Source organism: Pantherophis guttatus, chromosome 8 (genome assembly GCF_059756535.1).
Source record: "Pantherophis guttatus breed Tessera chromosome 8, ASM5975653v1, whole genome shotgun sequence".
NCBI classification, from domain to species: domain Eukaryota; kingdom Metazoa; phylum Chordata; class Lepidosauria; order Squamata; family Colubridae; genus Pantherophis; species Pantherophis guttatus.
Window position 1 is genome coordinate 81,154,073 of NC_142070.1, and position 60,948 is coordinate 81,215,020.

Consider the following 60,948-nt stretch of genomic DNA (forward strand, 5'->3'; position numbering starts at 1 on the left):
TACCCTACTCTACTCTACTTTACTTCTATTCTATTCTACTCTACTCTACTCTCCACTCCACTCTAGTCCAGTCCAGTCCAGTCCATATTTTCTATTCTATTCTATTCTATTCTATTCTATTCTATTCTATTCTATTCTATTCTATTCTATTCTATTCTATTCTATTCTATTCTACCCTACCTTACCCTACCCTACCCTACCCTACTCTACTCTACTTTACTTCTATTCTACTCTACTCTACTCTACTCTACTCTCCACTCCACTCCAGTCCATATTTTCTATTCTATTCTATTCTATTCTATTCTATTCTATTCTATTCTATTCTATTCTATTCTATTCTATTCTATTCTATTCTATTCTATTCTATTCTACCCTACCCTACCCTACCCTACCCTATTCTACTCTACTCTACTCTCCTACTATTCTACTCTACTCTACTCTCCACTCCAGTCCAGTCCATATTTTCTATTCTATTCTATTCTATTCTATTCTATTCTATTCTATTCTATTCTATTCTATTCTATTCTATTCTATTCTATTCTATTCCATTCCATTCCATTCCTCTCCTCTCCTCTCTCCTCCTCTCCTCCCTTCCCTTCCCTTCCCTTCCATCCCATCCCATCCCATCTTAACAAGTATAGCAAGAAAAGACATAAAACATGGTAAAAGTCAATTAACAAATGTCTCACTTAGCAACATAAATTTTGGGCTCCATTGTGGTCATAAGTATCAATAGAAGAGAATATTTGTAGCTCAGGGTTGAAATGAGGGGTCCTTGGTGCTTTCTGAGCTTGGTGGTTTTCTTGCAGATGTTTCATGACCCAACTAGGTAGCATCATCAGTGCTAATGGTCGTAGATTGAGGACAGCTTGAACCTACAAATATTAAGAATATTCGCTCGGCCGGGGGAACAGGACGATCGATGGGTAACCACAAGCAAAGAACATCAGAGGAATTTCCTTGATTCTAAGAACGGATTTGACTTTCTGCGTAACCATGGTCTAATCCGGGTCACATCAGGCTGGGTGACGCAACGGATGCCCCTGGCAAAGGATCGCGGCGTGGGACCGAGACCAGTGATGGAATTCACATTTCTTTACTACCGATTCTGTGGGCGTGGTTTGGTGGGTGTGGTGTGGCTTGGTGGGCGTGGCAGGGGAAGGATATTGCAAAATCACCACTCCCACCCCACTCCAGGGGAAGGATACTGCAAAATCCCCATTCCCTCCCCACTCCAGGGGAAGGATACTGCAAAATCCCCATTCCTTCCCTACTCCTGGGGGAAGGATACTGCAAAATCTTCATTCCCACCCCACTCCAGGGGAATGATACTGCAAAATCCCCATTCCCTCCCCACTCCTGGGGAAGGATATTGCAAAATCTCCACTCCCATCCCACTCCAGGGGAAGGATACCGCAAAATCACCACTCCCACCCCACTCCAGGGGAAGGATACTGCAAAAATCCCCATTCCTACCCCACTCCAGGGGAAGGATACTGCAAAATCCCCATTCCCACCCCACTCCAGGAGAAGGATACTGCAAAATCCCCATTCCTTCCCTACTCCTGGGGGAAGGATACTGCAAAATCTTCATTCCCACCCCACTCCAGGGGAATGATACTGCAAAATCCCCATTCCCTCCCCACTCCTGGGGAAGGATATTGCAAAATCTCCACTCCCATCCCACTCCAGGGGAAGGATACTGCGAAATCTCCATTCCCTCCCCACTCCAGGGGAAGGATACTGCAAAATCCCCATTCCCTCCTCACTCCTGGGGGAAGGATATTGCAAAATCTCCATTCCCACCCCACTCTGGAGCCAGCCAGAGGTGGCATTTGCCGGTTCTCCGAACTGCTCAAAATTTCCGCTACCGGTTCTGCAGAACCTGTCAGAACCTGCTGGATTTCACCACTGATGGAGACCCTCCGAGCTCCCTCCTGCCATCCCTGAACGCCTTTTGGACGGGTATCGGTTGGCATGGGGGGTAAGTGTGTGAGGATGGGGGTTTAATGGAAGCATTTAGTGCACGTCGAAGACAAAATAATTAAACCCAGTTCTCTGATAAAGCTGCCGCGATTGATTTATGACCCCTTCTGGTTTCGCAGGCCCTTCGGTGGAAACCTGACTCTTAATTATCGTCGCAGGAATTCTCCGGTTTGTCAGGATGATTAGCTCTTTCCACGCTGGAAGCGGTTTCCCACCCCCCCTTCTCCGCCTCGCTTCGCTGTGAACACGGAACGGGCTCTTTCGGTTGAGCTAAGATGGGAGGGAAGCTAAACGCAGGCAGTCCTCGCCTTACGACCCCAAATGGAGGCCGACGTTTCCGTCGCTAAGGGAGACACGCGTTAAGGGAGCTTTGCCCCGTTTTGCGACCTTTTTTGACCCCCCCTGAATTAAATTAGTCGCCTGGTTCTGAAGTGAAGCCGGTGTCCCCGTTGACTCTGTGGGTCAGGAGGTCGCAAAAGGGGATTGTGTGACACAGCCTCCCGCAAAACACTGTGACGGTCGTAAATATGAACCGGTTGCCAAGTGTTGGAATTTTGATCACGCAATCACGGGGGTGCTGCAAAGGTTGTAAGCCTGAGAAACATCTGTAAGTCCCTTTTTCCAGCACTGTTGTAACTTCGAGCAGTCACTAAACGAAGTGTTTAAATGGAGGACTGCATGTAGGGCTGATCAACAGGATTTTAAAATAGGACTTTGATTATTATTTTTTTAATCTGTTTTCGAGATTTCTGAAAAATACCTCTGTTTTTAATGTCAGATTCCAGAATGTTTGTTGTACTTTCCATGGCCACCTTGGTCTAGGCTGGAAAGTCAGAGACCCTGAGTTCGAGTCCTGCCTTAACCATGAAAGCCAGTTGAGTGACTTTGGGCCAATCACCAGGTGATGGTGAGTTCTAGTCCCACCTTAGCCATGAAAAGCAGCTGGGTGACTTTGGGCCGATCACCAGGAGACGGTGAGTTCTAGTCCCACTTTAGGCATGAAAGTCAGCTGGGTGACTTTGGGCCAGTCACCAGGAGACGGTGAGTTCTAGTCCCACTTTAGGCATGAAAGTCAGCTGGGTGACTTTGGGCCGATCACCAGGAGACGGTGAGTTCTAGTCCCACCTTAGGCATGAAAGTCAGTTGGGTGACTTTGGGCCGATCACCAGGAGACGGTGAGTTCTAGTCCCACTTTAGGCATGAAAGTCAGCTGGGTGACTTTGGGCCAATCACCAGGAGACGGTGAGTTCTAGTCCCACTTTAGGCATGAAAGTCAGCTGGGTGACTTTGGGCCGATCACCAGGAGACGGTGAGTTCTAGTCCCACTTTAGGCATGAAAGTCAGCTGGGTGACTTTGGGCCAATCACCAGGAGACGGTGAGTTCTAGTCCCACTTTAGGCATGAAAGTCAGCTGAGTGACTTTGAAGTTTCTACTCTCACATGGTTGTGATTAACCTTTTTTGAGTCCACTATAGATTGACTTGACTGGTTGTTGGTAAGGTGGGTGAATTGTAGATGCCTGGATTCGGTTTCAGGTGGGCCTTGTTTGGCTCCAAATTTCCAGAAACAGCTTCGATTTTGAAAGAAAACACAAATTTCTCTGTTTTCCGCATGCCCCTATTTGAAGCCTTGCGCTCGAAACAATTCCAAAAAGACAAGTTTTTCTTTCTTTCTTTTTTTAGTTCTCCCTCTTCAAATCTTGTGTTTTAAAAACTGGGAGATGATTCATGCCAAAGTCATCCTGTCTTCTGATTCCCAAACCCATCCTGGTATGTCCTCACCATGGATTCCTTTTGCATTTTACATGACTTCAGGGTTTGTTCTCCTCGCCTGTCAAGTCTGTTCAAATCATTTAACATATACGAGAACAATTTTCCGCAGCCGGATCGGCTGTTTACCCCGTGTGTAATTTGGATCACAAGTATCTTTCCCCCCCCCCTCTTCTTCTTCTTCTAAAATGTTTTGGACCATTTTTATCAGTTTGAGAGAGAGGTTTTATTGTTCCAAATAAAAATTCACTTAAACGGTTCAAGTCATTAATACTAACCCAAAATTAGAATATAGCAATGCAACCTTCGTTCGTGTTCACAAACATTGAAGAACATGATATATATAATGTGAACAATTGTGCGGGAAACTCTCCACGAGCAGCAGAATTGTGAGAAAACTCTGAGTTATTCAGGACTTGTACACAGTGTAAGATCAACGGAATTCAGTGCATTTACTCAAGAGTAAACATTTTCTCTAGCACCTAATTTTGAGGGTTGGTCATTCAAGAGGATAGCTCTGTTAAAGCCAGAGGAAGGTTTCAGCAGGTTCTGACCAATTCTGGAGAACCGGTAGCGGAAATTTTGAGTAGTTTGGAGAACCGGTAGTAAAAATTCTGACTGGCCCCGCCCCCATCTGTTCTCGGCCTCCCGAGTCCCAGCTGATTGGGAGGAAATGGGGATTTTGCAGTAAGCTTCCCCTGGAGTGGGGTGGGAATGGAGATTTTACAGTATCCTTCCCCTACCACGCCCACCAAGCCATGCCACACCCACCAAGCCACACCCACAGAACTGGTAGTAAACATTTTTGAAACCCATCACTGGTTAAAGCCTGTTCCCCTATATCCTCCAGGATTTGGCCCACACTTTCAACACAACCTTTGATGAACATTTGACCGTGAACCGTGAACTGCCAATCCCCGATGACATTAAAAACTACAAATTGCAAAAGAAATATTTTTTAAAAAAATCTGGCTTTAATTATAGTGAAGTGAAATGAACTGGGCTAACAATGTCCCCCTTTTTAATTTGTTAAAGAATGTTTGTTTAAGCCCAAGTAGAGGCTTTTTTGAAAAATCTGAAATAACAGAAGTTGGAAGGGACCTTGGAGGTCTTCTAGTCCAGCCCCCAGGCAGGAAACCCCAGGCCATTTCAGACAAAATGCTTGTCCAATCTCTTCTTAAAAACTTCCAAGTGCCATGCTTGAATAACGGGAGGAAATAGAAGTAGGGAGCAGTGGTGAAATCCAATTTTTTTTTACTACCGGTTCTGTGGGCGTGGCTTGGTACGTGTGGCTTGGTGGGCGTGGCAGGGGAAGGATACTGCAAAATCCCCATTCCCTCCCCACTCCAGGGGAAGATTTCTGCAAAATCCCCATTCCCTCCCCACTCCAGAGGAAGAATTCTGCAAAATCCCCATTCCCTCCCCACTCCAGGGGAAGGATATTGCAAAATCCCCATTCCCTCCCCACTCCAGGGGAAGAATTCTGCAAAATCCCCATTCCCTCCCCACTCCAGGGGAAGGATATTGCAAAATCCCCATTCCCTCCCCACTCCAGGGGAAGAATTCTGCAAAATCCCCATTCCCTCCCCACTCCAGGGGAAGAATTCTGCAAAATCCCCATTTCCTCCCCACTCCAGGGGAAGGATATTGCAAAATCCCCATTCCCTCCCCACTCCAGGGGAAGAATTCTGCAAAATCCCCATTCCCTCCCCACTCCAGGGGAAGAATTCTGCAAAATCCCCATTCCCTCCCCACTCCAGGGGAAGAATTCTGCAAAATCCCCATTCCCTCCCCACTCCAGGGGAAGAATTCTGCAAAATCCCCATTTCCTCCCCACTCCAGGGGAAGGATATTGCAAAATCCCCATTCCCACTCCACTCTGGGACCAGCCAGAGGTGGTATTTGCTGGTTCTCTGAACTGCTCAAAATTTCCACTACCGGTTCTCCAGAACCTGTCAGAACCTGCTGGATTTCACCCCTGCCAGAAAGTCCAGTTGGGGTTTTAAAGGCAGCTTCTTCATTGATCCTTGGACGGGAAGAGCCTGTGGCTGCTACAAACGACGCCTTAATCTCTTCTTACACCTCGGAGCCCATCCTCATGGCTGCGGGCCGCGCCTTAAAAAAACCGGGACGAAATTCCCTTTCAAGTTGATGAACAACAGAGCCGCGCGCAAAGGGGGGAGCCTTGATTGCGCTTTTTTTTCTTTAATTTGATTTATATGCCGCCCTTCTCCGGAGACTCAGGGCGGCTTACAATGCGCTAAGCAATAGCCTTCATCCTTTTGTATATATTTATACAAAGTCAGCTTATTGCCCCCACAATCTGGGTCCTCAATTTACCTACCTTAGAAAGGATGGAAGGCTGAGTCAACCTTGAGCCTGGTGAGATTCGAACCTGCAGTAATTGCAGGCAGCTGGCCTTAATAACAGGGTGCTTTAGACCACTGTACTACCAAGGCTCCTTGTTGGACATATTGCGCATTTTCTCTTCTCATTGGGAAACGGATAAATCAATGGGAACAAAAAAAAAATCCAGAAGCCTGGAGGCTCCGGCACGCCTTTGTTCTCTTGCCCCCCCCTCTTAATTTGATTGCAAACAGATGAAAGGTGCGATGGAGGGGGACGGGACCCCGGGGATCGCCCGTCCGCAGAGCCCCGAAAGGCGCTGGTAGCGTTTAGCCTGCTCTCACGCTTGATCAAAGACTGGCGATTCCGTCTAGACAGCCAAGGTGTTTGAGCGCACAAGTGGCTTTGATTATGCGCTGGGCCAGGGCCATTGTTCTGGGGCTGGAGGGCTTTGGGGGGCTTTGGGGGGAAGCCCTGCTCTTCTTCACCAGCCAGCCGGTGATTGATTTCGGGGAGGGGGTCCGAGAGCCCCTAACCGGGAGAGGGAAACCCACGCGTAACTGCCCATCACCAAGGAGCGCGTAACTGCCCATCACCTTAGCGCAAAGTGACACCTGAAACGGAGCGCTTTTCGGCTGCAGACGGGGTCTCTGGAGACCCTTTCCTTCCTTCCTTCCTTCCTTGCTTTGGCTCTCGGCTCCGATCTGGGGGTGGTGGTGGTGGGATACAGAATATAGAATAACAAATAAGAAATAAGACTTTCTTATTTCATCAAGCTGGCCTGGCCTAAATCTAAATTCCCCCTTTTAAATGTGAATTTTAATTTGTTTTTCAATTATTGGGGATTTTAAATTTGTCTCAGCCAAATTATTTCGTTCGTTTTTTATCCTGTTTTCAATTTTTGTATTTATGTGTGTTTTATTCTGTGGCTGTTCACCGCCCTGAGTCCTCCGGGAGTAGGGCGGTATAGAAATTCAATAAAATCAAATCAAATCAAACACGAGTTGGAAGCGTCTTCTAGTCCAGCGGCACCCAAACCTTTGGGGGCACCGGGGCCACCGATTCCGTGGAGACAATGCTGCCTGCATCCCGCGGATGGAGCTCTGCTTGTTTGCGCGGCCCAGTTTCTGGCACCTGGTCCAGATGTTGGGGACCCTTGTTCTCTAGTCCAATTGGGGCCCTTAATCTGAGAACTCCCTGCAACGGAACAAACAGATCGTGGGAAAAAGTTATGCTAGCAATGTAGTTAAGCCCACCTGAATTATATTAAGGTAAAGGTAAAGGTTCCCTTTGCACCTACGTGCTAGTCGTTCCTGACTCAGTTCTTTCTTCTTTCTTTCTTTTATTAGATTTATATTCCGCCCTACTCCCGAAGGACTCAGGGCGGTGAACAGGCACAAAATAAAGTACATAAATACAAAAGTTAAGAACATAATTAAAACCAGATTAAATAATTTAGCCCGAGACAATTAAAAATCCCAATAATTTAAAACAGATTAAAATTTTGATTTAAAAGAATTTTAAAACAGGGGAGAAAAATTAGGCCAGGCCGGCTTGCTGGAATAGGAGAGTCTTAAGAGCACGGCGGAAAGTGCGCAGATCCGGGATCCTCCATATCTCCGGGGGGAGCTCGTTCCAGATAGTGGGTGCCCCCACAGAGAAGGCCCTCCCCCTGGGGGCCGCCAGTCGACATTGTTTAGCTGACGGCACCTGGAGGAGCCCCTCTCTATGAGCGCGTACCGGCTGGTGGGAGGCTGCTTGTAGTAGTAGGCGGTCCCGTAAATAAGTTCAGCGGTTCGAATCCCTGGCGCCGCATAACGGGGCAGACCTCCCCGTTATTCGAACCTGTTCCCGGGCAGACTCAAAGAACCACATGGACAGAGATGACAAGGCAAAGAAAACATCTGGCCAGCCTCGGTAATTCCCATGGTTTGAGCCTCGGCTCCATTTGCTGCTTCTACTCTCCTAACACATTATCCGGAGGCCCTGAGACTTGACTCTTTTTAAATATATTTTTTTAATTGGACAGCTAATTAGACGGTATTGGTGGTTTCGCTATTTCCAAATAGCAAGCTTGAAGACTTTGATTTTTGTTTTACATTCCTGTCAATTAAAACATTACTTAAAAAAAAAAAGTAACTGGATGAGATTGTGCACTGGATTTAAATCTCCAAAATGTGTTTTGAGCCAGGGGTCTCCAAGTGAGGAGGCAACTTTAAGCCCGGAGGACTTCAACTCCCAGAATTCCTCAGCCAGCAAAGCAAAGCAAAGCTGGCTGAGGAATTCTGGGAGTTGAAGTCCACAAGTCTTAAAAGCTTTGCTGGCTGAGGAATTCTGGGAGTTGAAGTCCTCCAGGCTTAAAGTTGCCAAGGTTGGAGACCCCTGTTTTGGGCCATTGTTTAAACCCCACTTAAGGTCAGTCAGGTTCCTGATTCTCACCCCCATCTATTCTCTGCCTCTCAAGTCCCAGTTTGATTGGGAGGAAATGGGGATTTTGCAGTATCCTTCCCCTGGAATGGGGAGGGAATGGAGATTTTACAGTATCCTTCTCCTGCCACGCCCACCAAGCCATGGCACGCCCGCCAAGCCACATCCACAGAACCGGTAGTAAAAAATTTTGAAACCCATCACTGGTTGACCCCCTCTTCTCCCAAACAGACCACACTTTTGGACTAAACTTCCTCTATGCACCAGAGCTGATTTGTGGACTCTGGGCTACGTTATCCATCACGGCAGTTTCAAATCGTGTCATCCACAATTTTTCCGTTCACGCTGTTCTCCTCTTTTTACACGCGGTCTGGCTTGAAATCAGCCGAAGAACAACAAGCCCGTATTTTGTGTTAGTTTAAAAGTTTCTACCTTTGGTTAAGTCCCTGTGCTTGTGTGCCGCGCATCAAAAGTTTTATAACGTCCACTCCGTTTTGCGGCTCCAAATGGCTTAACAAAAATCCAAAATTCAATAACAATTAAAAACCACAAATCAGGCACCCTTGTGCTGGTGTTTTTTTTCCCCTCAGATGAAAGTATTATTCGGTAGCACCGTTGACCTAAGATATACATAAGTAATGAGAGAGATAGTGAATGACGTCATTTCACAACAACCGTTTATTTGAAAGTGTCTTCTCCGTGATGGCTTTTAGCGTTAACACGTGAAAGCATTTCCTTTGGTTAACAGAGTCACCCCCTCTTGTAATATGTGTAGGCATAATTAGCATTTTCTCAAAAATCACAGACTTTGTTTTTTTCCAAGAAATAAAAAAGTCAGATAAAAGCATGGCAAATCAACTACTGTACTTCTGCCCCAGCTACGGACACCAAAGAACGCAGCACACACAAAGTTTGTACAAAACTTAATTTACTAAAATAACTCAGTTTTTTTCAAAACAAAGGCTGTTAATAAGCTTTCTTAACAGCCTACAAGAAACCAAAGATAATCACAATCTTACGAAGGTTGGCCGAAAGCCCAGAAGCAATTTGCAGAGAATCCAGACGCGAAGGAGAATGAACTAAAGTTGTTCCCTACAACTTGCTTCAGTCAGTGTTCCTCCTTAAATAGGCTAAGGGAGTGGCCAATTAGCCCCAAGCCTTACTCTCGAGGAGATCTCCTCCTGAGGAGCCACTCCTGCCTTTTGGCAGCTCTGTGCACCTGTGCATCGAGAAGAGGCTCCTCCTCTTCGTCCTCTTCACTTATGGGAGCTTCTGGAGGTTCTGAAGGCCCTGGTTGAATCCCCGTCTCTGGCCCCACATCTTCTCCAGCCTCCTCACTGTCCGACTTGAGCGCCAGCTGCACAGGCTGCTGGCGCAGCACCACACCAGCCTCCTCGCTGTCAGAGTCATTCTCCTTCACGTCTGGATTCTCTGCAAAATTGCTTCTGGGCTTTCGGCCAACCCTAGTAAGACTGACTACCTTATCTTAGAATTCTTGTAGGCTGTTAAGACAGTTTATTAACAGCCTTTGGTTGAAAAAGACTGAGTTATTTGAGTAAAATAAGCTTTGTATAGAGTTTGTGTGTGCTGCGTTCTTTGGGGTCCGTAGCTGGGGCAGAACAAATGCGTTTATTAATCCTGCATTGTTGTAACTAAGGATGGAGTTCATAAAGAGCGCTAGCTTCAATTTTTTCCCCCAAAATTGGTGCAATGCTTTCACGAAAGATAAATAGATACCTCCAACGAAAAGATGGAGTCATTCCAGGTGGTTCAGCTCCAAAGTCAGGGTTTTTTTTTTAAAAAAAATATTTTATTAGTTTTAAAAGTAGAACAATGGACATTGCTCAACGTCTCTGGTTTCTAACATTTGCGTCAAATTCAAGTTAATAAGTAATCTATTCCTTGATCTATACACAAATTTACATATCTCCTATTTCATTATATATCAAGTATGCAGTATTTTACTTCCTAAACCGCTATGCATGTATTTAGTAAACCTATAATACATTCCCAAATTCAGTATACCTTGATACATTGATATATAAATTTCCAGACATTAACTTTCCTTTGTTTTTGGCATTCTTCCTCTTATCTAACCATGGGTTTTTAAAGGCATTGTCTTCACGCATCACATGGAATCAGTCATAATCCCGGTGAGGTTTGGAAAACTTGATCTTCCCCACCAATTCCCATCTGGGGCTTCTCATAGGAAGAATTTAGGAGGCTTTCGTTGCGGGCCTGTGCTCGCCTGCCACAGGGGCAACGCCAAATCTACCCTTCCCAGGCAGTTTCTCTCCGCAACTCTTCCCGGGTTGCTCGCAGCCAGGAATGTATAGAATCAAGATCACGTGAAGTGTTAATACCACTTTATGATGCCTTGGTAAGGCCACACTTGGAATTCTGCATCCAGTTTTGGTCGCCATGATGTAAAAAAAGATGTGGAGACTCTAGAAAGTGCAGAAGAAGAGCAGCAAAGACGATTAGGGGGCTGGAGGCTAAAACGAATGAAGAACGGTTGCTGGAATTGGGTAGGTCTAATCCAGGGATCAGCAACCTACGGCTCTGGAGCCGCATATGGCTCTTTCATCCCTCTGCTGCGGCTCCCTCTCGCTCAAAATACGTGCCACAACTGCCAAATTGCGACACCCACCAATGCACAGTTTATTAAGCTTTTCGACCCCGGTAGGCCAATCATGGATAAATCCAAGAAAAGAAAATTCAACTATATATGCTAGTTTTGTGGCTGCTCAGGAAATAGTCAGGCACGGGAAGAGTTTTGTGGCTCCCGGTGTTTTCTTTTCTGTGGGAAGCGGGTCCAAATGGCTCTTTGAGTGTTTAAGGTTGCAGACCCCTGAAAAGAAGGTCTAGGGGAGATATGATACCGGTAGCAATCTTAAAATACTTGAGACTCTAGAAAGAGTGCAGAGAAGAGCAACGAAGACGATTAGGGGGGCTGGAGGCTAAAAGAGATTAAAGAACGGTTGCTGGAACTGGGTATGTCTAGTCTTATGAAAAGAAGGACTAGGGGTGATATGATAGCAATATTCTGATATTTGAGGGGCTGCTACAAAGAAGAGGGAGTCAAGCTATTCTCCAAAGCAGGAGAAGGCAGGAGAAGAAGCAACGGATGGAAACTAATCAAGGAGAGAACCAACCTGGGATTAAGGAGAAACTTCCTGGCAGTGGGGACAATTCACAAGAAGTTGTGAATGCGCCAACATTGGAAGAGGTTGGACAACCACTTGTCTGAAATGGTACAGGGTTTCCTGCCTTAAGGAGGGGGTTGGACTAGAAGACCTCCAAGGTCCCTTCCAACTCCGTTCTTCTGAGAACCGGCCAATCAGGATCAGTGAGGCGTTGCTTGGATAAAGCTGGTAGGTCCCTTCCCTTCCAACGCTGTGATTCTGCTAAGTCAACAGAGGTTGATGCTTCTCTTAAGCAACTTGGGTTGTTTCCAACTTGAGTAGCATCTTTGAGATGCTGATGTCTTTTATCTCATTGCTCTAGAGAAGAGGTCTTCAAACTTGGCAGCTTTAAGACTTGTGGACTTCAACTCCCAGAATTCTCCAGCCAGCTGGCTGGAGAATTCCGGGAGTTGAAGTCCACAAGTCTTAAAGCTGCCAAGTTTGAAGACTTCTGCTCTAGAGTCATTGGGCAATCTCATGAGGCCTCCTCTCCGTCCACATTAACATCTTGCCAACCGTCAGTGTGGGAGAACTAGTCCTCGACTTACAAGTTTCATTTAGGGACCATCCAAAGTTACAACGGCACCGACAAAAGTGACCGAATAACCATTGTTCACACTTACGCCCACGGTCACATGATTTTACATTCAGATGCTGGACAGCTGACTCCCATTTATGACCGTCGCGGTGCCCTGCGGTCACGCGATCCCCTTTTTGCGACCTCCTCCTGACAAGCAGCGTCCGTGGGTTTTGCTCCACTTAACGACCACCTTACGAACGTTCTTTTAATTCCCTTAGTGACTGGCACCTTACCGATTGAATCCCTGCGGTGATGCGCTGAACAAACTCAGTGGGGGAAGTCGTCAAATGGGCCACAACTCACGCCACAAATTTCCCGCTTAGCAAACATAAATTTTGGCCTCCATTGTGGTCGTAAGCTGAGGACTGCCTGTATTATCAAGTGCTTGGCCCAAAGTGGGCAGAAGTTGTGGGAGCTTCAAACCCTATGTTCTATCCCCAACCCCCCCCCCACACCAACAGACGTTCAGGAGTTAAAGACCAAACCAGCTGGCAAAATCCTTTTCTTTATGATAACGGAACTTGGCAACAACCTAGTGGCTGCCTGCCAAGAGTTTATTATTTATGAAGAGGAGAGATAACTTCTCCCCACTCCTGGTACATCAAAAGAAACAGCTCAATAATTACAATCAAGTCCAGAGATAATCCAGCAAAGTCTATAGCAAAAAGTCCGGCAATGCAGAATGGCGTGGAAGCTTTCAGCTTTGTTCATCACAAGGTTTGACTGGCCACCACGCTCCCTTTTATATCCTGTGGGGTGTGGTCCAGTGACTCAGCCTAATCTTGGGCACGCCTTTTCTTCTGTTGCATGCGCTTATCTCTGCGACGTTGGCATGGATCCAGCCAAGACTCATTACCCTCATCACTGTCCATCTGTGGCTGCGTGGACATGCTTGGCCCCGGCCCTATCTCTTGCCCTTCGGCGGACACCGAAGGCATTGCCAGAGAGGAGGGTCCTGAAGAGGGAGGCCTTGCCAACTCCTCTCCTTCACTCTTGGATTCCTCTCCTGCCGATGACACAGGCTCAGGTAACAGAGCCACAACACCCTGGAAGTTTTCAAGAAGAGAACTGTACCGCCATCTGTCAGAATTGGTGTAGGATCTCCTGCTTGGGCAGGGGGTTGGACTAGATGACCTACAAGGTCCCTTCCGACTCTTTTAGTCTGTTTTTAAAAAAGGGCAGGGAAAGGAAATCCTTACCTCTTATGAAGCAAAGCAGCGTTAGAGGGTCTTCAGAACCGCTGAGCTTTTTTTTTTTTTTTAAGGGTGTTCCTGTCTCTGTGAAAAAAAATCACCCCAGCTGTCATTGTGAATTGACCTACTCTCTGCAACTCTTCTAGTGACAGAAGTACGGGGGGGGGGGAAGCCCAGCACCCTCTAACCCTCTTGGGGGGGGGTATTGTCCCACCACCAAAAGATCAGCTTTCACGGTACCTGAACCGAAGCCTCTCGCGGAAGAGCTGAAACATTCGACTTCTATTTCCACCACCCCCACCCCCATCATCCCCGGCAAATAACATTTTTCCAGTCCTCTTGGCTTCCACAAGCAGATAAGATCAAAACTCAAGGACTCTTTTGTCTGTTTGTGAGAGCAGCCTTTCTGGCCCACCTCCCCCAACTCAAGCCCCCCACCCCCCGGTTTCATTGTTTTCCTTTCATAATTAGCTTTTGGACGGCTTTGTCACTCTAATCCGTCTGGATATTCTTCGCTTAATCAGACGGAACAAGAACAAGAGGGGTCTTTGCTTGTTCCATGAGGTCATTTCTAGCAGCCCCCCCCCTCCCCACCAAAAGCAGAGCCGGGGAGCGTGACCTGATCGGTCCTGACAGCCGCTGCCACATGAAGCCTCCCCACAGCTGCGACGGGAAGATGCTTTGAGCGGTTATCATCAAATACCATCTCCCTATCTGTAAAGATCACCGAAACAGCTTCGGCGTTCTCTAACAGCCATTGTCAAGGATGGTGTCCGCTGCGTTCCAACGAGCATAAATTGCTCGAACGTTTTAATCGTAGCTTAAAGCTCTTGGCGTAGATCATTTTGAAGCAACGTTCATCCGTTGGAGAGGATGCTCAGGAAGGACCAAACGCGTAGACTAGAGGCTTGGAAACGGAGCGGTTTTTCCCCTTTCATTAATACCCGAGTGCTGCTCAAAATTGGAAAGTAGAGAAAATACCTTTGGAAGAGGAGGTGATTAAAAAAAAAGAAATGATGGACTGTGCAGAAATGAATAGATTGACTTTAAGGATTAAAGAGAGGGAAGAGGTAGAGCAGTGATGGCTAGCCTTTTTGCCATCATGTGCCAAAAGTGGAAGGGAGTGCGGGAAGGTCGCTTGTGCATGTGCCCACACCCACAATTCTATGCGACCCACCCCCCACGCATGTGCACGCAACCCCCCCTGCGGTCCCCCCACTTTTGGCATGTGATGGCAAGGTGGGACTATTTTTCGCTCTCCCCAGGCTCCAGAGCCTTTCTAGGAGGCTGGGGAGGGTGAAAACAGCCTTCCCCACCCCACTGAAGGCCCTCTGGAGGCCGGAAAAGGCCCGTTTGCCAACTTCTGGTCCTATTGGAAGGCCCGTTTTTCACTCTCTCCAGGCTCCAGAGCCTTTCTAGGAGGCTGGGGAGGGCGAAAATGGCCTTCCCCTCTCACCCCCAGAGGCCTTCTGGAGGCCGGAAACAGCCTTTTTCCTGACTTCCGGTGGGCCCAAAAGGCCCGAAAATCAGCTGGCCTGCATGCCAGAACTGAGCTCACATGCCCACTGATATGGCTCCATGTGCCACGTGTGGCACGTGTGCCATCACGGAGATAGAGTATTATAGAATATGGAACTGTTTCTATGATTGGTTGGAAAAGAGATAAAAGATAAAAGCTTTATGATTATATTTAAAAATTTGATAGGCAGAATTTTGTTTTAGTAAGGAGATATTAAAATGGTTTGTATAAAGATCAAGATAGAAGGAAGTTCCTTTTTTGGAAGAAGAAGAACGACCGAAGATAAAATAAAAATATAGAAATAAAATTATTATTATTATTATTATAACACCGAGATGTCACAGGGAAGGGGCGACAGATGTACTAAATGTTTGTTTGTTTTTATAAAAAATAATAAAAAGTTATATTAAAAAAAAAAATACTGAATGTTGTAAAATAATTGCCCAAACAGAATGCCTCCCCTCCACCCCTAAACGAAGGTTCGATCACTCGGGGAAATTATTAACATCTCAGTGTTTCAATCGCCGTCACGAAGCCGCTTCGCCAAAGGACGATCCTTCAAGGCCCAGGAATGTTTCCAGAAATGTAGAGAATCTGGTACCAAGTGGCTTTAAAATTTAAAACAGTTTTTAATAATAATAATAATAATAATAATAATAATAATAATAATAATAATAATAATAATAATAGTAGTAGTAGTAGTAGTGTGAGTGAAAGTAATTCATTCTGCTTTGGTATGTTGTCTTTTTTGGGGCCATTTTGCAGAGATGTGAGGTGTTTTTAAGGGCGGGAGTGGAAATGTTGCAGATGATACTAAACTGGCAGGAATAGCCAACATCCTAGATTAGTGATGGCTAATCTTTTTGCCATGCGTGCCAAAAGCAGGGGTCGCGCAGGCCGGGGGGTCGCACACGTGTGTGCCCACACCGATAATTCAATGCGTTCACGGAACCATTTCCTCTTCTCCCCTTGCCCCTCATCCATGACCTCAGGATGTTGCTGGGGATCACTCCTGTAAATGACCCCGTTTGATGATGACAGACAGCAAATTGCTTCCCCAGTTCTAATCTAGGGTGGCAGTTCTGCGATCACTTAGCAATGGTAGATCATCATAGTTTTAACGACCCCATAATCCCTTGTGGGGTGGAGTTTGGGCAACTGAATGGAGCTAGCAGACTGTTTAATGGCCGGATGCCTTTCCTGTCGCCATCGCGGAGTTTTGTTCAGCAGATATATTCTCTGTGTGCCCAGAGAGAGAAATATCTGCCTCTATCTAGGATCGAACTCACAGCCTCCTGATTGTGAGGCAAGAACTCCACCTCTAGGCCATCACACCACTCCTCACTTAGCAATGGTAGATGCTAAGATGGTCAGCTGGTCTTTGCAGGTGCATGCGTGCCAGGAACCAGAAGACCAGGTGGCCGGCGTGCATACACATGCTGGAAACAAGAAGATTATCTTCCCGGGGCGCGCATGTGCACCAGGCAGCTAGTCTTCCGGTTTCCAGCGTGTGCGTGCTCCCATTTCTGCAGTCGGTGCCGAGAAGATTCGCCAATACTGGTCCAGTGAAACCTACCTTCTGGGGATGGAGAACCATTGTTCTGTCCCCGTTCCACTCACGCACCCCCACAGACGGCCCAGAGTTAATAAGCCACACGACAAAACTCTTTGAAGATAAAGCTGGCAGCAACCCAGTGGCTAGCTGCCAATTCAGACTTTACTCACACAAAACAAGGATTAGACTGCCAGCATTCCGATAAAACAGGCAGTTTTCAACAATACAAGGATTAATCCAAATGCAGTCCGATAAAGCAGGCAAAGTCCAGTAACGCAGAGATCATGGAGTATTTCTAGTTTTTGCTCGTCACAAACTGAACCGGCCACCACACCCACATTTATACCCTGTGGGGTGTGGTCCAGTGACTCAGCTAATCTCTGGCACGCCTTCCCCTCTGCTGCACACGCTTCTCCCTGCGCCTCTGGCGAGGGTCCAGCCAACACTTATCTCCTTCGTCGCTGTCCACCTGTGGCTGCGGGGACGTGCTTGGCTCTGAGCCTATCTTTTGGCCTTCGATGTCCTCCGGAGGCATTGCCAGAGAGGAGGGTCCTGGAGAGGGAGGCCTTGCCAACTCCTCTTCCTCACTCTCAGAGTCTGCATATGTCGATAGCCCAGGCTCAGGCAACGGAGCCACAACAACCGTCTCTGAGAGCAACTGGCCACTTCCCAGGATTCTCCACAGCTCTGACCTGGACATGGTGCGAGAGGGCCCAAAGAAGGAGAGAACCCTTGGTCCTAACTGTGAGGCTCTACTGGTGGTGGGTGCAAGCCCCTCTTTGTAGGTCCTCCTCCTCCTCGGCCTGGCTCCTCCGCCTTTCTCATGTCTCCACCACAAGAGTGTAGAGGGACTGGCCTCTTCCCGGCTGCCATCGAGGAAATGGGGGTGTTAATGGTTGCAAAGCCAGAAGGCGAGAGAAAAGGCCTCTGGAGAAGGCCGAGTGGAGACACTTCAGAGGGAGCTGATAATCTGTCGGTTCCTTTCCCCACGGAGCCAGCTGAGAGCTGGCAAGCTGATCCCTTGATTGGCACCGAGTAATGGAGGAGGAAGGAGGACAAATTCACAAGGGAGGAGAGAAGGTTATATCTTGGCCTCTGCAACCCCAGTAAGGAATCCTTGCGAAAGAATTTGTCGATGCTAAATTACAAGAAGGGTGTGTGTGTGAGTACAATGTTGACTTTTTTTTACTGCCCCTCCAACCAAAAAGATGGGGACTTCTCATCCTCCATTCACAGAGAAGTAAGCAGGGGCCTCTCAGGAGTATGTGTGAGGAGGGTGGCCTTGCTCCTGGCACACACCTTTGGAGAGCAGAAGAGTTCAAGAAAGGAGGAAGAGGACGGACCAAGATGGGAACCAAAGCAAAGCAAAACCCTCAAGACGACGATGGAGTTGTTAGCTCCTCTTAATCTTTTTTTTTTTTTTGCAAACTTTTAATAAATAAATAAATAAATAAATAAATATATATCAGAACTCAGGAGTTCCAAGATAAGACCCGGGAAAATCCAAATCAGTAGACGTTTTCAGTGAGGAAGCAAAAACCAGAAGGCAGAAGCGGATAAGGTGACTTTCTCCAGAGGGGATCGGAGCAGGGGGGAAATCCTGCAGGTTCTGACAGGTTCTGCAGAACCTGTAGCGGAAATTTTGAGTAAGTTCTAAGAACCAGCCAATGCCACTTCTGGCTGGCCCCAGAGTGGAGTGGGAATGGAGATTTTGCAGTATCCTTCCCCCAGGAGTGGGGAGGGAATGGAGATTTTGCTTTAACATTGCAGGGAGGACACCATTTTGGCTCGTTTTTTTTTAAAAAAACCCTCCTTCATAAATCCATCTCCCTTCAGTCACGTCTAGCATTAGGAAAAGTCAGACTGCTTTGGCCACTGAGCATGAGAGGCTGCTTCCCACATGTGGAAATTTGATTAGCTAACCTAAAACCGTTAGAAGATTTTAAAAAGCAGATTAAAGAGCTCTTCGCTTTGTTTCGTTTTGTTTTTACAAAGCACCCTGCGTTTGCAGCCTGACAGATACTCTACAATTGCTCTCTAAATGCTCCTTCGGAGAGTGTTCTTTGCCATAAGCCTGCAGGCTTTGGACTGGATGCTTAGTTAAACAGTTTTTATCTTACATAAAACCCCTGGAAAGCTACTTTCCAGAGAGATCAGGCTGCTTCAGTGGTGATTTAAGTGAGTTTTTCTTTCCCCCGCTTGCTCTAACTGCTTCTTGTTAAATACTTTGACGTTTATGCGTCTAGACTTGGATTGTTCCAATATTGATTTTGTACATAAAATAATGGAGCGGGCGAAGCCATCTCCCACCATCTCTACAAATCATGAGCCTTCCACCGTGGGCTGCCTGGCTTCACGATAAGAGAGAGTCAGGTCTCTCTAGGACGCCCAGATGCCTCCCTGCTCTGCTCCGTTGTCCCCTGCTTTCTATCACTCTTCCGTAGCTCTGACAGGCCTTTGGGTACGTCGGGACGGCCCTCGTCCTGCTGTCGAGGTCCGGTCTCCGGATCTCTTGGTGCAGAGAACAGGGTTTGGCGCTGCACTTCATGTTCTTCGGCTATGGCTAACCTTTTCGGGACCGAGTGCCCAAAGCGCGCTGGTGCGAAACCGCGTTCGCTCACCCGAACCCCCAAATTGCAATGCGCACAGCCCCCCACATGCACCCCGCCCCCATGCACGCACATGAGGCCCTGTGCACGCGTGCCAGAGGTGGGTCTCAGCAGGTTCTGGAGAACTGGTAGCGGATATTTTGGAGAACTGATGGTAAAAATTCTGACTGGCCCAGCCCCCGTCTATTCTCTGCCTCCGTAGTCCCAGCTGATCAGGAGGAAATGGGGATTTTGCAGTAACCTTCCCCTGGATTGGGGTGGGAATGGAGATTTTATAGTATCCTTCCCCTGGAGTGGGGTGGGAATGGAGATTTTGCAGTAACCTTCCCCTGGATTGAGGTGGGAATGGAGATTTTACAGTATCCTTCCCCTGGAGTGGGGTGGGAACGGGGATTTTGCAACAACCTTCCCCTGGAGTGGGGAGGGAATGGAGATTTTGCAGTATCCTTCCTACCACGCCCACCAAGCCACACCACGCCACTCCCACCAAGCCCACAGAACCAGTAGTAAAAAAAATTTGGATTTCACCACTGAGGATCATACGGAGGATCCTGGATCTGCGCACCTTCCTCCGCGCTCTAAAGACCTTTTTATTTCATCAGGCGGGCCTGGCCTAACTTTCTCCCTCTTTTTAAACAATTTTAATATTTTTTACATTTTTAATATAATACTTAAAGTCTAAATCGGTTTTAAATGGATTAGTGTTTTAATCTGTCTGGGCCAAACTATTTAATTCGGTTTTATTTCTGCTTTTTAATTTTTGTATGTATGTATTTTATTGTTGGCTGTTCACCGCCCTGAGTCCTTCGGGAGTAGGGCGGTATACAAATCAAATAAAAGTAAAGTAATGTAAAGGATGAGCCTCCTGCAACGGCCAACCTGACCCTGGGTGAACCCGGGGTGGGGTGAGGAATTTAACAACTGATTCAGGGGTGGGTTCTACTTACCTTTACTACAGGTTCGCAATGGGATCGCGCATACACGAATCGCTGATGACGACATCCAGGGCGGTGGGTGGGGCCTCCCGCTGGTTTTACTACCGGTTCTTGCGAACCGGTCTGAACCGGGGGCAACCCACCACTGAACTGGTTGGCCTGAACTGGTGCAAACTGGCTGAATCCCACCCCTGATCTTCACATGATACATCAGTTCGGAATGGGACAACTCGCCGTGGCAAAATCACCGCAGGCAACTTGCCAGAGTCAACTCGCCAACTCATCATGGGACAACAATTTACCATGGCCAACTCGCCACGAGAATGCTCGCTGGAGGACAATTCAACCATTCAACTTAATTATTTAAAAACATTTTGATTTTTGCCGTTCACATTTCGTTTTGTTCCTCCTTTCCTTAATGATTCTATTCCACCATTATTTATTTTATTATTTATTATTAAATTTATAGACCGCCCTTCTTCCGAAGGACTCAGGGCGGTGTACAGCCAAAGTAAAAAAAACATAAATACAAACATTAAAAGCAATTTAAAAAGATATATATAAATTTGGCCCCAAAGTTAAAAAACAATAACAAAACATATTAAAAACATTTAAAAAGCATTAAGCCAGCCCGGCTTGCTGAAAAAGGAAGGTCTTCAGGGCACGGCGGAAGGCATCGAGGTCTTGAATTCTTCGTATCTCTGGGGGCAGTTGATTCCAGAGAGCAGGTGCCCCCACAGAGAAGGCCCTCCCCCTGGGGGCCACCCGTCTACATTGCTTGGCCGATGGTACCCTGAGGAGGCCCTCTCTGTGGGAGCGCACCGGTCGGTGGGAGGTCGTTGGTGGAAGCAGACGGTCTCGAAGGTATCCAGGTCCTCTGCCATGGAGCGCTTTAAAGGTGATGACCAACACCTTGAAGCACACCCGAAAGACCACTGGGAGCCGGTGCAGCTCACGCAGGAGGGGTGTTATGTGGGAGCGCCATGCAGCTCCCGTCACTACCCGCGCGGCCGCATTCTGGACCAGCTGAAGTCTCCGGGTGCTCTTCAAGGGGAGCCCCATGTAGGGACCGTTGCCGTAGTCCAGGCGAGAGGTGACGAGGGCATGAGTGACTGTGCACAAGGAATCCCCATCTAGGAAGGGCCGCAACTGGCGGATCAGGCGAACCTGATAAAAAGGTTATATTGAAGTATTACTTCGATATAAGGGTAACTCTTGTCCCGCAGCAACTCGGCCCTGGCAAGTTGTCCTGCAGTGAGTTGGTCGCCCCAAGTTGGCCGCCACGAGTTGTCGTAGACCCACTCGACAGCACAAACCTTGCTGGTTCCCCAACACTTTCCCCTCCATCCGTGTTGTGTGCTCTTCCATCAAATCTGGAGGTGGGATCAGCTCAGCATTCACTGGAGGAGTTTCCAGGTGTGGTCAGAAGGAGCGGGGGGGGGGCAGGATACTCCCGCCTGTTGAGGCTTCTCCTCTCTGCAACTTGCCTCACCGAGTCAACCTTATCGTTCTCTTTGAACAAGGCTGGTTTTCAGATGACAGTAACCTAATCTAGACTCTCCGGTGTAAAAACAGATAGCGGATAATTCTGACAGATATTGCTTTAACTCCCCCCTTCTGCACCCTCGGGGGGGGGGTGCCTACAATCCTCTTAAGTGGTGGAGATGATGGACAGAGAGCAAGAAGCAGATAAAGTCTGCGCTCTTTAGTTGACTCTTTAGGACCCTGAGAAGAAGCCATTTGAAAAATAAGCCAGCACCGTCGCTATCAACGGGGGCAAGGATGTTGCCCAAGGAAAGACGTTGGCACAAATCTGATCGCTGGGAAACAACAGATGTTGCCTCCCAAGGGCGAAAGGAGAAGAATAATGATTGGGAGCAATGATACAATACACAACAAAAGACGTTTCACGTCTTTTGCTCTGGCTTGAACGCAGATTGACATTTTTCTTTGACACCAAGCAAATAGTCTCTTGCAGGGGTGTGTGTGTGTGTGTTTGTGTGTGTGTGTGTGTGTGTGTGTGTGTGTGTGTGTGTGTGTGTATCGTGAAATAACAAGTGGAGGGGAGGAGAATCCAAGGACATCCTGAAACGTTCAGATGGAAAAATGACAACAATGTTGGTGGGCATGTGCGAATTCCAAGCCACTGTAACTTAGGTTTGCTTCTTGGCAAAGGTGGGATTCAGCCGGTTTGGACCGGTTCGGGCAAATCAGATATTAATTTTACATCTGGTTCACCGAACCGGTAGTTGCAAGGACTGACTGGCCCTGTCCACCCTGCCCTGTTCCTCCCAGGAGTCTCCACGTGGCCCGTTTTGGATGCCAGAAAAGTACAGGGCCTGTGCAGAGGCTCTGGGAGGGTGAAAAACGGGCCTACCGGAAGTTTCAGAAGCCTGGAAGTGGGCCTGTTTCCAGCCTCCAGAGGGCCTCCGGAGCCCAGGGGAGGCTCAAAGAAAGCCTTCGAAGCCTGGGGAGGGCAAAAAATGGGCCTACTGGAAGTACCGGAAGTCTGGAAACGGGCTCGTTTCTGGCCTCTGGAGGACCTCTAGAGCCCACGGGAGGCCATTTTCAATCTCCTGAAGGCTCGAGGAAAGCCTCTGGAGCCTGGGGAGGGTGAAAATGCTCTCCCCTGTGGTGCAGGAGACTGAGTAGGCCACACCCCGATGGCCACACCCACCAGGGGTGGGTTCTAATTTTTTTTACTACCGGTTCTGTGGGCGTGGCTTATTTTGTGGGTGTGGCTTTGGGGGGTCATGTGACTAGGTGGGCGTGGCTAGCTGGTCAGAGTCATTTCTGGAAGGTCCTCGCACTTATGACCAGTCCTCACACTTATGACCCAACTCATTTGTTTGCTTTTAACACTGATCAGCTGTAGGGTGGCCCTTTGAAGCCCCGCGGCAAGAGTTTAAACAGGTTTTTTCCCTCTAGTCATCAGCTGGGACTCAGGAGGCAGCAATGGATTAGGGGTGGGAACAAATAAAAGGTAAGAATAACGTGGGTGGGTGTGGGTGTGGGAGGGCGGGGGGGGGGAGAACCGGTTCGGTGACATCATATCATCACCGCTACCGGCTCGGCCGAACCGGACCGAACCGACAGGAACCCACCACTGATACCCACCCAGCAACCGGGCAGAAAACCGGTTCCTAAAATTTTTCTATCTGTCCCCTGCTTCTTGGTTACCTAGAACAGGGGAACTCAACCTCCCGGTCCGTGGACAGACATCGGTCCGTGGCATGCCAGAAACCGGTCCACGCAAACAAGCAAAGCCCCCATCCACAGGTCCCTGGAAAAACCTCTCTCCACAGAACCGATCCCTGGTGCCCCAAAAAAGTTTGGGGCCCCTGACCTAGAGAATTCCCCACTTCCAAGCTGCTCCTTCTGTTGGTCAGGATTTGTCTGGAACAAAGTGCGATTGAATTGAAGCCGAGAGAAAGAAACGGACTGGGGTGGCATCAGTGGTGAAATCTAACATTTGTTACTACCGGTTCTGTGGGCGTGGTTTGACTGCTGGCTGGGGGATTCTGGGAGTTGAAGTCCCCCCATCTTCAAGCTACCAAGGTTGAGAAACACTGACTCAGAACCATTTATGTTGACTCAAATCCAACTCAAATCTTCAGTTGGGCTACCTAGAACCCAGAGCCAGGCGTTGGAAGTTTGACGATAAGGAAAACGTGACTGACACTAACATAATACACATCGTGTAAGAAACAGGAACGGGTTTCGGTCGGAGCAATCTCTGCATGTCAGTTGCAAGGTCTTGACAGAAGTTGCTCAGAAATAAATACCTTATTATCCCTGCGTTTCGGTGAGCAGCTACGAGCGATGTCCTGCAGCAAACATGGATAACTGTGGCTTACGTACCGAGTGGCCGGATATTAATCTGGGATGACAGCTCAAAGTTTCTGCTTGCGCCTTGCTTAGCTTCTCCTACTAATTAGTAACCTTTCACCTTATCCCAACCAGGGAGAATTGCTGCCGGCTAAGCAGGGAGGTCACGTCGAAGTCCACCAGCTAAGCTTTCCGGATCCTGGATTCGGTGACATTCCTTCTCTTGCTCACCCTTTCGAATCAGGCCGGAGGGGGGGTGCCGCAGCTGGTTTCTGATTTTTTTTAAAAAAATTGATTTATATGCCACCCTTCTCCGGAGACTCAGGGCGGCATACAATGCGTTAAGCAATAGCCTTCATCCTTTTGTATATTTATACAAAGTCAGCTTATTGCCCCCACAAACTGGGTCCTCAATTTACCTACCTTAGAAAGGATGGAAGGCTGAGTCAACCTTGAGCCTGGGGAGATTTGAACTTGCAGAAATTGCAGGCAGCTGTGTTAATAACAGGGTGCACTAAACCACTGTACTATCAAGGCTCTATATTTGGGCTCCAAAAGCTTGGGTTGGGTACTTGGAGAAGCCCCACGGAACGTGGATGATTTCCCCCCCTCCACTTGGTCCACAGAGAAAGATTCGTGATTGCAAGCAGAGTTTGCATCAATGCAAAATGGACACTACGCATCATTACGATGAATTCATTTGGCGAATGAAGTTTTTTTTTTAAATTTGATTTATATGCCGCCCTTCTCCGGAGACTCAGGGCGGCTTACAATGCGTTAAGCAATAGCCTTCATTCTTTTGTATAGTTATACAAAGTCAGTTTATTGCTCCCACAATCCGTGTCCTCATTTTACCTACCTTAGAAAGGATGGAAGGCTGAGTCAACCTTGAGCCTGGCAAGATTTGGTATTTTGGTAGGATTTTCATCCCAGCTGTAAATGGAGAACAGACTTTAATATGGTTTTGTGCACAAGTAGCTGTTAAGCCTTTCCTTTTTTCCTTTTTTCCTTTTCTCCTTTTTTCCTTCCTTCCTTCCTTCCTTCCCTCCCTCCCTCCTTCCCTCCCTCCCTCCTTCCTTCCTTCCCTCCCTTCCTCCCTCTCCCCTCCCTCCCTCCTTCCTTCCTTCTTTCCTCCCTCCCTCCCTCCTTCCCTCCCTCCCTCCCTCCTTCCTTCCTTCCTTTCTTCTTTCCTTTCTTCCTTCCTTCCTTTGGAAAAAGTGCAGAGAAGAGCAACTAGGAAGATTAAAGGCCTGGGAACTAAAATACACGAAGAACGGTTGCAGGATTTGGGTTTGGCTAGTCTAGAGAAAAGAAGGACTAGGGGTGACATGATAGCAGTCTTCCAATATTTGAGGGGCTGCCGCAAAGAAGAGGGGGGGTCCATTTATTTTCCAAAGCACCAGAAGGCAAGACAAGAAGCAAGAGATGGAAACTAAGCATGGAGAGAAGTAAGCATGGAACTAAGGAGAAACTTCCTGACAGCGAGAGCAATTAACCAGTGGAACAGACGTTGCCTCCAGAAGTTCTGGATGCTTCATCACTGGAAGTTTTTAAGAAGAAACTGGACGGTCATTTGTCTGAAATGGTATAAGGTCTCCTGCTTGAGCAGGGGGTTGGACTAGAAGACCTCCAAGGTCCCTTCCGGCTTTACTCTGATTCTGACTCACTTCTAAGTAGCTTTTTTTTTGCTTGTGCTTTCCTTGCTTCCCCATCACTCTCCTAAATCACATTTTTCTCTTACTTCCCAGCTGCTTCCAGCTATTTCCCAGGAACCTGGCGCTCCCTTCCCAACCAATTAAATCATTTGCAGCCATTGCATGCCATTTTCCTAACCTCTACTGGACTATCAAGGGCTGTGGTGGTGCAGTGGTTAGATTGCAGTATTGCAGGCGGATTCTGCTGACTGCTGACTGCCAGCAGCTCGGTAGTTCGATCCTAACCAGCTCAAGGTTGACTCAGCTTTCCATCCTTCCAAGGATGGTAAAATGAGGACGTAGATTGTAGCAAGAAGCTGGCTGTGTAAACCGCTTAGAGTAAAGCACTGTGAAGCGATATATAAGTCTAAGGGCTCTTGCTTTCACTCACCAAAGCTACAGGGACTTCTGTTTGCTTGCTTTTCTCTCTAAAACAGAGGTCTGGTTGCGGACTTCAACTCCCAAAATTCTCCAGAGAATTCTCCAGAGAATTCTGGGAGTTGAAGTCCGCAAGTTTTAAAGCGGCCAAGTTTGAAGACTTCTGCTCTAAAACAACTGTCTTTTTTAATCAGTAGAGGGCGAAGAGTGTTTGTGCCAGAGTGCCCTCTACTGGCAGAGAAACCGGTTGCAGTTCTTTAGCGGGGGAAAAAAAATCAATAAATTCATTGTTTATATTGCCGTGATATCCATAATGATTTTATGTATAATTTATTAACTAGGTAATAAAAACGATCCAATCTCTATTGCTACCCTCTACTGCTTCGTGGCTTTTTAGAATAATCTCTCTCCCCCTTAAGCTGTCAATAAAATTGTAATGCTATTAGGAATAATTTCATATCAATATCAAGAGCCTTGATAGTACAGTGGTCTAAGGCACCCTGTTATTAAGCTGGTTATTAAGACAGCTGCCTGCAATTACTGCTGGTTCGAATCTCTCCAAGGCTCAAGGTTGACTCAGCTTTCCATCCTTTCTAAGGTAGGTGAAATGAGGACCCAGTTGTGGGGGCAATAAGCTGACTTTGTATAAATATACAAAAGGATGAAGGCTATTGCTTAATGCATTGTAAGCCGCCCTGAGTCTCCGGAGAAGGGCGGCATATAAATCAAATTAAAAAAAAAAATAAAAAAAATATTTTTTTTCTAAGTGTGTGTGTGTGAATCAGGAATTCATTTTTCCCAAACCTTTTCCAATACACACCAATGTTTCCTTAAAATTTTTAATAGAGCATGCACGTTTGAATTCATTTATATTCCCAAAACAGTGAAATTAGTTTGCCTCCTCTTCGGTTTTGGGTAGCATTCAATTAAATTGTACAACTTACTCTGTTTCTGCTCGCATAAGATAACTGCCAAGCCAGCAAATTATTACTGATCTCTCGGAGCTCATTCCTGAGAAGATGAAACTATTTCTTCTACTTCTAAAAAAACCAGTTATTTAAAAGGAAAAATTGCAAGGTTTTCCCGATTGCACACTTGGTATTTCCTATGGACGTGTTTTTCCTTAATTGATTTAGCCTTAAAAATCATAATCTGGAACCCAAACTCTCTATTATTTGATAGATATACAGAATACAGAATAACTGAGTTGGAAGGGACCTTGGAGGTCTTCTAGTCCAATCCCCAGCTCAGGCAGAAAACCCAGGGATGAAATCTGACAGGTTCTGGAGAACCGGTAGCAGAAATTTTGAGCAGTTTGGAGAACCGGCAAATACCATCTGGCTGGTCCCAGAGTGGGGTGGGAATGGGGATTTTGCAATATCCTTCCCCCAGGAGTGGGGAGGGAATGGGGATTTTGCAATATCCTTCCCCCAGGAGTGGGGAGGGAATGGGGATTTTGCAGTACTGCCACGCCCACCAAGCCACACCACGCCCACCAAGCTACGCCCACAGAACTGGTAGTAAAAAAATGTGGATTTCACCACTGAGAAAACCCTATATCCTTTCGCACAAATGGTTGTCCAATCTCTTCTTAAAAACTTCCAGTGTTGGAGCATTCACAACTTCTACAGGCAAGTTGTTCCACTGATTAATTGTTCTCACTGTCAGGAAATTTCTCCTTAGTTCTAAGTTGCTTCTCTCCTTGATTAGTTTCCATCCGTTGCTTCTTGTCCTGCCCTCAGGTGCTTTGAAGAATAGCTTGACTCCCTCTTCTTTGGGGCAGCTCCTGAGATATTGGAAGACTGCTATCATGTCACCTCTGGTCCTTCTTTTCATAAGACTAATGTCAGCGTCTCACCGCTGGCATAGAGAGGAGAGAGATAAGCCCTGAACTTTTGCCTGCTAAATCCCTTTGAAGCTGGGTCGTCGTGGAAATGAAGGGGAGGGGGACATTCCTGTGAAATGACGAGGCAAGAAGTCAGTGGAGTGACTTGGAAGATAGCCAATGAGAAGCAGATAATTGGGGATTGGAAAGGGAGGAATTGGGGGGCAAAAGGTCAGTCTTGTCCGCATCGAGTCATGATCCGGTTGCTGTACTCAAATAAAGAGAAGATTTCCTTAAAGATTGGCAGTTTGGAAATTCATTTATTTTGAGATAGCATCGAAGTCTGACAACTAGACATATCCAGTTCTTCATATGTTTTAACCTCCAGTCCCCTAACCATCTTGGTTGCTCTTCTCTGCACTTTTCCAGAGTCTCGACATCTTTTTTACATCATGACGACCAAAACTGAATGCAGGATTCCAAGTGTGGCCTTACCAAGGCCTGATAAAGTGGTATTAACACTTCACGCGATCTTGATTCTCTCCCTCTGTTAACCTAGGATTGCATTGGCATTTTTTGGCAGCTGCCGCACCCGGCTGGCTCATCTTTCAGTGATTGTCCATTAGGATTCCAAGATCCCTCTCACAGTTACTGTATATTGAGCCAGCTACCACCTGCAGTTTACCTGTGCATTTGGTTTTTCTTGCCTAAATGTAGAACCTTACTTTTTTTCCACCATTGAAAAGGAAAAGGTCCACCTCCTAATACACATAACTACAGCTGCCAGACTGGCGTACGCTCAATACTGGAAAAAGAAAGACCTACCACCAGACGACCTTATAATCAGCAAAATATTAGAGTGTGCAGAGATAAGTAAATTAACACATGAGATAAATGATGATGAAAATTCAGATTATGATACTGTGTGGGGAAGATGGTACGAATGGATAAATGATAGAATCAAAGAAGGAGTAAAAGGTGTAGAAATTAATTAGAAATGTATAGTATAAATGACACCAGATATTTTTTCATGTATATATGTACAAACACTGCGAATCCGATGTCAAACAGAATTGTTACTATATTTTACTTGTGTAAAAAAAAAAAAACCCAATAAAGTGTAAATAAAAAAAAAAGAATTTCATTTTTTTATTAAAAAGCTTTACAGAAGGTTTACATATTCCCCCCCTTCCCTACCACCCCCTCTCCTCCCTTAACCCCCCCCCACCCCTTCCCCTTCCCATCCACCCACCTCCCCCCCTCTTCCCCCCAAAAAATTACCGGGTATAACATTCAATATACATAATCCATCCTAATCTAAGTAATTATAACATTCAACATCTCTTATTCCTTCAATTCCCTAATTACCCTGCTAATTTAATTACCTAAAAACACGCCAAATATCTACATATTTATTCATAACCTATCTGCAACTTCTTATTCTGGTGTTTGCTTTGGATATAATCTATCCATCTTCTCCAGTCCCTTAAGTATCTTTCATTTGAATGGTCGTTCAAGTACGCTGAGATTTTTGCTAGGTTTGTTACTTTCATTGTCCATTCTTGGATTGTAGGTAAATCTTGCTTCTTCCACTATTGTGTCACCAACAATCTTGCTGCAGTTATTAAATTCAAAATCAAATTAGCCTCTATAACCGTACAATCCGTAACTATACCCAGCAGAAACAACTGTGGTATAAATTTTAACCTTCTTTTTAAGAATGTTTTGTAAAATCCGCCAAATTTTTATCCAGAACGCTTTAACCTTTTTACACGTCCACCAAATATGGAAGTATGTAGCATCCTCACAATCACATCTCCAACATTTTGGTTGTACATTCGGGTACATACAAGATAGTTTTTTTGGATCTAGATGCCATCTATAAAACATTTTATAAAAATTCTCCCTTTAAGTTTTGCGCTTGTGTAAATTTCACATTTCTTACCCATATTTACCATTGAATTTCATTGTGCCAAGCAGCACAGCTCACTTCGGAAATGTTTTGAAGATGACATCCTTGCACTGCCAGGTCAAACCCAGCATGGATGCTTCAAGAGAGGCTTCACAAAGTTCTCCAGGTCCCTACTAAAGTTACCCAATAAAGTCTCCCTTCGTCATTAAAAGCCCAGCATTTAGTGGCACCGAACTTCCATCCATGCCTGCTCGTTCCATCCCCTGAAGCAAAAAACTATTGGAATAAAATTAAGTTATTAAGTGGAGGAAATGATACAACGACGTGTAGACTTAAAACCAGAGGTATTCCTATTGGGTATCTTACCAGAGAAAATGAGTAAAGATAATATATATTTGATTATACATGTCATAACAGTGGCAAGGATTGTTTATGCACAAAATTGGAAAGCAGAGAATATACCTTCGGAGGGAGAAGTCATTAAAAAAAATCTTAGATTGTGCAGAAATGAATAGATTAACTATGATGATAAAGGAAAGAGAAGATACAGAATATTTTAAGATACGGAATAAATTTTACTCTTGGTTGGAAAAGGGATGCAAATAAGTTTTAAAAGAGATTGGGAAAAAAATATGGTTGTAATTAGAACATTATATTAACGGAAAATCTTTGTAATGGACTATGGTGAGATTGAAGACAGAAGAGGTAGAGAAGAGAAGAAACTTTTGAAGATAGCATCAAAATGTTACGTGGAAGAAAATGAATGATGTACTAAATGTTTGTTTGTCTTAAAAAATAAAAAAAACTTAATATATATATAAAAGAAGATGGACCACTGACCTGGCTGGAAGTGCCAGAGACAATGGGGGAGGGGCGGGGGGGCAGCTTCCTGGTTCTCATGCCCTTCGGCTCTCCAGCACATCTTGAGGCCAGCTGGAGTTTCTCCTTGTCTGGCCGTTGACCTGTGTTCCTTCCAAGCCTGGGAAACCCCAAATGTTTGGGCTGATCTTGAGAAGACGCTGGGGTGGATTTTCTCAACGAAGGGGCTTCCCCGGGACGGTTGCGGCATACGCAAAAGTTTACATGATATTCATTTCAAGCAAAGCTTTAGTTTGGGCAGCAGCGTGTAAGGCAGTGACGGCTAACCTTTTTGCCGTCGTGTGCCAAAAGCGGAGTGAGTGAGGGGGGGGGTCGCTCACACACGTGCCCACACCCATAATTCAATGCCCCCCGCCCCCCATGCATGTGCACACAACCCTATCCGTGCTCCCTTTGCTTATGGCATGGTGAGCCCGGTAGGCTTGTTTTTCACCCTCCCCAGGCTCCAGAGGCTTTCTAGGAACCTGGGGAGGGCAAAAACAGCCTTCCCCATCCTCCCAGAGGCCCTCCGGAGGCCGGAAACAGCCCATTTTCTGGCTTCCGGTGGGCCCAGAAGGCCCGAAAATCAGCTAGCCAGCGCGCGCATGATGAGCTAGGGCAATGCTCGCGTGCCCACAGATATGACTCCGCGAGCCACCTGTGGCATGCGTGCCATAGGTTCGCCATGAGGGGTGTAGGGGATCCAGATGTGCTTTGTGCCAAGTTAGGGTTTCTACTTCGGGGAATTGGCGTATTCTGAGCACTCAGGCTGGCGAACGCTGAATGCTCTCCACGGACAGCGATCTCCCCGCACACAATTCATTGCACTCGTGGTGAGTCTAAAATGGACTTTGATAAATGAGAGGGAGCCATCAGCCTCAGGTTGTCGAGGCTGAGATGCAGTGTTTGATCTTGGGAACACTTAAAAAAAAAAAGAAAATTGGGTGGGGAATCTGTGAAGACTTAAAACTCATCAATGAAGGTGAATGCACACGTCCCAGGATAATGTTTCAGGATCGAATCTGGGTGGGTCACCGCTGGGACCAGAGGGTTTAGCCTTCATGTTGGAGTTCATCCTCAGGGAACTCCTCTCTCTCCCTCTCTCTCTCTCTCTCTCTCTCTCTCTCTCTCTCTCTCTCTCTCTCACCAGAATGTGTACAGAAAACCCCAAAAGACATGATGGCGGAGAAGGAGAAGCATATCCGCCTGGGCTCCAGCCATGATCGGTAATGAGCATCAGCTGGATGCAGTTTGGAGAGCGGAGAGGCCTGAAGGAGCCCATTCACACCACTGAGAAGGAAAGGGAAGGAGGAGAAGAGGAAGGGAAGGCAAGTGCAAAGGAGAGAGAAGACGGAGCTCAGGAGAAATGCAGGAGAAGGAGGGTAGAAGTTAATAAATAAATAAATGATAGATAGATAGATAGATAGATAGTATAGAAATAGATGATAGAGATAGATAGGTAGGTAGGTAGGTAGGTAGGTAGGTAGATAGAGATAGATAGATAGATAGATGATAGATAGATAGATAGAAGATGGCCCCACCCCATGCCCCGCCCCATCCTGTCCTATATTCCCTTGTTTTTTAACTCAGCTGATTTGTGCGGCAGAGTGATTGCCGTGCCTCAGCTGAGCTAAACAACAGCTCAGCTCACCAGCGGTAACACCGAGGGCGGTCTTTGAGGGCTACATGCGCGAAGCGTGATCTCATAGAACCGGTAACAACGTTAGTCATGAGGAAAACACCGTAGCAAGGAAACAATCACGATATCGACTTTTTTTTTTTAATATGTAGTAAATTTTAATGCGGAGGAGAAAATATTGCTTAGCACATTGTAAGTCGCCCTGAGTCTCCGGAGAAGGGCGGCATATAAATCAAATTTAAAAAAATAAAATAAAATAAAATTGCAGGAAAGGATAAGAACAGCCATGTTACGTCAACCATGACAGAGTCCCCGTTCCATTTCTGGGCCAGGTAGCAATGGGGACGCCACTGCGAAACTACCAGCGTAGCTGAGGACGGACACAGTATAAAATTGTTCAGCTCTGCTTCAGCAACCACAAAGGTTTGTGCTGATTCAGAGAACTGAAATATGGCCACCACCAAGGTCTCTCCTGTGGCTGGACGGATCGCTCTCCGTTGTTCCTTAGCTCTGTCCGAGCATGAGGATCAAAATCTTCCAGAGGATCATACACTCGACTTGCGGGAAGTTTTCTAAACTTTCCATTGAGGGATTGCAGGACAAAATCAACTCGGCCAGCCCTGGCCATCCTGGCAGGCAGAGTCACCTTCTTCAGGACTTTAGTGTAGCCCCTTGCCTGGGCACACACGATGTATGTGCCAGGAGGCAGAAGTCTCCAATAGTCTCCCTCATCCGCTAAAAAAAACAAAACAAAACAACCATACCATCACAATTTAGAGCAGGGGTGTCAAATTCAATTTCATTGAGGGCCACATCAAGATTGTGTTTGACCTCGAGGGGGGGAGATGTGGCCCTCCCGAGCTCCGTTTCTGGCTGTGACGGCCTCCTGCAACCTTCTGCCAGTGAAAACGAAACTCGGGAGGGCTGCATACAGTCCTTGTGGGCTCCATTTCCGGCTGCAATGGCCTCCTGCAACCTTCTGCCAGTGAAAACGAAACTCAGGAGGGCCACATACAGCCCTTGTGGGCTCTGTTTCCGGCTGCGACGGCCTCCTGCAACCTTTGGCCAGTGAAGACGGATCTCAGGAGGGCCGCATACAGCCCTTGTGGGCTCCGTTTCTGGCTGCAACGGCCTCCTGCAACCTTCTGCCAGTGAAGACGGAAACCAGGAGGGCCGCATACAGCCCTTATGGGCTCCGTTTCCAGCTGTGACGGCCTCCTGCAACCTCTGCCAGTGAAGACGGATCTCAGGAGGGCTGCATACAGCCCTTGTGGGCTCCGTTTCCGGCTGCAACGGCCTCCTGTAACCTTCTGCCAGTGAAGACGGAACTCGGGAGGGCTGCATACAGTCCTTGTGGGCTTCGTTTCCAGCTGTGACGGCCTCCTGCAACCTTCGGCCAGTGAAAATGGAACTCGGGAGGCTGTGCACAGCCCTCCCGAGCTCCATTTTTGCTAGAAGAGGCACCGCAGGCTGGTCCTTCACTGTTTCCAGGGTGGCCCGCAGGCGAGATCTAACCACCCCATGGGCTGCAACTGTCACTGTGTCCCAAGGTCACGTGATCCCCTTTTGAGACCTTCCGTGGGTCAACGGGGAAGCCAGATTCACTTCACAACCAGGTTATTAACTTATCAACTGCAGTGCTTCATTTAACGACTGTGGCAAGAAAGGCTGTAAAATGGGGGGAAATTTCACTTAACCCACGTCTCACTTCACAACAGAAATTTTGTGCTCAGTTGCGATCGTAAGTCGAGGACTCTCTGTAAAACCCAACAAATCAATTGGTAAAGGGTTGAAAGGTGTAGAATATTATCCAAGACTGAATGTTTACTTAAATAATTAGCTTATCAAGAAATGAGGGACAACACTGTGCAATGAGATGTTAAAGATGTAGAAAAGAATTCTGTGTCGGTTCAGGACAGATGGTTAAATCAATCTGTTTTAAGTTTTCAAATGTCCTCATCAAGAAAGGCTTAAATTCCTGATTACTGGAGATATTAATATAAGGTATTTTTGGAATGCATTTTACCCTATTTCCCCGAAAATAAGACATCCCCTGATAATAAGCCCAATCGGGCTTTTGAGAGCATGCGCTAAAATAAGCCTTCCCCCAAAAATAAGCCCTCCCTGAAAATATTTAAACACAGAGTTGGAAATCAGGTAAGACGGCAAAAGAAGCCCCATCTTGCTCCATGCAGCCCAAAATAATAAGACCTCCCTGAAAATAAGGCCAAGCGCTTATTTTGAGGTTCAAAAAAATATAAGACAGGGTCTTATTTTCGGGGAAACACGGTAGTTCTGTGGGTTTTTTTTTTCCTCTTGCAATTTTAATATTTATTTATTGTTTTTAGGTTTTGTAATTATGTAGAACAATTTGGGATGCAAATATGTGAATCAATCAACACACTATTTTGTATTTCGGGGTGAAGGATTGCGTAACATTCTAGAGGGGGGAAAAAAATAAAAATGAACCCAAAAGTTTAATTGCACATTTGCCTCTCCAAATCTATTTACCTGTAAGAATGTCATGGCGGATGCCTTTGATGGAAATTCGGGCGTTCTTGATTGGATTTCCAAATTTGTCAGATACAATTCCTTTTATGCCACGATGAACCTGCCAAGAATCAGAAGAACGTGATTAAGTAGTAATTATTTTATGTTCTTTCCTCATTTTTTAAAAAAAAATATTATATTTTTAATTATTTTTTTTAAAAAATATACATCTATATTGTGTGTGAATACAGTTGGTTCTGGGTATAATTCATATTAATCCAGTTTGCAATAACAGTATTAGTCATCTCTATCGCATTTATCAAATAATCCTCATTATATTATTTAAACATACATAAAACAAAAATGCCTAACTCCTCATCTCTAGCTCTATCTTTATCTCTATCTTTCTTGTTCAATCTAAACATTTTTCTATTACGTATAGGCAAAGTTGATTCTGGGTATCATTCATATTAATCCAATTCACGCCAACAATGTTAATACTCCCTATCACATTTATCAAATTTAAGTAATCCTCATTATATTATTTAAACTTACATAAAAAAGAAAATGCCTAACATCTGTAATCTTCTAATCTTTCTATCTATTATTATTATTATTATTTTTAATTTGATTTATATGCCGCCCTTCTCCGGAGACTCAGGGCGGCTTACAATGCGTTAAGCAATAGCCTTCCTACTTTTGTATATTTTTATACAAAGTCAGCTTATTGCCCCCACAAACTGGGTCCTCATTTAACCTACCTTAGAAAGGATGGAAGGCTGAGTCAACCTTGAGCCTGGTAAGATTCGAACCTGCAGTAATTGCAGGCAGCTGTGTTAATAACAGGGTGCTTTAAACCACTGTACTACCAAGGCTCATTGGTAGTATTTTATTATACTTATTTTTATTCATTCTATAAGAATTTATATTCGAATAATTCCCCTATCTAATTTTAGTTCTGCCCCTTTCAGCTTACAGTCAGGCTACTGTAATATTTAAAGGGCAATTCTTTCTATCCATCACCTCTTCTTCTCTTTAGTGCTTCAATTCTTATCCATTTTTTAATTCGCCTCCCACATTCCTCATCTTTATTGCTATCTTCATCTACATCTTTCTTGTTCAATCTAAACTTGTTCAATGCTCTCTACATGGGGCTCCCCTTGAAGTGCACCCGGAAGCTCCAACTGGTCCAGAATGCGGCCGCGCGAGTAATTATGGGAGCAACATGGCGCTCACATGTAACACCTCTTCTACGCGAGCTGCACTGGCTTCCGGTGGCCTTCCGAGTGCGCTTCAAGGTGTTGGTTCTTACCTTTAAAGTGCTCCATGGCTTAGGACCTGAGTACTTACGAGACCACCTGCTGCAACCGATAACCTCCCACCAACCAATGCGCTCTCACAGAGTAGGCCTACTCATAGTACCATCATTAAAACAATGTCGTCTAGTAGTTCCAAGGGAGAGAGCCTTCTCTGTGGGGGCACCTACTCTTTGGAACAAAATACCCCCTGGAATACGAATAATCCCAAATCTTCGCACTTTCCGACGTGCCCTGGAGACCTTTCTCTTTCAACAAGCAGGGCTAGCATAAACATCTAAATTCTATGCCAAGGTCTTAGCAGATACACCAAGTAGACTCAATTTATTATTTACTGTTTATAAAAAATATATATATTATATGTATATGAAATCTTATTCTGTTCACCGCCCTGAGTCCTTCGGGAGAAGGGCGGTATAGAAATTCAATAAATAAATAAATAAATAAATAAATAAATAAATAAATAAATAAATAAATAAATAAATAAATCTTTGTCTCTATCTTCATCTATATCTTTCTTGTTCAATCTAAACCTTTCTCCCAGTACAATCTCATTTCTGTTCTCCGGTGCCACACTCTGTTACTCTTAAGAGATTGTGTGTGTTTCCTCTTTGGTGCTCAACCAGTTTAATAACAGAATTTTGTGAATTCCAGTTCATTAATGCTAAAGTCTTAAGAAATGGCTGTAATACAGGTAGTCCTCGAGTTACAACCACAATTTTGGCCACTACTGTATCTGTTTGGGGTTTCTGGGCAATATCAAAGAATAGGCAGTGCCACATTTGAGACCCTTCTGGAGAAATGGGACAGATTACGGAGTAGGAAAGTATTTTTCGCCAACCTCACAAATGCCAAAATATCACACACACCCCAAAAAAGTCAGATCACCTGGAAAGGTGGTTGCAAAAGTGAAAAACATTCTGGAGCAGGAGCACAAAAACCAGGCTCTCTCTTCTGTTTTATATTCGTCCCGTTTTATTTATTTCTTGTGATGACGTTTGGGGAGATCCTATCGTACCCCAAAGGAAGAAAGGCTGGAGCCAACTAAAGTGATTTTGAGGCTCAATCTTGGGAAGATGGAAAGAATTCCTGGGTGACGACCATCCTGTGAGTGGAGGGGAAATTCTGTCTCATCATTGCCAGGCAGTCCTTGGGCCGAGGTTGGCATTGCCTGCAAACTTTTACCAGCTGAAGATCAGGGGTGAAATCCAGCAGGTTCTGACAGGTTCTGGAGAACCGGTAGTGGACATTTTGAGCAGTTCGGAGAACTGGCAGATGCCACCTCTGGCTGGCTCCAGAGTTGGGTGGGAATGGGGATTTTGCAGTATCCTTCCCCTGCCACGCCCACCAAGCCACATCATGTCCACCAAGCCACATCCACAGAACCGGTAGTAAAAAAATTTGGATTTCACCACTGCTGAAGATGTATCATCGTGCACAAAATGCCTGTTTCTCTAATCTATGACAATGAAAAAAACAATAGAAAGAGAGAGAGAGAGAGAGGAGAGAAAGAGGGAGAGAGAGGAAAGAGAGAAAGAGACAGAGAGGAGAGAGAGAAAGAGAGAAAGAGAGAGAAAGAGGGAGAGAGAGACAGAGAGAGGAGAGAAAGAGGGAGAGAGAGACAGAGATAGGAGAGACAGAGACAGAGAGAGGAAAGAGAGCAAGAGAGAGAGAGAGACAGAGACGAGAGAAAGAGAGAGAGAGCAAGAGGGAGAGAGAGAGGAGAGAGAGAAAGAGAGAGAGGAGAGAAAGCGGGAGACAGAGAGACAGAGAGAGGAGAGGAAGAGGCAGAGAGAAGAGGGAAAGTGAAAGAGTGAAAGAGAGAGACAGAGAGAGGAGAGAAAGAGAGAGACAGAGAGAGAAAGAGGAGAGAAAGAGGGAGAGAGAGAGACAGAGATAGGAGAGACAGAGACACAGAGAGGAAAGAGCAAGAGAGAGAGAAAGACAGAGAGGAGAGAGAGAGAGTAAGAGGGAGAGTGAGAGAGAGACAGAGAGAGGAGAGAAAGAGAGAGAGAAGAGGGAAAGTGAAAGAGTGAAAGAGAGAGAGACAGAGAGAGGAGAGAGGAGAGAGACAGAGAGAGAAAGAGAAAGAGGAGAGAAAGAGAGGAGAGAAAGAGAGGGGGGGCCCGGGGAAGCCATTTGGTGTGAAATGTGCCTGTGATCCTTTTGCTTAATCTTGTTGCTTTTAAGTCTGATTGCTCCCTTGGGAGGTGAGGTCAGCGCTTGGGGGATAACAGCTGATGACTATATACACAATAGGAGTAGGTTGGCACAGTCACAGCTAATACAGGATTTTCCCTCTCAAAGCCTTCAAGTAGATGTAATCCACTTCTATTTGGATTTACGGAGCAGATTAGCCGAAGACCAGATTAAAACCAAGGGGAATCCAATTTTATTTAAGGATAAAACTACAAGCAGGATTTGTGGCTGCAGAAAGCTTTGAAACCACAGGTGGGCTTCGCATACTTGTAGCAACCGGTTCGCCCAGCACCGGAAACATGAGCGCACATGCGTGCGGCATCACAAAACACGGCAATTCGTTCGCACGTGCTGTCTGCACATGCGTGCGGGGCAGGGGTGGGTTCTACTTACCTTTACTACCGGTTCGCACTGGGCCGCGCGCTACGCTTAAGGCTCACATTTTTGGTTCTGCACACTAGGCGAACGGGTTGTTAAATTATATGAAGTCCCCCCCCTCTGCTTATGGCCATTTTTCACACTTACGACCGCTGCAGCATCCTCGTGGGCCAGGAGTGGGTTTCAATTTAGTTTGCTACCGGTTCGCTTGTGTGCGTGACAAGAAGCGTCTGGGCGGGTGAGCGGTGTCTCCCGCTGCCGCCACTACCGGTTCGCCCGGTTTGGGGCGAACCGGTAGCAACCCACCACTGTCGTGGGCGCATGATAAAAATTCAGACTTTTGGCAACTGATGCATATTTATGACGGTCGCAGTGTCCTGGAGTCACGTGATACTCCTTTGCGACCTTCTGACCAGCGAAGTCCAGGGGGAGCCTGATTAACTTACCAACAGTGTGACTAATTCAACAGCTGCGGTGATTCCCTCACTGTGGCGAGAAAGGTCGTAAAACGGGGCAAACATTCACTTAACCATTGCCTCGCTTAGCAACGGAAATGTTGGGCTCAGTTGTGGCCGTAAGTCGAGGACTACCTGTAATCAGCTATAACATAAGCAAAACATTCGTTCGTTCGGCGGAATGGCTTGCTTTCAGAAGTTGTGCTGGAGGTTTTTAAGAAGGCCATTTGTCTGGAATTGTATAGGGTCTCCTGCTTGAATAAGGGGTTGGACTAGAAGACCTCCACGGTCCCTTCTAACTCTGTTATTCTATTCTATTCTATTCTATTCTATTCTATTCTATTCTATTCTATTCTATTCTATTCTATTCTATTCTATTCTATTCTATTCCCTTCCCTTCCCTTCCCTTCCATTCCACTCTACTCTAATTCTTCATTCTATTCTATTCTATTCTATTCTATTCTATTCTATTCTATTCTATTCTATTCTATTCCATTCCCTTTCCTTCCCTTCCATTCCACTCTACTCTAATTCTTCATTCTATTCTATTCTATTCTATTCTATTCTATTCTATTCTATTCTATTCTATTCTATTCTATTCTATTCTATTCTATTCTATTCTATTCTATTCTATTCTATTCCCTTCCCTTCCCTTCCCTTCCCTTCCCTTCCATTCCACTCTACTCTAATTCTTCATTCTATTCTATTCTATTCTATTCTATTCTATTCTATTCTATTCTATTCTATTCTATTCTATTCTATTCTATTCTATTCTATTCCATTCCATTCCATTCCATTCTTCATTATTCTCTTCTCTTCTCTTCTCTTCTCTTCTCTTCTCTTCTCTTCTCTTCTCTTCTCTTCTCTTCTCTTCTCCTCTCCTCTCCTCTCCTCTCCTCTCCTCTCCTCTCCTCTCCTCTCCTCTTCTATTCCTCCTCCTCCCTATTCTATTCTATTCTATTCTATTCTATTCTATTCTATTCTATTCTATTCCATTCCATTGTCGCTAAATTTGTTCTAGGACCAAAGAGTGAACAAGCGCTTCTTTGTGGTGGAGAGGCCTGTGACAGAAAGAAGAGAGAAGTCAAGAGGAAAAAAAAAGGGGGTGGGGTACCATTTCCATGAATTTCAAGAGCGGCTCCTTGTTCTCTTGCCACCGTTTATACAGCTCATCAGCCAAAGGAAACTTCTCGCACCCAAGCTCCAAAGTAATCTCGAAACAGTTTGTGTGGAGATAATTGAAATCTGCCATTCCTGGAAAAATGAAAAACACCAGAAGTTTGATCCAGCGATAACTTTTAAGCACGTCTTTCTCCAAACTTTCTTCAAACGGGAACACTAAAATTACGAAACGATTCCGTATTGTAAGTCACACAACATTAGTAGCAATACAGTTAACTCACAAACAAATAAAAATTAAAAAAAAATGGTTGGATGGTGGTTGGATTAACCTCATCTGGAGATCTCCAGATCACCAATCACCCTGGCCACCTGTATCTAAGGAAGGCTTCAGCTGAGAATCCTCTTGGAGATGCAGCATAATTCCATGGCTTAAGTACTGGGCCTAAGACAGAGCCTTGGGGTACACCACTGCATGGAGGAACGTATGCCGTGAGGTCAGGGGTGGGTTCTACTTACCGTTACTACTGGTTCGCAGGATATTATGGAGTTCAGTCATCTAAGCCTTACTATTAGCGTCCAGGACTCCAAGTATAGAGGGCACCCTCACTTGACATGACCCACACCTTCTGATCCATCATGACTCATCATAAGACCCATCACAAGACTCTCACTTGACGCAGCCCACACCTGTCCTATCACAAGACTTATCGCAAGATAGCAATGGAGGGAAACTAATCAAGGAGAGAAGCAACCTGGAACTAAGGAGAAATTTCCTGACAGTGAGAACTATCAATCAGTGGAACAACTTGACTCCAGAAGTTGTGGGTTCTCCAACACTGGAAGTTTTAAACAAGAGATTGGATTTGTCTGAAATGGTATAAGGTTTCCTGCCCGAGCAGGGAATTGGACGAAAAGACTTCCAAGGTCCTTTCCAACTTTTGTTATTCTCTTTCACGTGGTGAAGAGGTAGGAACAGGCAGACCGGACGACAACACAACAGAGGAAACACAAAGCATGTCAGGAGTCACCTTCAGTGGTGGGTTTCAAAATTTTCTACTATCAGTTCTGTGGGTGTGGCTTGGTGGGTGTGGCAGGGGAAGGATCCTGTAAAATCTCCATTCCCTCCCCAATGCAGGGGAGGGATACTGCAAAATCCCCATTTCTTCCCGATCAGCTGGGACTTGAGAGGCAGAGAATAGACGAGGCCGGGGCCAGTCAGAATTTTTTACTACCGGTTCTCCGAACTACTCAACATTTCCGCTACCGGTTCTCCAGAACTGGTCAGAACCTGCTGAAACCCACCTCTTGATCCCTACAAATTCACAGTCAAAGGCCCCATATCCACGGCCAGGCAGCAAAGGACCTCCAACTGAAGGTCTCTTTTGAGACAAGCGTCTACAAAAACATTATTATTATTTTTTTCCTTCTGAAGTCATCACAAAGTTTCCTGCTGGACTTTATTAGTCCTCCTAACCTGCCTGCCGGCTTTGCGATCATCGGGCTGGTTTTGCTGCCTGTCCAAAGACGCTGGAAAGGATGGTGGCCACAGGAGCCAGACTGTCTTTGGTTCGGGGCCGTGTAAATTATGCATGCCTACATTAGCACGCCCAGCGAGACATATGGGTTTTTTCAATGGCAATGGCTCCGCTGAGGTAGCACCCGTTTTTAAGTGGTAGGTTTCTCTCGCTCGCTTACGGAGAGATTACGTGCGCGAGCTGCTTCTTTCCCCTCCTCGAAGCGTTTTTCCTCCTACGGCAACGTAGAACAAAGACATCAAAACTGTTTGCGGAAGTAGGGACGGGGGGAAAAAAACCGCCAGAAAGTTTTACCTCCAGTAAAGCTGTACCACTCCGCCCCGTTTATGATCCCTCCTCGTTTCACGAAATTTCCACCGCAACGCATTTCGGATTTGTCCGAGATGCCAGGGTGCGCGTCTGCGTAGGTTTTAGAAAGCAGCTTGAACATCTAAAATGACATTAATGAAGTTTGCAGATTAAACTCTTTGATATTTTCAGTGCATATTTTCACTGGGCCCTCAGCTCACCTACGGCGTCTTTTAGCTTCTTCAGGAAAGTTCTCTCACTCCAGAAAAAAAAAAAAAGACTTGGGGATCCACCATGTTGACCTTCCTTGTTAGATCCTTTTTTTTCCTATGCTTTCGTGTTGATCGGAATTTTATTTTAGAAAATTTATATAGCCGCCTATATACTATATAACCACGGGTGGGCTGTTGGGGGTTCGTAGGGGTTTGGGAGAACCTCTAGCTAAGATTCTGTGCAGTTCGGAGAACCCCCAAATCCCACCCCTGGCTGGCCACGCCCACCCTGCCCCTCCCAGGAGTCCCCACTCGGCACATTTTGGATGCAGGTAAGTGCAGGGTGCACGCGGAGGCTTGGGGAGGACAAAAATGGGCCTACTGAACATTCAGGAAAGGCCTCCGGAGCCTGGGGAGGCCATTTTCACCCTCTCGGAGACTCAAGGAAAGCCTCCGGAGCCCAGGGAGGCCAACAATGCTCCCCTGCCATGGTGCAGGAGGTCGACTAGGCCACACCCACCATGGCCACGCCCACCCAGCAATCGGGCAGAGGAACCCTTGCTAAAAATTTAGAAGCCCACCTCTGAATACTTGTTTGCTGTTTGTTTGTTTCCATCCGCATTAAACGGCATTGTTTGAGAATGGAGATTTAAATATAACATTTCTAACAGAGGGTTGGGGGGAAAAATGAGAGAGGGCTTAACTTTGGCAAAAAATACCCAAAACCACCATCTCTCCTTTCTTTTCCTGGTCACAATTATCTTTATATTTTAGCCGAGTATTTTAAAACCTCATCACGTGGCGTTACCTTCTCATCCGGGGTTGGAGAAAACATTTTGTCTTCCGTAGGGTGCACCGAGTAATCGTACGGATAAGAAACGACCAAATCGCCCCCGTGGAGACTGGCAGAGAGCACAAACGGGATGGACTTCATCCACTTCATCACCGCTTTGGTCTCTGGGGCCACCTGAAGAACAGGTTGAAAAGAATCGCAGGAAGAAGAGATGGTTAAGGATGCTTCAGAGCGCCCTGGTGGTGCAGTGGCTAGAATGCAGTATTACAGGCTGACTCTGCATTCCACAGCCAGCAGTTCAAACCTGACCGGCTCAAGATTGACTCAGCCAGCCTTCCTTCCTTCCTTCCTTCCTTCCTTCCTTCCTTCCTTCCTTCCTTCCTTCCTTCCTTCCTTCCTTCCTTCCCTCCCTCCCAGTGGTTAGAATGGTGTATTACAGGCTGACTCTGCATTCCACAGCCAGCAGTTCAAACCTGACCGGCTCAAGATTGACTCAGCCAGCCTTCCTTCCTTCCTTCCTTCCTTCCTTCCTTCCTTCCTTCCTTCCTTCCTTCCTTCCCTCCCTCCCAGTGGTTAGAATGGTGTATTACAAGCTGACTCTGCATTCCACAGCCAGCAGTTCGATCTTAAAAGGCTCAAGGTTGACTCAGCCTTCCCTCCTTCCTTCCTCCCTTCCTTCCTCCCTTCCTTCCTTCCTTCCTTCCTTCCTTCCTTCCTTCCTTCCTTCCTTCCCTCCCTCCCAGTGGTTAGAATGCAGTATTACAGGCTGACTCTGCATTCCACAGCCAGCAGTTCGATCTTAAAAGGCTCAAGGTTGACTCAGCCTTCCCTCCTCCCTCCCTCCCTCCCTCCCTCCCTCCCTCCCTCCCTCCCTTCCTTCCTTCCTTCCTTCCTTCCTTCCTTCCTTCCTTCCTTCCTTTCCACTAGTTAGAATGCAGTATTACAGGCTGACTCTGCATTCCACAGCCAGCAGTTCGATCTTAAAAGGCTCAAGGTTGACTCAGCCTTCCCTCCTTCCTTCCTTCCTTCCTTCCTTCCTTCCTTCCTTCCTTCCTTTCTACTAGTTAGAATGCAGTATTACAGGCTGACACTGCATTCCACAGCCAGCAGTTCAATCCTGACCGGCTCAAGGTTGACTCAGCCAGCCTTCCTTCCTTCCTTCCTTCCTTCCTTCCTTCCTTCCTTCCTTCCTTCCTTCCTTTTTTCCTTCATTTCCAGTGGTTAGAATGGTATATTACAGGCTGACTCTGCATTCCACAGCCAGCAATTCGATCCTAAAAGGCTCAAGGTTGACTCAGCCTTCCTTCCTTCCTTCCTTCCTTCCTTCCTTCCTTCCTTCCTTCCTTCCCAGTGGTTAGAATGGTGTATTACAGGCTGACTCTGTTTTCCACAGCCAGCAATTTGATCCTAAAAGGCTCAAGGTTGACTCAGCCTGCCTTCCGTCCTTCCTTCCTTCCTGACAGAATAATTAACCAGTGGAACTACTTGCCTCCAGAAATTGTGGATGCTACAACACTGGAAGTTTTTAAGAAGAGATTGGACAACCATTTGTATGAAAGGATACAGGCTTTCCTGTCTGAGCAGAGGGTTGGACTAGAAGACCTCCAAGATCCCTTCCAACTGGGTTATTCTGCATTCTGTATTTTAATGGGCTATACCCTGTGTGTGCTCACATTCCTCACCTTGCCCAGCCAGTAAGATTGAGGAATAGGGAGGTGATCCATCCGAGCCCCTCGGATCTTTGCAAGTCTGTAAGCTTCAGAAGTTAAATCTGGGAAATTTCGGTTGAGATCGAGGTTTTGAGCTGTTTGCCTCCCGTTGATCCATCCGTTATAGCCAGCGCCCTGTTGGCAGAAGGGAAGAGCAAGGATATTTTTAATTTTTTTTTTATTTTTTAAAACAAACAAACATTTAGTACATCAGTCATCCCTTCCGCTAGTTAATCGTTCTCATTGTCAGGAAATTTCTGCTTAGTTCTAAGTTGCTTCTCTCCTTGATTAGTTTCCGTCCATTGCTTCTTGTCCTACGTTCAGGTACTTTGGAGAATAGCTTGACTTCCTCTTCTTTGGGGCAGCCCCTGAGATATTGGAACGCTGCTATCACGTCTCCCCTGGTCCTTCTTTTCATCAGACTAGACATACCCAGTTCCTGCAACCGTTCTTCGTATGTTTTAGCCTCCAGTCCCCTAATCCTCTTTGTTGCTCTTCTCTGCACTCTTTCTAGAGTCTCCACATCTTTTTTTACATCGTGGCGACCAAAACTGGATGCAGAATTCCAAGTGTGGCCTTACCAAGGCCTTATAAAGTGGTATTAACACTTCACGTGATCTTGATTCCATCCCTCTGTTGATGCAGCCTAGGATTGTGTTGGCTTTTTCGGCAGTTGCTGGCTCATATTTAAATGGTTGTCCACTAGGACTCCAAGATCCCTCTCACAGTTACTACTATTGAGCAAGGTACCACCTATACTGTACCTGTGCATTTGGTTTTTCTTCCCTAAATGTAGAACCTTACTTTTTTTTTAACCATTGAATTTCTTTTCTTTTCTATCTCTACCGCTTTAGATCCGAGGCAGACGGTGAGTTGTTCTTTTGGGTTACAATACCAGAATTTTGCTTCATTGGACATGAAATGAGAGAAGGTGAGCTCCAGCCCAAAACCTCTGGAGGTAACACGGGAGATCGTGGCCACGCCAATTGATCACATCAGAGCCTACCAAACCATACGAGAAATATTTTTCAAATTCCAATCGATTGGCTAATTGGGATTTCTTTATTAGGTTCTCTCCTGGGGGAACCCACCTTGGCTGATTTCAAAGGAGCGAAGAAACGACCTCCTAAATCTTTTGATCCCCAAATTGGCGCTTACCTCTTGTGCCGCCAGTTCGTACCCATCTGGGTTCATAGAAGGCAGGAGGTGAATCCGAGTGTTATTCACCAAGGTCTGGATCCTGGTGTTGCCCAGAAGATACTCCGAACACAGATACTGGGCAAGGTAGATCAACATTTCTCTCCCCACAACTTCGTTTCCGTGCATGTTGCCAATATACTTCAACTCCGGCTTGACTGCGGAGAGATGAACGAGGAAAGGCTACATTAGATGACCTTCCTAATGTTGGCCATCAGCCAACCTTTCTGCTGGTGGCCTCTGATCAGCTTGGCTTCAGCTGCTCTCCCACAACTGGCAGGATGGGGGCCTGTAGCTAGGATTGAGCCTCTTGCAATAGCAATAGCACTTAGACTTATATAACCGCTTCACAGTGCTTTTACAGCCCTCTAAGTGGTTTTACAAAGTCAGCCTCTTGCCCCCAATAATCCAGGTCCTCATTTTACCGATTTCGGAAGGATGGAAGTCTGAGTCGACCTTGAGCCGGTCAGGATTGAACTCATGGCAGTGGGCAGAGTCAGCCTGCAATATTGCATTCTAAGCACTGTACCACCATGGAAGGAAGGAAGGGAGGGAGGGAGGGAGGGAGGGAGGGAGGGAGGGAGGGAGGGAGGAAGGAAGCCTTGGTGGAGCAGTGGACTAAAGCGCTGTTAAATAGCACTTAGCTGCCAGCTGCCTGCAATTACTGCGAGTTCAAATCTCACAGGCTCAAGATTGACTCAGCCTTCCATCCTTCCGAGGTAGGTAAAATGAGGACCCGGATTGTGGGGGCAATAAGCTGACTTTGTATAAAAAAGAACACCGCTTAGGGGGGGCGAAAGCCCTACTAAGCAGGTATATACAAAAGCATGAAGGCTATTGCTTAATGCATTGTAAGCCGCCCTGAGTCTCCAGAGAAGGGCGGCATATAAATTGAACCAATAAATAATAAATAACAAATAAATAAATAAATAAGGAAGGAAGGAAGGAAGGAAGGAAGGAAGGACTAGCAATAGCACTTAGACTTATATATCATTCAACAGTACTTTACAACCTTGTGCTGGTCAGGATCGAACTCATGGCAGTGGGCAGAGTCAGCCTGCAATATTCCACTCTAAGCATTGTGCCACCAAGGAAGGGAGGGAGGGAGGGAGGGAGGATTAGCAATAGCACTTAGACTTATATATCACTTCACAGTGTTTTACAGCCCCTCTCTAAATGGTTTACAGAGTTGGCCGCTGACCCTCAACAATCTGGGTCCTCATTTTACCCACCTCGGAAGGACGGAAGGCTGAGTCAACCTTGAGCCTGGTGAGATTCACACTGCCAAATTGCAGGCTGCCGGCAGTCAGCAGAAGTAACCTGCAGTACTGCACTCTAACCACTGCGCCACCGTGGCTCATGCTTGCAAACAGCCTTGCAAACTGTTGCCGGAGGGTCTGAGTCAATCAAGAGCTCAGGACAGGTGGAACTTCAACAGGGAGGCCAGACAATCTACAGTGGCCTCCATCTTTCCCAGCTGCCATCCTATCCTGAGCCAAGGCTTCTTGTTGGTCCTATATTCAACTCTGCTCCACAACTGTCCTGCCATGCTTTGAGGAGGCAAAGGAAACAACAGCTGCCTCAGAAGGAAGTAGCAGGACAGGATGGAATAGGCTGGAGAGGAATAGAAGAATGGCCAAAGACAAGGAGGAGGAGAAGGAGGAGGAGGGTGAGAGCAAGGAGGAGGGAGAGGAGGGGAAGGAGGAGAAGCAGAGGAGGAAGAGGAGGAGGGGGAGGAGCAGGAGGAGAGGAAGAGGAAGCGGAGGAAGAAAAAGAAGAGGAGAAGAAAGGAGAAGTAGAAAAAGGAGGAGGAAGAGAAAGTGGAGGAAGAGAAGGAAGAGAAGGAGGAGGAGGAGGAGGAAGAAGAAGTGGAGCAGAAGGAAGAAGAGAAGGAGGAGAAGTAGAAAGAGGAGGCGGAAGAAGAAGTGGAGGAGAAGGAGGAGGAGAAGGAGGAAGAGAAGAAGGGGGAGGAGGAGAAGAAAGAAGAAAAGGTGTAGGAGTAGAAAGAGAAGGAGGAGAGAGAGGGAGGGGAGGGGAAGAAAGGGAGGAGGGGGAGGAGAAGGAGGAGGAAGAGGAAGGAAAGGAGGAAGAGGAGAAGGAGGAGCGGGAGAGGGAAGGAGGAGAGGAAGAAGAAGAGGAGGGGGAGGAGCAGGAGGGAAGGAGGAGGAAGAAAAGAGGAGGAGGAAAAGCAGAAAGGAGGAGGAGGAAGAAGTGGAGGAAAAGGAGGAGGAGAAGGAGGAGGAGAAGGAGGGGGAGGAGGAGAAGAAAGAAGAGAAAGTGTAGGAGTAGAAAGAGGAGGAGGAAGGGGAGGAGACCAAAGGTGCAGGAGAATGCATTTCAAGCAGCCTTGTATTGCTCACGCAGTTCGTGATTCCCGGGGCTGGTGGAGAACTCGATCACGAAGAGGTCCTTTCCTTCAAAGCTGCGTCCAATGCTGGACAACCGGGCAATCTGAGGACATCTGGAGACCACCTTCTTCAAAGCTTTCACCATTTGCGGGAAGGAGTGGTGGGTGAACTGGATGAAGGCCGGGGCTTCGCTGAGGGCCTCCTCGGCAAATTCTATTTCACCTTCAAGAAGGCAAGATTGGTTGACATGATGTAAGCGGTGGAAGGAGATCAACAGTTAGCTTTCCATGGACGACGGCTCCAAGGAGCATCGCACAGGCTAGCAAATCGGGAACAACCTTCATCCATGTTGTATTTTTAATTACCCACCACCATTAGATCAACTTGGAGCCTTAATAACACCTCCTGGAGTCACAACCATCTTTCTTGCACACAACACAAGCCGGGTTTGGAGAACAGGATCCCACCTAAGAACAGGATCCCCCTGAAATCCGGATGGTTCCCTGGCAGGGAAAAGATGGACTCCCCTCTCCTTCTCCTGGGAGAAGCTATTGGAGAAGGGAGGTCTCTTCCTTGAGCATCTAGCCAAGGTGGAGAATAGCAGCGAATACGGCAGGATGGCCATCTTCAAAGGGCCAAGCAGAGGCCCTTCAGTAGCCATTCCTGACCCATTTGGACCCACCCGGCTTGACCTCTTACCTCGCAGCTTCCCCAACGGATCGAAACACCCTTCCGCGTCATCCACAAAGAAGCGATCGCAGTCTAGGAAGTACGGCCAAGCCATTTCAATCGCATCGAAGGCTGGGAGGCAATTTTTCCTCAGGCTTTCGCACACCCTCCGACAAGGTTTCACGACAACACCATTTTCGCACTTCGGGGCCATAATGGAGCAGCTCAACAGCCTCAGGTCAGGGTTGCATTCTCCCTGCAACAGGTTGTGAAGTACACTCGCCAAGATGTATTCGGAACTGTATTCAATCGCTTCTCGGGTTTTCTGGTCCAGTAAATTAGGATACGATGTTTTGGAATAAGATACGTCATTGCAAGAACCCAGGCCGATGTCCACACAATTTGCTGGAAGAAAAGAAACGTTATTAATAATCGGTCCAAAACTACCTGCAAGTGCATTCAACCCTAACAAAAACAACGAAAGAAAGAAAGAAAAAAAGAAAGGAAAGAAAGAGAGAAAGAGAGAGAGAGAGAGAGAAAGAAAGAAAGAAAGAAAGAAAGAAAGAAAGAAAGAAAGAAAGAAAGAAAGAAAGAAAATAGTGTACAAAAAAGGAGGAAAGAATGGTCAATTGGATTTGACATTTAACATGTAGGATCCACCCCGGCTGAGTGCTGAAAGAAAAGAAAATGCAATAAATTTTACACACACACACACACACGTATATATAGAAAATTTATTGTGTTTATATTAATTATATAATTTATATACATACACATACACGTACACGTACAAACATATATATACATACATACACACACACACATTTTATTTTATATTATATACAAAAGCAGTCAACAAGCTGAACTAATCATTACACTAATCCTCAAATCAGGGGTGAAATGCTACCGGTTTGCTCCGGTTTGGGCGAATTGGTAGTGATAAAAAAAAAAAAAGGTACCAGTTTGGTCCAACTGGTAGTTTAAAAAAGCTACAGGTTCCTCCGGACCAATATTTCCGACGATCAGCTGTGCTGTGCGGTTTAGCTTGGCTAGAAAGCAGGAAAGCTAAACGGTGCGGCAAAGCTGATTCCCCCCCTCGCTTTTCCACTTCCCAAGCCTCCTTTTGGCGTGTTAGAATATTTCGGACATGTGATGCGACAACCGGGAAAATACGGCCTACTTCATTTAATCCTCCAGGGAAAGATTGAAGGCAAACGAGGTCCAGGCAGAAGAAGAAGATCGTGGCTTCAAAATCTAAGGGTCTGGTTTGGACAAAACTCAGCAGCACTTTCTCTCTTTTTTTTTTATAAATAATTTTTATTTAGCATTTACATCTTTAACATCTTTGTTACATTTTAATAGCTTTCCGATACCGGCATCTTTAATAATATCTATTTTGTGTTTTGACCAACTATATACATATACATTTTATATATTACTTACTAATTCATATATTCACTACAATACATACGTATCTATTACACACCAAATATTTCGTTTATCTATAATATCTTCTCTTACATTTATACATAGATTTTAGATTCTTTCTCCAGCCAGCTATACCATCTATTCCATGTTTCGTAATAAATCGTTTCCTCTCGGTCTTTAAGTTCCATTGTTAATTTATCTGCTTCTGCACACTCTAGCACAGTGATGGCTAACCTTTTTGCCGTCACGTGTCAAAAGCGGGGGAGCATGGGGGTGTCATGCATGTGCGTGTCCACATCCATAATTCAATGCGCCCCATCTCCCACGCACGCACACGTGACCCCCCCGGCACTCCCCCCGCTTTTGGCATGTGATGGCACGGTGGGCCCAGTAGGCCCGTTTTTCACCCTATCCCAGGCTCTAGAAGCTTTCTTGGAGCCTGGGGAGGGCAAAAACAGCCTTCCCCATACCCCTGGTGGCCCTTCGGAGGCCAGAAATGACCTGTTTCCAAACTTCCAGTGGGCCCAGAAGGCCCGAAAATCAGCTGGCCAGTGTGCGCATGTGCACTGGAGCTGAGCTAGGGCAACACTTACGTGCCCACAGATTTGGTTCCACGTGCCACAGGCCATAGGTCACAGCTCTAGCACCTTCTTTATAATCATCGTATTTGTCAACAGCACTTTCTGATGTGGCTGTTGAATAAAAATAGGATGGCCAACATGATTGCCAACGTCCGATGACGGATATGGCACAACAAGAAGAATACTTTCCATACCTACTGAGAGGAGGCCATTCTCATTTGGCCAATGACCAGGAACATCGCAAGGGATGGACATTCCCATCCGTGTTAGGACTTTCAGCTGATTGGCCTTTGAACCAGAAGCAGCTGAATCTCCGGAAGTTTAGCTGGAAGAAAGCATGGATCTCTGCTTCCCTCTAGTGGAAAACGTTTCCATGCTAACCCAAGAAGGTTCAGAAACGAATTCCCAGTTTTGAGATGATGTGAATGAAAAGAAGTGCCTCTTTCTTGGCCTTTCAGCTGCGCCTTTGAGCTTATTCTTAACTCAACTCAATGCAACTCAACTCAACTCAACTCAACTCAATGCAACTCAACGCAACGCAACGCAACGCAATGCAACTCAACTCAACTTCCTAATAGTGAGGACAATTGACCAGTGGAACAGAAGTTGCCTTCAGAAGTTGTGGGTGCTTCATCCCTGGAAGGTTTTAAAGAAGAGATTGGACAGTCACTTGTCTGAAATGGTATAAGGTCTCCTGCTTGAGCAGGGAGTTGGACTAGAAGATCTCCAAGGTCCCTATTCTGATCGATTGATTATTCTAGGTAGACGGGTTCTTTTGGAGCCAGGAACTGAAAGGGTTTCATGCGGCATTGAATGGCATTTACTGTCCTGATGCCTACTTTTAAGAAGTCAGGACGATTGTGTCACTGTAAGGATGAATGTGTCCTCACCACAATCATTCCACAAACAAGGCATTCACCACTCCTCATCTTGGACCTGCCTCCAAGTGAGACTTGAGAGGAAGAGAGAACGTGGAGAATATCCAGGAGACGGATGGAAAGTGCAGTCCTGGTGCCACCCTTTTTAACGTCACACTTCTCCATCTGGAATTGTGACAGACACACAATTCGGGTGCTACCACAGAGTGCCAAAACAACAACAAAAACAACAACAACCCCACATTCTTAAGCGACTCAGTGCAGAATAAAAAGTTTTTATCTGAGGTGAAAAACCTGAGGGAAAAAAAAATTACAGGTAGTTCTCAATTTACAACATTTAGTGACCGTTTGAAGTCATGACGGCCCTGAAAAAAAGGGACTTAGGACCGCTTTTCACAGTTACGACCAGTATCCAGATGGTCACGTGATTTATATTCGGATGCTTGGCAACAGACTCACATCCTGAGGATCACACGACCCGCTTTTGCGACCTTCTGACAAGCAAAGTCATTGGGGAAGCCCGACTCACTTAACAACCGCGTTTCTAATTCAACAACTGCAGTGACTCACTTAACAAAGGTGGCAAGGAAAGTCGTAAAAATGGGGCAAAGCTCACTTAACAAATGTCTCACTCAGCAACATAAATGTTGGATTCGACGTTGTTCGTAAGTCGAGGACTACCTGTAATGTAAAAGTTATTCAGCCATGGCTGGACTACACACTCTGAGTAACTACACACACTGAGTAACTACACTCTGAGTAACTACACTTTGAGTAACTACACACTCCGAGTAACTAAAAGGATAGGAGCTAAGAATTCACAGCATCAGAGAGGATGGCTTTAAGATATGGAAACTCAATTTTGAAGACATGGGATATCTGGGGCACCTGCAACACATTTACACCAAGCATCAGAACCTGGAGTACCTCCCAGACACCCAGAAATTAAACCAATATGTCTGACGTCACTTGTTATTTTTCGCTTGCTTTAATTCTGCACTTCCTTCTCTTCCCAGGGAGCAACAGCAGCAGACCATGAAGAGACCACAAACTCATCAGAGTTGTGACTTCAAAACTTTGTAACTAAGATGTGTGTGGGGGGGGGAGGAAGAGAAATGGGGAAGGGGCCTGGCAGAATATGAGAGTCTTGCAGGAAGTTAAATTGCTCAAATCGGACTAAGAGAATTGCAAAGAATCCCAAGCTATTATTCTTTTTCTAACCAAAGTTTTATTTATTAATGTATCAAGACTATAAGATACCGAAATACAAAAGAAAATAGTAGGAAAGATAGAGGAGGGAAAAGGGAAGGGAAAAGTGTAGGGCAAAGGCAAAGAAAGAAAGAAAGAAAGAGGGAGGGAGGGAGGGAGGGAGGGAGGGAAGGAAGGAAGGAAAGAAAGAAAGGAAGGAAGGAAGGAAGGAAGGAAGGAAAGGAAAGGAAAAGAAAAGAAAAGAAAAGAAAAGAAAAGAAAAGAAAAGAAAAGGCATTGACTTTTGACTCCCTTTGGTGCAGTAGAATAAAATAATCACATCATAAAAACTTTTTACTTTTATATAATAGTATAAACTAAGCCATTTCTACAACAAAACTATCTGATCAGTAAAACCAAAGTCAGTTTCATTCCCCCCCCCCGACCTCGAGCACAAAGTCCAGAAGTGGTTTCCAAGTAGAAACAAAAGTCATTGTGTTTTTTTCTTCAATCAAAGCAGTCAATGAATGCTGACAGTCAAATTCAAAAATTTGAATTCAATTTTTTTTTTACTACCGGTTCTGTGGGCGTGGCTTGGTGGGCATGGCTTGGTGGGCATGGCAAGGGAAGGATACTGCAAAATCTCCATCCCCACCCCACTCCTGGGGAAAAGATATTGCAAAATCCCCATTCCCACCCCACTCTGGGACCAGCCAGAGGTGGTATTTACCGGTTCTCCAAACTACTCAAAATTTCCGCTACTGGTTCTCCGAACTACTCGTGCATGCACGTGCAACCCTCCCCACTCTCCCCGCTTTTGGCACACGATGGCATGGTGGGCCCGGTAGGCACGTTTTTTGCTCTCTCCTAGAGAGGTTCTGGAACCTGAGAAGAACAAAAAATGGACTTTCCAGTCACACTGGAAGTTGGCAAACGTCCTCTGGAGGGTCTTTGGGGGGGGGAGGCTGTTTTCGTCCTCCCCAGGCTCCTAGAGAGGCTCTGGAGCCTGAGGAGAGCAAAAACCCAGTCCCACCGGAAGTTGGCAAATGGGCTGTTTCTGGCCTCCGGACCGCCTCCGGGGGTGTGTGGAAGGCCGTTTTGCCTTCCCCAGGCTCCTAGAGAGGCTCTGGAGCCTGGGGAGAGCAAAAAATGGGCCTTCCCCACTCCCCCAGGCCCTCTGGAGGCAGGAAACAACCTGTTTCCCTACTTCTGGTGGGCCCAGAAGGCCCGAAAATCAGCATGCGTGCACCGGAGCTGAGCTCGCGTGCCCACTGATATGGCTCCTGTGACACGCGTGTCATAGGTTTGCCATCACGGCTCTACACCGTCGTTTTGAGGGTAGAAGATGATAGTCGTTTTGAGAAGAAGCCCTCCTTATATTACAATATTAGGCAACACGGAATCAACAGTAGAGACCTTCACGTTTCTAGGTGCTATGATCTCCAAGGACTTGAAATGGACACCTCACATTAGAACCGTCATTAAAAAGGCGCAGCAAAGAATGTTCTTCCTGCGCCAACGGTAGAAAGCTCAGACCGCCCAAGGAGCTGCCGATACCGTTTTACAGAGGATTGATTGAGTCTGTTATTTTTATCTCCGTAATTGTCGGGCACAGCCACCAAACAGGAGAGGCGCAGACTTCAACGGATAGTTAGGACGGCAGAAAAAACAATGGCAACCAGCCTGCCTTCCTTCCATCGAGGATCTGTATATGGTGAAAGAGGGCTGAGAAAATATCTACAGACCCCTCACCTCCTGGACGTAAACTGTTTCAGCTTCTCCCCTCAGGATGCTGCTATAGGGCGTTGCACGCCAAAACAACCAGACATAAAGGCAGTTCCCTCTCCTTGCCATCACTCTGCTGAAGAACTACCGTATTTTTTGGACTATAAGCTGCTCCGGACTATAAGACGCACATTAGAATTAAAGGAAGAAAACAAGAAAAAAAAAATCTGCCTCTGCCTCTGCGTCCCGTTCGCTGCTGCCGCAGTCCTTTCGCTGCCGCCACAGCCCATTTGCTATGGCCCATTCGCCGCCACCCTGGCTCATTCACCGCTGCTGCTCCGTTCGCCGCCGCCCATTCGTGGCACCTAGAACAGCTGATCAGCGCCACGCCAGCACCCCTCACCCCCGCCGCAAGATTCGTTCTATAAGACACACAGACATTTCCACCCTCTTTTTTGGGGGGGAGTGTGTGAGTGTGGAAGTGCGCCTTATAGTCTGAAAAATACGGTAATTCGTGCAACACTCATCTTCTCCTCTTTCCGACTATCTTCTCCTCTTGGTTTCTTATGATTTATCAATTGTTGTTTGCAACTGATGATTAATGATTGTAACTAGGATTTATGATCTATGACCTATCACCTTGTTGTTTGGATGTACACTGTACACTGTACACATCTTATTATGTACTGGAGACAAATTCCTTGTGTGTACGATCACACTTGGCCAATAAAGAATTCTATCTATCTATCTATCTATCTATCTATCTATCTATCTATCTATCCTTCTATAATTATCTATCTATATCTATCTATCTATGCTTCTATCATTATCCGTCTCCCTCTCTCTCTCTCCTTCTATCATTATCCCTCTCTCTCTCTCTCCTTCTATCATTATCCATCTCTCTCTCTCTCCTATCATTATCTGTCTCTCTCTCTCTCTCTCCTTCTATCATTATCCACCTCTCTCTCTCTCCTTCTATCATTATCCCTCTCTTTCTCTCTCTCTCTCCTTCTATCATTATCTATCTATCTATCATCTATCTATCTATCTATCTATCTATCTATCTATCTATCTATCTATCCTTCTATCATTATCTATCTCCCTCCCTCCCTCCCTCCCTCTCTCTATTTATCTATCTATCTATTTCTTCCTTGTCGAGGCCTTTTGAGAGAGCCAAAGCTTTTTCTTCTCCACAGTTCCAAACCCTAACTAGATCCTGGTACTTTGCAATAGGATTGAAAGAAAGAAAGAAAGAAAGAAAGAAAAAACACTGTTGTCCCTTTTCCCTTTTCCCTGTCTTTTTCCAAACAATGTGGAGGAGAAAGCGAGTGAGAGAGTGAGCGAGCGAGAGAGAGAGAGAGAGAGAGAGGAGTGCTCATGTATTGTTCTTTCTAAATGAAGGGCTCCATCCTGTCTCCTAAGGCTTGCCAAAACCTTCGCCTTTCTCCTCCTCCTCATTCCAGGAGACAGGCTGAAGCTCCCCAAGAGAAGCCAAGCAAGGGGGACCCCCCCCATATCCCCATTCCCCTCACCCCACACCCCCAGGGCTGCCAGAAGCACCCGCTGTTGCTTTCCATCAGAGACAATTGTCTCGCCAAAGCTCCTCCACAAAGCCATTGTTATTTCTGCTGCTGACTGAGGCAATTAGATTAATTACCCGGGGAGGAATCCAAGGGTAGAAGGAAGACCTTCCCTTCACCCAAAATGTGGGGGGGAGACCTCTCCCAAAAAACAGCTGCTTCACTTGGCCTGCTGAGAAGGGCCAGGAAAGGCACACAAAGGAAAGGACTCCGTCTCTCAGCTCATCCACCGGAAGTAACCCCAGGGCTGCAATTGGGGGGGGGAGGAGGCCCATTCTTTGGGCTGCCCCTCTTCTGCCAAGCCGTGGGGGGTGGGGGGAGAAGGGGTGGGGAGAGTTCTGACCTCAAGCGTCTTTTTAAAAAATTCCCAGGAGCCCTCAGCTCTGCATCATCAGGGGTGCATCAGTTCTGCAGAGGAATTATTGAGTCCGTCATTTGCACCTCCATAACTGTCAGGTTTGGTTCTGCAACCCAACAAAACAGATTTAGACTTCGGAGGATAGTTAGAACGGCAGAAAAAACAATGGCTACCAACCTGCCTTCCATGGAGGACCTGTCTACTGCACTACTGATCTATCTACTGTCTACTGAGTCAAAAAGAGGGCTGTGAAAATATCTACAGACCCCTCGCATCCTGGACATCAACTGTTTCAACTCCTACCCCCAAAACGACACTATAGAGCACTGCACACCAGAACAACTAGACACAAGGACATTTTTTCCCCGAACGCCTTCACTCTGCTCAACAAATAATTCCCTCAAAATAATTGTCAAACTATTTACTAAGTCTGCACTACTATTAATCTTCTCATCGTTCCTATCACACATCTCCTCCCACTTATGACTGTAACTTCGTTTTTTTTTTTAAAAAATTTTTATTTATATGCCACCCTTCTCCGGAGACTCAGGGCGGCTTACAATGCACTAAGCAATAGCCTTCATCCTTTGCTGGTATCCTTACGATTTATATTGATATTGTTTCCTGATTGCTTATTTGTACCCTGTGACTATCATTAAGTGTTGTACCTTATGACTCTTGACGAACGTATCTTTTCTTTTATGCACACTGAGATCATATGCATGAAGATAAATTCCTTGTGTGTCCAATCACACCTGGCCAATAAAGAATTCTGGAATGCCGCATCCAGTTTTGGCTACCACACTGCAATGAAGATGTTGAGACTTTCGAAAAAGTGCAGAGAAGAGCAACTAAGACGATTAAAGGCCTGGAGACTAAAACATATAAAGAATGGAACTGGACATGGCTAGTCTAGAGAGAAGAAGGACTAGTAAGGACATGAAAACAGGCTTCCAGTATTTGAGGGGCTGCCCCAAAGAAGAGAGGGTCAAATTATTGTCCAAAGCACCAGAAGGCAGGACAGGAGACCATGGATGGGAACTAATCAAGGAGAGAAGCAACCTGGAATTAAGAAGAGCCAGTCATGAAATGGCTGGAAGAAAACATCCAAGTTCAGAAAGTCTTCCTCCTTCTCTCTCTCCCCCCCCCTCCACAAACTCCACTTCCATCCAGCACTGATGATGTTCCCTAGTTGGGTCATGAAATGGCTGGAAGAAAACAACCAAGTTCAGAGAGCACCAAGGACCCTCCAGTCCTCCTCCTCTTCCCCCTCCCCCCCTCCGCCTCCTCCTCTCCACAAACTCCATTTCCTTCTAGCACATGATGTTCCCTACTTGGGTCATGAGATGACTGCAAGAAAACCAGTAAGCTCAGAGAATACCAAGGACCCCACAGTTCTCCTCCTCCTCCTCCTCCTCCTCCTCCTCCTCCTCCTCCTCCTCCTCCTCCTCCTCCTCCTCCTCCTCCTCCTCCTCCTCCTCCTCTTCCTCCCCCTCTCCACAAACTCCATTTCCTTCTAGCACTGATGATGTTCCCTACTTGGGTCATGAGATGACTGCAAGAAAACCAGTAAGCTCAGAGAATACCAAGGACCCCACAGTTCTCCTCCTCCTCCTCCTCCTCCTCCTCCTCCTCCTCCTCCTTTCCACAAATTCCCTTTTAGCACTGATGATGTTCCCTACTTGGGTCATGAAATGACTGCAAGAAAACCAGTAAGCTCAGAGAGCACTAAAGATCCCACAGTCGTCTTCTTCTTCTTCTTCTTCTTCTTCTTCTTCTTCTTCTTCTTCTTCTTCTTCTTCTTCTTCTTCTTCTTCTTCTTCTTCTTCTTCTTCTTCTTCTTCTTCTTCTTCTTCTTCTTCTTCTTCTTCTCCTCCTCCTCCTCCTTCTCCTCCTCCTCCTCCTCCTCCTCCTCCTCCACCACCACCACCACCACCACCACCATCACCATTTAATCTTAATCTCGTTGCTTCCGACCCGACCAGGAGCCCAGAGTGGGGAAACGCTCCGCCGGAGGAACGGAGCCGAATCTCCGTTTCCCAGGATAAGGTTGCAGGATCCAATCTGGGTCCGTTTTTGCTGGACCAGAGACTTCGTCTTCCCAGCTTTCGGAGCTCATCCTCAGGGATCGAGCCAGATTGGATCCCGCTCCGCCCGATGCCCAAGCAGGTGCTGCGCTGCGCTGCGCTGCCGTCTCCTTTTGGGGCATCTCCCACCGCCAGGTTGCACGGGAAGACCCCCATCTCCGCCAGAGCCTGTGGGGAGCTTTCTAATATTTTTCCTCGGGGCTGAGTGGACCGGGAACCCGGGCGAAGGGGACACGCGCGCACCGGAGCCGCGTGGGAACTGGGCATGGCTGGTCTAGGGAAGAGAAGGACCAGGGGAGATAGGGGAGCATCTTCCAATATTTGAGGGGCTGCCACAGAGAGGAGGAAGGGGGTCAAGCTATTCTCCAAACCACCTGAAGGAACAATGGATGGAAACTGATCAAGGAGAGATTCAACCTGGAAATAAGGAGAAACTTTCCAACAGTGAGAACAATCAACCCATGGAACAGAAGTTGCCTTCGGAAGTTGTGGGAGCTTCATCCCTGGAGGTTTTGAAGAAGAGACTGGACTGCCCTCGGTCAGAAATGGTGTAGGGTCTCCTGCTTGGGAGTGGGGCTGGACTAGATGACCTCTAAGGTCCCAACTCTGTTATTCTATCCTAAAACTCCCCGGGACTCGCGCGCGCTCTTCCGGGGCTCCTGCCTCTCTTCTGCTTGTCAGCCCACCCGAGAAGCGGCGTCAGGAAGTCGGGAGGGGAGGTCCTGCCCGGCAGACCCCCCCCCCTTCCTCCTCCGGCTGGGCTTCCTCCGGCTGCCGAACACGCGGTGATCCCCTCTGCGCCCCCAAATCACCGGCGGGACCCTCAGCCCACCCACCCGCCCTTCCAAGACCCGGGCAGGGTCCAAACTGGAAGTTTTGAAACTCTTCCCGCACAGCCCCAGCCCCCGAGTGACTGGAGGGGGGGTCTCGAAGACCCCCACCCCCCCCAGAACCCCCACCCCCCCCCAGTTCCAACCTCGGCTGTTCCCTACCGGGTCCGGCGAGCGAGGTGGTGGTGGGCGCCAGGATGCCGATGGCCACGACGGCAGCCGCCAGCCACGCGTGCAGCAGCAGCCCCCGCCCCCGCATGCCTCCCCGCCGCCGGCAGCGCTCGCAGTGATGTGGCATCCCCGGTCCGGCCCGGCCAGGCTCCGCTTTGCGCCCGTCCTGGGGCTCTGGCCGCTGCCCCAAGGGATGCCCGCCTCTTCGGAGGTATACGGGCCGGGTCGGGTTTCAGCGGCCGCCGGGGGGGGGGAGGGGAGGGGGAGGAGGCTGGGCGGGGAAGCGGCCCCTCTCCCCCCCCCCAACCTCCCCAGGCTCTGCCGAGAGGAGCTGGCCGGGCGCCGCGTCCCTCTTCGCCCTCGCAGAAGCCTCGGCGCTCCCGCAGCCTCCGCTGAAAAGAGCAGAGCGATCTGGGCTTCTCTGGTTGAAACGATCCAATTCAGACCTGGACGTCGGCAGATCCCAGCCCCCTTGGTTAAAGATCCCAACTCCCTTGATCCCAGTCAAGGATCCCAGCCCCCTTGGCCAAAGATCCCAGCTCCCTTGATCCCAGCCCCCTTGGACAAAGATCCCAGCTCCCTTGATCCCAGCTCTCTTGGTCAAATATCCCAGCTCCCTTGATCCCAGCCCCCTTGGCCAAAGATCCCAGCTCCCTTGATCCCAGCCCCTTGGACAAAGATCCCAGCTCCCTTGATCCCAGCTCTCTTGGTCAAAGATCCCAGCTCCCTTGATCCCAGCCCCCTTGGACAAAGATCCCAACTCCCTTGATCCCAGCTCCCTTGGTCAAGGATCCCAACTCCCTTGATCCCAGCTCCCTTGGTCAAGGATCCCAGCTCCCTTGATCCCAGCCGCCTTGGTCAAAGAACCCAACTCCCTTGATCCCAGCTCCCTTGGTCAAAGAACCCAACTCCCTTGATCCCAGCTCTCTTGGTCAAGGATCCCACCTCCCTTGATCAAAGATTCCCCCTGAAGGTTGTGCTTAATGACAGCAATAGCCTCCTGTAGCATCTGAGGAATCTGCACTGCAGCCTGGAATCTCCCTCGGATTTTAAGCTTGGACAGACCACATGATGGATAGCAACATCGCCCGTCTTGAATGAATTCGGTTGTAGTTTCATAATGTCAACTTTTTCATGGCCATAGCATTAGGGTTGTTTTCTTCTCCTCTCTTG

At 46.8% G+C, this 60,948-nt stretch overlaps 1 protein-coding gene across 1 annotated transcript; it reads right to left on the reverse strand.

Moving 5' to 3' along the window:
* Positions 1-32,370: 32,370 nt before the first annotated feature.
* CPZ (carboxypeptidase Z) lies at positions 32,371-60,240 on the reverse strand. Its single transcript, XM_034426291.3, has 10 exons — positions 59,767-60,240; positions 48,980-49,354; positions 48,293-48,502; positions 45,894-46,090; positions 44,709-44,870; positions 43,042-43,200; positions 42,028-42,163; positions 40,191-40,330; positions 34,750-34,849; positions 32,371-32,973 (listed from the first exon to the last, which is right to left on the reverse strand). The coding sequence occupies exons 1-10, from the start codon at positions 59,900-59,902 to the stop codon at positions 32,636-32,638; spliced, it is 1,953 nt and encodes a 650-aa protein (XP_034282182.3). The 5' UTR covers positions 59,903-60,240; the 3' UTR covers positions 32,371-32,635.
* Between the last annotated feature and the right edge of the window lie 708 nt (positions 60,241-60,948).

Excerpts from the sequence above, each read along its gene's own strand:
- CPZ (XM_034426291.3), bottom strand. The coding sequence starts at position 59,902 with ATGCCACATCACTGCGAGCGCTGCCGGCGGCGGGGAGGCATGCGGGGG. Across the intron at positions 49,355-59,766 it reads CACCTCGCTCGCCGGACCCG|CAAATTGTGTGGACATCGGC; the intron begins GTAGGGAACAGC and ends CTTTTCTTCCAG. Across the intron at positions 43,201-44,708 it reads AATCTTACTGGCTGGGCAAG|GTGGCCCCAGAGACCAAAGC; the intron begins GTGAGGAATGTG and ends CCTGTTCTTCAG.